Source organism: Zea mays, chromosome 1 (assembly GCF_902167145.1).
Source record: "Zea mays cultivar B73 chromosome 1, Zm-B73-REFERENCE-NAM-5.0, whole genome shotgun sequence".
Classification (NCBI taxonomy): domain Eukaryota; kingdom Viridiplantae; phylum Streptophyta; class Magnoliopsida; order Poales; family Poaceae; genus Zea; species Zea mays.
Genome location: NC_050096.1, coordinates 6737839 through 6809927, shown reverse-complemented (window position 1 = coordinate 6809927; position 72089 = coordinate 6737839). Strand labels below are relative to the sequence as shown.

At 42.8% G+C, this 72089-nt stretch overlaps 4 protein-coding genes across 4 annotated transcripts; 2 read left to right on the top strand and 2 right to left on the bottom strand.

Moving 5' to 3' along the window:
* Positions 1-16284: 16284 nt before the first annotated feature.
* Positions 16285-27076, top strand: LOC100194194 (uncharacterized). Its single transcript, NM_001359424.1, has 13 exons — positions 16285-16619; positions 16757-17984; positions 18493-18711; positions 18816-19039; positions 21802-21873; positions 21975-22046; positions 22304-22402; positions 22954-23025; positions 23089-23203; positions 23873-23941; positions 24533-24836; positions 26060-26171; positions 26268-27076. Exons 1-13 carry the CDS (start codon positions 16488-16490, stop codon positions 26685-26687), a joined length of 3138 nt encoding a protein of 1045 aa, NP_001346353.1. The 5' UTR covers positions 16285-16487; the 3' UTR covers positions 26688-27076.
* Positions 27077-27814: 738 nt separating this feature from the next.
* LOC100280768 (uncharacterized) lies at positions 27815-31037 on the bottom strand. Its single transcript, NM_001153689.1, is given in 4 exon segments — positions 27815-28238; positions 28814-29086; positions 29668-29808; positions 30609-31037. Coding segments are annotated over 4 exon segments (873 nt in total). The 5' UTR covers positions 30924-31037; the 3' UTR covers positions 27815-28094.
* A 2837-nt stretch (positions 31038-33874) lies between these two features.
* Positions 33875-35788, top strand: LOC103631568 (TATA-box-binding protein 1-like). The gene is made up of 6 exons (XM_008652451.2): positions 33875-33927; positions 34819-34906; positions 35020-35142; positions 35238-35282; positions 35367-35459; positions 35558-35788. Exons 1-6 carry the CDS (start codon positions 33875-33877, stop codon positions 35729-35731), a joined length of 576 nt encoding a protein of 191 aa, XP_008650673.1. The 3' UTR covers positions 35732-35788.
* A 22530-nt stretch (positions 35789-58318) lies between these two features.
* Positions 58319-58998, bottom strand: LOC100280590 (flower-specific gamma-thionin). The gene is made up of 2 exons (NM_001153509.2): positions 58866-58998; positions 58319-58741 (listed from the first exon to the last, which is right to left on the bottom strand). The coding sequence occupies exons 1-2, from the start codon at positions 58927-58929 to the stop codon at positions 58566-58568; spliced, it is 240 nt and encodes a 79-aa protein (NP_001146981.1). The 5' UTR covers positions 58930-58998; the 3' UTR covers positions 58319-58565.
* Between the last annotated feature and the right edge of the window lie 13091 nt (positions 58999-72089).

The window sequence follows — 72089 nt, the reverse complement described above, 5'->3', positions numbered from 1 at the left end:
TGATGCCCTCCTCCTCAAGGAAGCCTTCGATTTGTGAGTTCTTGAACTCTGTCCCGTTGTCGCTTCTTATCTTCTTGATCCTCAAGTCGAACTCATTTTGAGCCTGTCTTAAGAATCCTTTCAGAGTTTCTTGGGTGTGAGATTTTTCCTGCAAAAAGAATACCCAAGTGAAGCGAGAATAATCATCCACAATTACAAGACAATACTTACTCCCGCCGATGCTTATGTAAGCTATCGGGCCGAATAGATCCATGTGGAGTAGCTCAAGCGGCCTGTCGGTCGTCATGATGTTCTTGTGTGGATGATGAATACCAACTTGCTTTCCTGCTTGACATGCGCTACAAACCCTGTCTTTCTCAAAATGAACATTTGTTAGTCCCAAAATGTGCTCTCCCTTTAGAAGCTTGTGAAGATTCTTCATCCCAACATGTGCTAGTCGGCGATGCCAGAGCCAGCCCATGTTAGTCTTAGCAATTAAGCAAGTGTCGAGTTTAGCTCTATCAAAATCTACTAAGTATAGCTGACCCTCTAACACTCCCTTAAATGCTACTGAATCATCACTTCTTCTAAAGACAGTAACACCTATATCCGTAAAAAGACAGTTGTAACCCATTTTACATAATTGCGAAACTGAAAGCAAGTTATAATCTAAAGAATCTACAAGAAAACATTGGAAATAGAGTGGTCAGGTGATATAGCAATTTTACCCAATCCTTTGACCAACCCTTGATTTCCATCCCCGAATGTGATAGCTCGTTGGGGATCTTGGTTTCTCTCGTAGGAGGAGAACATCTTCTTCTCCCCTGTCATATGGTTTGTGCACCCGCTATCGATGATCCAACTTGAGCCCCCGGATGCATAAATCTACAAAACAATTTTAGTTCTTGATTTTAGGTACCCAAATGGTTTTGGGTCCTTTGACATTAGATACAAGAACTTTGGGTACCCAAACACAAGTCTTTGACCCCTTGTGTTTGCCCCCAACATACTTGGCAACTACTTTGCCGGATTTGTTAGTTAAAACATAGGATGCATCAAAAGTTTTAAATGAGATGCTAGGTTCATTTAATGCAATAGGAGTTTTCTTCTTAGGCAATTTAGCATGAGTGGATTGCCTAGAACTAGATGTCTCACTCTTATACATAAAAGCATGATTAGGGCCAGAGTGAGACTTCCTAGAGTGAATTCTCCTAATTTTGTGCTCGGGATAACCGGCAGGGTACAAAATGTAACCTTCGTTATCCTGAGGCATGGGAGTCTTGCCCTTAACAAAGTTAGACAATCTTTTAGGAGGGCATTAAGTTTGACATTGTCTCCCTTTTGGAAGCCAATGCCATCCTTGATGCCAGGGCGTCTCCCACTATAAAGCATACTACAAGCAAATTTAAATTTTTCATTATCTAGCTCATACTCGGCAATTTTAGCATCTAATTTTGCTATATGATCATTTTGTTGTTTAATCAAGGCCATGTGATCATGAATAGCATCAATGTTAACATCTATACATCTAGTGCAAATTGTAACATGCTCAACGGTAGATGTAGAGGGTTTGCAAGATTTTAGTTCAACAATATTAGCATGTAAAATGTCATTTTCGCTTCTAAGATTGGAAATGGAAGCATTGCAAACATCTAAGTCTTTAGCCTTAGCAATCAATTTCTTATTTTCAATCCTAAGGCTAGCAAGAGAAGCATTCAATTTTTCAATCTTAGCAAGTAAACTAGCATTATCATCTCTAAGATTGGAAATTAAATCATCACATACATTTGAATCAACCTTAGCAATTAATCTAGCATTCTCATTTCTAAGGTTGGCAATGACATCATGGCAAGTGCTTAGCTCACTAGATAATTTTTCACATTTTTCTACTTCTAGAGCATAAGCATTTTTAACCTTAACATGCTTTTTGTTTTCCTTAATTAGGAAGTCCTCTTGGGTGTCCAAGAGTTCATCTTTTTCATGAATAGCACTAATTAATTCATTCAACTTTTCTTTTTGTTGCATGTTTAGGTTGGCAAAAAGAGTGAGCAAATTATCCTCCTCATCACTAGAATTATCCTCATCACTAGAGGTTGCATATTTAGTGGAGGATTTTGATTTTACCTTCTTCCTTTTGCCGTCCTTTGCCATGAGGCACTTGTGGCTGACGTTGGGGAAGAGGAGCCCTTTGGTGACGGCGATGTTGGCGGCATCCTCGTCGGGGGAGGAGTCGGTGGAGCTCTCGTCGGAGTCCCACTCCCGGCAAACGTGGGCATCGCCGCCCTTCTTCTTGTAGTACCTCTTCTTTTCTCTTCTCTTTCCCTTCTTGTCGTCGCCCCTGTCACTATCACTTGATAATGGACATTTAGCAATGAAATGACCGGGCTTACCACACTTGTAGCACACTTTCTTGGAGCGGGGCTTGTAGTCCTTTCCCCTCCTTTGCTTGAGGATTTGGCGGAAGCTCTTGATGATGAGCGCCATCTCCTCATTGTCGAGCTTGGAGGCGTCGATGGGGACCCTACTAGGTGTAGAGTCTTCTTTCTTCTCCTCCGTTGCCTTGAATGCAATGGGTTGTACATCGGGTGTGGAGGAGGCGCCTTGCTCGATGATTTTCTTGGAGCCTTTGATCATCAACTCAAAGCTCACAAATTTTCCTATTACTTCCTCGGGAGACATTAGTGTGTATCTAGGATCACCACGAATTAATTAAACTTGCGTAGGGTTAAGGAAAACAAGTGATCTAAGAATAACCTTGACCATTTCATGGTCATCCCATTTGGTGCTCCCGAGGTTGCGCACTTGGTTCACCAAGGTCTTGAGCCAGTTGTACATGGCTTGTGGCTCCTCCCCTTGGTGAAGCATGAAGCGACCGAGCTCCCCCTCGATTGTTTCCCGCTTAGTGATCTTGGTCACCTCGTCTCCTTCGTGCGTGGTCTTGAGCACGTCCCAAATTTCCTTTGCGCTCTTCAACCCTTGCACCTTATTATACTCCTCTCGACTTAGGGAGGCGAGGAGTATAATAGTGGCTTGGGAGTTGAAGTGTTGGATTTGTTCGACCTCCTCTGAGTCGTAATCCTTGTCTCCCTTCTTTGGTACCTGCGCTCCATACTCAACAATGTCACATATGCTTTTATGGAGTGAGGTTAGGTGATGCCTCATTTTATCACTCCACATAGAATAATCTTCACCTTCAAGCATAGGTGGTTTGCCTAATGGAACAGAAAGTAATGGAGTGCGCTTTGAAATACGAGGATAGCGAAGGGGCATCTTACTATACTTCTTGCGCTCATGGCATTTAGAAGTTGCGGATGTCGATTCCGAGCCAGAGGTGGAGGGTGACGAAGAGTCGGTATCGTAGTAGACCACCTTCTTTATCTTCTTCTTCTTGTCACCCTTCCGTTGGGACTTGATGGAGGAAGAAGATTCCTCCTTATGCTTGTGGGCGGACTCCCTTGAGTGCGTTCTCCCCGAGCTTGCGGACTTGTCGCCGGTCCCGATCTCCCTCTTGGTGGATGCTCCCGACATCACTTAGAGCGGTTAGGCTCTAATGAAGCACCGGGCTCTGATACCAATTGAAAGTCACCTAGAGGGGGGGTGAATAGGGCGAATCTGAAATTTATAAACTTAAGCACAACTACAAGCCGAGTTAGCGTTAGAAATATGAACGAGTCCGAGAGAGAGGGCGAAAAACAAATCACAAGAAAATAAAGAGTGAGACACAAGGATTTGTTTTACCGAGGTTCGGTTCTTGCAAACCTACTGAAAGTCGCCTAGAGGGGGGTGAATAGGGCGAATCTGAAATTTACAAACTTAATCACAACTACAAGTCGGGTTAGCGTTAGAAATCTATTCGAGTCCGAGAGAGAGGGTGCAAAACAAATCGCAAGCGAATAAAGAGTGTGACACGCGGATTTGTTTTACCGAGGTTCGGTTCTTGCAAACCTACTCCCCGTTGAGGTGGTCACAAAGACCGGGTCTCTTTCAACCCTTTCCCTCTCTCAAACGGTCCCTTGGACCGAGTGAGCTTCTCTTCTCAAATCAATTGGGAATCAAACTCCCCGCAAGGACCACCACACAATTGGTGTCTCTTGCCTTGCTTACAAATGAGATGATCGCAAAAAAGAATGAAAGAAGGAAGCAATCCATGCGCAAGAGCTCAAAAGAACACAACAAATCACTCTCACTAAACACTAAATCTTTGTGTGGAATTGGGAGAGGATTTGATCACTTGGGTGTGTCTTGTATTGAATGCTTAGCTCTTGTAAGTGGTTGGAAGGTGGAAAACTTGGATGACTTGAATGTGGGGTGGTTGGGGGTATTTATAGCCCCAACCACCAAACTAGTCGTTTGGTGGAGGCTGTTGTCGCATGGCGCATCGGACAGTCCGGTGCGCCACCGGACACTGTCCGGTGCGCCAGCCACGTCACCAGGTCGTTGGGTTCCGACCGTTGGAGCTCTGACGTGTGGGCCTGCCTGGCTGTCCGGTGGCGCACCAGACAAGTCATGTAGACTGTCCGGTGTGCCACCCGCGCGTGCTCTGCTCCTCTACGCGTGCTGGCGCGCATTTAATGCGTTGCAGTCGACCGTTGGCGCGAAGTAGCCGTTGCTCTGCTGGCTCACCGGACAGTCCGGTGTGCACCGGACATGTCCGGTGAATTATAGCGGAGCGGAAATCCGAAGCTGGCGAGTTCAGAGTCGCTCTCCCCTGGGGCACCGGACAGTCCGGTGAATTATAGCGGAGCCCTCTGAAAATTCCCGAAGGTAAAGAGTTTGGCGTCGAGTTTCCTGGTGCACCGGACACTGTCCGGTGGCACACCGGACAGTCCAGTGCGCCAGACCAGGGCAGCCTTCGGTTGTCCCTTGCTCTCTTTGTTGAACCCATTTCTTGGTCTTTTTATTGGCTTAGTGTGAACCTTTGGCACCTGTATAACTTATAGACTAGAGCAAACTAGTTAGTCCAATTATTTGTGTTGGGCAATTCAACTACCAAAATCATTTAGGAAATAGGTGTAAGCCTAATTCCCTTTCAATCTCCCCCTTTTTGGTGATTGATGCCAACACAAACCAAAGCAAGTATAGAAGTACATAATTGAACTAGTTTGCATAATGTAAGTGCAAAGGTTACTTGGAATTGAGCCAATATAAATACTTATAAGATACACATGGATTGTTTCTTTATTTTTGACATTTTGGACCATGCTTGCACCACATGTTTTGTTTTTGCAAGTTCTTTTTGTAAATTCTTTTCAAAGTTCTTTTGCAAATAGTCAAAGGTAAATGAATAAGATTTTGCGAAGCATTTTCAAGATTTGAACTTTTCTCCCCCTGTTTCAAATGTTTTTCCTTTGACTTAAACAAAACTCCCCCTCAATAAATTCTCCTCTTAGTGTTCAAGAAGGTTTTAAGATATCAATTTTGAAAATACTACTTTCTCCCTTTTTGAACACAATAAGATACCAATTTGAAATTTACCAATTGAAAATCATTAGTTTTTAAAATTAGGGTGGTGGTGCGGTCCTCTTGCTTTGGGCTAATACTTTCTCCCCCTTTGGCATGAATCGCCAAAAACGGATACTTAGAGTGAAATATAAGCCCTTTTTTAACTACTTTCTCCCCTTTTGCAAATAAAACATGAGTGAAGATTATACCAAAGACAGAGAGATGCTCGGAGCGACGGCGAAGGATGAGTTACGGAGTGGAAGCCTTTGGCTTCGCCGAAGACTCCAATTCCCTTTCAATATACCTATGACTTGGTTTGAAATTCACTTGAAAACATATTAGTCATAGCACATGAAAGAAAAATGATCAAAGGTATATTCATGAGCTATGCATGCAAGACATCAAAAGAAATTCCTAGAATCAAGAATATTTAGCTCATGCCTAAGTCTGTTAAAAGATTGTTCATCAAGTGGCTTGGTAAAGATATCGGCTAATTGATCTTTAGTGTTAATATATGCAATCTCGATATCTCCCTTTTGTTGGTGATCCCTTAGAAAATGATACCGAATGGCTATGTGTTTAGTGCGGCTATGTTCAACGGGATTATCCGCCATGCGGATTGCACTCTCATTATCACATAGAAGAGGAACTTTGGTTAATTTGTAACCGTAGTCCCTAAGGGTTTGCCTCATCCAAAGTAGTTGCGCGCAACGATGGCCTACGGCAATATACTCGGCTTCGGCGGTAGAAAGAGCGACGGAATTTTGCTTCTTTGAAGCCCAAGACACCAAGGATCTTCCCAAGAACTGGCAAGTCCCCGATGTGCTCTTTCTGTTAATTTTACACCCCGCCCAATCGGCATCCGAATAACCAATTAAATCAAAAGTGGATCCCTTAGGATACCAAAGCCCAAACTTAGGAGTATAAACCAAATATCTCAAGATTCGTTTTACGGCCGTAAGGTGAGCTTCCTTAGGGTCGGCTTGGAATCTTGCACACAAGCATACAGAAAGCATTATGTCCGGTCGAGATGCACATAAATAGAGTAAAGAGCCTATCATCGACCGGTATACCTTTTGATCTACGGATTTACCTTCCGTGTCGAGGTCGAGATGCCCATTGGTTCCCATGGGTGTCTTGATGGGCTTGGTATCCTTCATCCCAAACTTATTTAGAATGTCTTGAGTATACTTCGTTTGGCTTAGGAAGGTGCCCTCTTGGAGTTGCTTTACTTGAAATCCCAAGAAATACTTCAACTCCCCCATCATAGACATCTCGAATTTTTGTGTCATGATCCTACTAAACTCTTCACATGTAGATTCGTTAGTAGACCCAAATATAATATTATCAACATAAATTTGGCATACAAACAAATCATTTTCAAGTGTTTTGGTAAAGAGTGTAGGATCGGCCTTTCCGACTTTGAATCCATTAGTGATGAGAAAATCTCTAAGGCATTCATACCATGCTCTTGGGGCTTGCTTGAGCCCATAAAGCGCCTTAGAGAGTTTATACACGTGGTTAGGGTACTCGCTATCTTCAAAGCCGGGAGGTTGCTCAACATAGACCTCTTCCTTGATCGGTCCATTGAGGAAGGCACTCTTCACGTCCATTTGATAAAGCTTGAAGCCATGGTAAGTAGCATAGGCTAATAATATACGAATTGACTCAAGCCTAGCTACGGGTGCATAGGTTTCACCGAAATCCAAACCTTCGACTTGGGAGTATCCTTTGGCCACAAGTCGAGCTTTGTTCTTTGTCACCACACCATGCTCGTCTTGCTTGTTGCGGAAAACCCATTTGGTTCCTACAACATTTTGATTAGGACGTGGAACCAAATGCCATACCTCGTTCCTAGTGAAGTTGTTGAGCTCCTCTTGCATCGCCACCACCCAATCCGAATCTTGAAGTGCTTCCTCTACCCTGTGTGGCTCAATAGAGAAAACAAAAGAGTAATGTTGACAAAAATGAGCAACATGAGATCGAGTGGTTACCCCCTTATGAATGTCGCCGAGGATGGTGTCGACGGGGTGATCTCGTTGGATTGCTTGGTGGACTCTTGGGTGTGGCGGCCTTGGTTCTTCATCCTCCTTGTCTTGATCATTTGCATCTCCTCCTTGATCATTGCCGTCATCTTGAGGTGGCTCATCTTATTGATCTTCTCCTTCATCAACTTGAGCCTCATCCTCATTTTGAGTTGGTGGAGATGCTTGCGTGGAGGAGGATGGTTGATCTTGTGCATTTGGAGGCTCTTCGGATTCCTTAGGACACACATCCCCAATGGACATGTTTCTTAGCGCGATGCACAGAGCCTCTTCATCACCTATCTCATCAAGATCAACTTGCTCTACTTGAGATCCGTTAGTCTCATCAAACACAACGTCACAAGAAACTTCAACTTGTCCAGAGGACTTGTTAAAGACTCTATATGCCCTTGTGTTTGAATCATATCCTAGTAAAAAGCCTTCTACAGTCTTAGGAGCAAATTTAGATTTTCTACCTCTTTTAACAAGAATGAAGCATTACTCTAAAATATGAAATATTGGGCTTTTTACCGGTTAGGAGTTCGTATGATGTCTTCTTGAGGATTCGGTGTAGATACAACCGGTTGATGGCGTAGCAGGCAGTGTTGACCGCCTCGGCCCAAAACCGATCCGATGTCTTGTACTCATCAAGCATGGTTCTTGCCATGTCCAATAGAGTTCGATTCTTCCTCTCCACTACACCATTTTGTTGTGGCGTGTAGGGAGAAGAGAACTCATGCTTGATGCCCTCCTCCTCAAGGAAGCCTTCAATTTGAGAGTTCTTGAACTTCGTCCCGTTGTCGCTTCTAATCTTCTTGATCCTTAAGCCGAACTCATTTTGAGCCCGTCTCAAGAATCCCTTTAAGGTTTCTTGGGTATGAGATTTTTCCTGCAAAAAGAATACCCAAGTGAAGCGAGAATAATCATCCACAATAACTAGACAGTACTTACTCCCGCCGATGCTTATGTAAGCTATCGGGCCGAATAGATCCATGTGTAGGAGCTCCAGTGGCCTGTCAGTCGTCATGATGTTCTTGTGTGGATGATGAGCACCAACTTGCTTCCCTGCTTGACATGAGCTACAAATCCTGTCTTTCTCAAAATGAATATTTGTTAATCCTAAAATGTGCTCTCCCTTTAGAAGCTTATGAAGATTCTTCATCCCAACATGGGCTAGTCGGCGGTGCCATAGCCAACCCATGTTAGTCTTAGCAATTAAGCAAGTGTCGAGCTCAGCTCTATCAAAATCTACCAAGTATAGCTGACCCTCTAACACTCCCTTAAATGTTATTGAATCATCACTTCTTCTAAAGACAGTGACACCTACATCAGTAAAAAGACAGTTGTAGCCCATTTGACATAATTGCGAAACAGAAAGCAAATTGTAATCTAAGGAATCTACAAGAAAAACATTGGAAATTGAATGGTCAGGAGATATAGCAATTTTACCCAATCCTTTGACCAAACCTTGGTTTCCATCCCCGAATGTGATAGCTTGTTGGGGATCTTGGTTTTTCTCATAGAAGGAGAACATTTTCTTCTCCCCTGTCATGTGGTTTGTGCATCCGCTGTCGATGATCCAACTTGAGCCCCGGGATGCATAAACCTACAAAACAAGTTTAGTTCTTGACTTTAGGTACCCAAATGGTTTTGGGTCCTTTGGCATTAGACACAAGAACTTTGGGTACCCAAACACAAGTCCTTGACCCCTTGTGCTTGCCCCAACATATTTGGCAACTACCTTGCCGGATTTGTTAGTTAAAACATAAGATGCATCAAAAGTTTTAAATGAGATGTCATGATCATTTGATGCACTAGGAGTTTTCTTCTTAGGCAACTTAGCACGGGTTGGTTGCCTAGAACTAGATGTCTCACCCTTATACATAAAAGCATGGTTAGGGCCAGAGTGAGACTTCCTAGAATGAATTCTCCTAATTTTGCTCTCAGGATAACCGGTAGGGTACAAAATGTAACCCTCGTTATCCTGAGGCATGGGAGCCTTGCCCTTAACAAAGTTGGTCAATTTCTTATGAGGGGCATTAAGTTTGACATTGCCTCCCTGTTGGAAGCCAATGCCATTCTTAATGCCAGGGCGTCTCCCACTATAGAGCATGCTTCTAGCAAATTTAAACTTTTCATTTTCTAAGTCATGCTCGGCAATTTTGGCATCTAATTTTGCTATATGATCATTTTGTTGTTTAATTAAAGTCATGTATAGCATTAATATCAACATCTCTACATCTAGTGCAAATAGAAGTATGTTCAACGGTAGATGTAGAGGGTTTGCAAGATTTTAATTCTACAACCTTAGCATGCAATATATCATTTTCACTTCTAAGGTTGGAAATTGTAACATTGCAAACTTCTAGTTCTTTAGCCTTAACAAGCAATTTCTCATTCTCAATCCTAAGGCTAGCAAGAGTAACATTTAATTCTTCAATCTTAGCAAGTAAATCAACATTATCATCTTTAAGATTGGGAATTGAAATATTACAAGCATTTGAATCAACCTTAGCAACTAAACTAGCATTTTCATTTCTAAGGTTGTTGATAACATCATGGCATGTGCTTAGCTCACTAGTTAATTTCTCACATTTTTCAACTTCTAGAGCATAAGCATTTTTAACCTTAACATGCTTTTTATTTTCCTTGATAAGGAAGTCCTCTTGGGTGTCCAAGAGTTCATCCTTTTCATGGATGGCACTAATTAATTCATTTAATTTTTCTTTTTGTTGCATGTTTAGGTTGGCAAAAAGAGTACGCAAATTATCTTCCTCATCACTAGCATTATCATCGCTAGAGGACTCATATCTAGTGGAGGATTTAGATTTAACCTTCTTCTTTTTGCCGTCTTTTGCCATGAGACACTTGTGGCCGACGTTGGGGAAGAGAAGTCCCTTGGTGACGGCGATGTTTGCGGCGTCCTCGTCGGAGGAGGAGTCGGTGGAGCTCTCGTCGGAGTCCCATTCCCGGCAAACATGGGCATCGCCGCCCTTCTTCTTGTAGTGTCTTTTCTTCTCCTTTCTTCTCCCCTTCTTGTCGTTATCCCTGTCATTGTCACTTGATAATGGACATTTAGCTATAAAGTGACCGGACTTACCACACTTGTAGCAAACCTTCTTGGAGCGGGGCTTGTAATCTTTTCCCCTCCTTTGCTTGAGGATTTGGCAGAAGCTCTTGATGACGAGCGCCATTTCCTCGTTGTCGAGCTTGGAGGCGTCGATGGGTGTTCTACTCGATGTAGACTCCTCCTTCTTCTCCTCCGTCGCCTTAAATGCGACCGGTTGTGCTTCGGACGGAGGGGCCGTCAAGCTCGTTGATCTTCTTTGAGCCCTTGATCATGAACTCAAAGCTTACAAAATTCCCGATTACTTCCTCGGGAGTCATTAGTGTATATCTAGGATTACCACGAATTAATTGAACTTGAGTAGGGTTAAGGAAAATGAGTGATCTTAGAATAACCTTAACCATTTCGTGGTCATCCCATTTTTTGCTCCCGAGGTTGCGCACTTGATTCACCAAGGTTTTGAGCCGGTTGTACATGTCTTGTGGCTCCTCCCCTTGGCGAAGACGGAAGCGACCGAGCTCCCCCTCGATCGTCTCCCGCTTGGTGATCTTGGTTAGCTCATCTCCCTCGTGCGCGGTTTTGAGCACGTCCCAAACTTCCTTGGCGCTCTTTAATCCTTGCACCTTGTTATACTCCTCTCTACTTAAAGAAGCGAGGAGTATAGTTGTCGCTTGGGAGTTGAAGTGCTCGATTTGGGCCACTTCGTCCTCATCATAATCTTCATCCCCTACGGATGGTACCTGTACACCAAACTCAACGACATCCCATATACTTTTGTGGAGTGAGGTTAGATGAAATCGCATTAAATCACTCCACCTAGCATAATCTTCACCATCAAACGTTGGTGGTTTGCCTAATGGGACGGAAAGTAAAGGCATATATTTAGGAATGCGAGGATAGCATAGGGGGATCTTACTAAAATTCTTGCGCTCATGGCGCTTAGAAGTAATGGACGGCGCGTCGGAGCCGGAGGTGGAAGGTGATGAAGTATCGGTCTCGTAGTAGACCACTTTCCTCATCTTCTTTTTCTTGTCGCCACTCCGATGCGAGTTGTGGGAAGAGGGTTTCTTCTCTTTCCCCTTCCCCTTGTTGCGGGACTCTTCCGATGAAGCTTTCTCGTGGCTTGTAGTGGGCTTGTCGCCGGTCTCCATCTCCTTCTTGGCGTGATCTCCCGACATCACTTCGAGCGGTTAGGCTCTAATGAAGCACCGAGCTCTGATACCAATTGAAAGTCGCCTAGAGGGGGGGGGGGGGTGAATAGGGCGAATCTGAAATTTACAAACTTAATCACAACTACAAGCCGGGTTAGCGTTAGAAATATATTCGAGTCCGAGAGAGAGGGTGCAAAACAAAACGCAAGCGAATAAAGAGTGTGACACGCGGATTTGTTTTACCGAGGTTCGGTTCTTGCAAACCTACTCCCCGTTGAGGTGGTCACAAAGACCGGGTCTCTTTCAACCCTTTCCCTCTCTCAAACGGTCCCTTGGACCGAGTGAGCTTCTCTTCTCAAATCAATTGGGAATCAAACTTCCCGCAAGGACCACCACACAATTGGTGTCTCTTGCCTTGCTTACAAATGAGATGATCGCAAGAAAGAATGAAAGAAGGAAGCAATCAAAGCGCAAGAGCTCAAAAGAACACAACAAATCACTCTCACTAAACACTAAAGCTTTGTGTGGAATTGGGAGAGGATTTGATCACTTGGGTGTGTCTTGTATTGAATGCTTAGCTCTTGTAAGTGGTTGGAAGGTGGAAAACTTGGATGACTTGAATGTGGGGTGGTTGGGGGTATTTATAGCCCCAACCACCAAACTAGCCATTTGGTGGAGGCTGCTGTCGCATGGCGCACCGGACACCGGACACTGTCCGGTGCGCCAGCCACGTCACCAGGTCGTTGGGTTCCGACCGTTGGAGCTCTGACGTGTGGGCCCGCCTGGCTGTCCGGTGGCGCACCAGACAAGTCCTGTAGACTGTCCGGTGTGCCGCCCGCGCGTGCTCTGCTCCTCTGCGCGCGCTGACGCGCATTTAATGCGTTGCAGTCGACCGTTGGTGCGAAGTAGTCGTTGCTCCGCTGGCTCACCGGACAGTCCGGTGTGCACCGGACATGTCCGGTGAATTATAGCGGAACGGAAATCCGAAGCTGGCGAGTTCAGAGTCGCTCTCCCCTGGGGCACCGGACACTGTCCGGTGGTGCACCGTACAGTCCGGTGAATTATAGCGGAGCCCTCTGAAAATTCCCGAAGGTAAAGAGTTTGGCGTCGAGTTCCCTGGTGCACCGGACACTGTCCGGTGGCACATCGGACAGTCCGGTGCGCCAGACCAGGGCAGCCTTCGGTTGTCTCTTGCTCTCTTTGTTGAACCCATTTCTTGGTCTTTTTATTGGCTTAGTGTGAACCTTTGGCACCTGTATAACTTATAGACTAGAGCAAACTAGTTAGTCCAATTATTTGTGTTGGGCAATTCAACCACCAAAATCATTTAGGAAATAGGTGTAAGCCTAATTCCTTTTCACCTACTCCCTGTTGAGGTGGTCACAAAGACCGGGTCTCTTTCAACCCTTTCCCTCTCTGAAACGGTCACTTAGACCAAATGAGCTTCTCTTCTCAATCAAACGGGACACTAAGTCCCCGCAAGGACCACCACACAATTGGTGTCTCTTGCCTCGGTTACAATTGAGTTGATCACAAGAAGGAATGAAGAAAAGAAGCAATCCAAGCGCAAGAGCTCAAATGAACACAAGTCACTCTCTCACTAGTCACTATTTGATTGGGAATGATCTTTGGACTTGGGAGAGGATTTGATCTCTTTGGTGTGTCTTGTATTGAATGCTATAGCTCTTGTAAGGTGTAGGAAGTGTGAAAACTTGGATGTCATGAATGGTGGGTGGTTGGGGGTATTTATAGCCCCAACCACCAAACTAACCGTTTGGTGAAGACTGCTGTCGCATGGCGCACCGGACAGTCCGGTGCGCCTGCCACATCACCCAGCCGTTGGATTCTGACCGTTGGAGCTTCTGTCTTCTGGGCCACCGGACAGTCCGGTGGTGCATCGGACAGGTCCTGTAGACTGTCCGGTGCGCCTTCTGGCGCGTGCCTGACTTCTGCGCGCACTGTAGCGCATTTAATGCTATTGCAGGCGACCATTGGCGCTAAAGTAGTCGTTGCTCCGCTGGCACACCGGACAGTCCGGTGAATTATAGCGGAGTGGCTCCCAGAATTTCCGAAGGTGAGCAGTTCAGAGTTGGAGTCCCTGGTGCACCGGACACTGTCTGGTGGCACACCGGACAGTCCGGTGCGCCAGACCAGGGCACACTTCGGCTGTCTTTTGCTCTCTATATTTGAATCCTTTTTCGGTCTTTTTATTGGTTTGTTGTGAACCTTTGGCACCTGTAGAACTCATAATCTAGAGCAAACTAGTTAGTCCAATTATTTGTGTTGGGCAATTCAACCACCAAAATCAATTAGGAAAAGGTGTAAGCATATTTCCCTTTCACCCCCGGGGACTATACTAACTCCGAGCTTATCTCGGAACGCCCCAATTATTTCCTCTCTTACTATATCGATGGCAGCCGGTGGGAGACCATCGTCTCTTTGATCCAATATGGGTGAGGTTGTTTGGATGTTGGTATGTTGTTTTCCTCCCCATTGGTTTGGGTTTTGCGGTGCGTTAATACATGCCCTATGAGGCTCATAGGACTGGCCATTCCTTTCTGGCCTTCTGGAGGCCAGAAAGTAATCACTATCACAGGTTTGGTAGGTTATATTATGGTGCTGGTGTGTCGCATGGTGAGATGGAGAGTTTAGCTGGGACGGATGCGGAGTTGGATATCCATCCTCCTTAAAAAACTTTGTGCCGGACCGTCCGGTTAAATACGCGGACCGTCCAGTTACGTGCGCGGACTGTCCGGCAATGTGGCGTTATATTCGGACTGTCTGGCGTCATACGTGGACGGTTCGAATGGGTTATCTAGGGTTTGCAGGGTATGTGGCGGCTTGGATGCAGGCCTCGGTAATTCGCTTCTAAAAATGGGATCGGCCGCCGCTGGCCCGGACGGTCCGCGCTCACGTGCGGACGGTCCAGACATGAGCAGATCGGCAAATTTATCGCCGATGTGCGTGAGAGGCTGTTGTTGCCCAGGGTACATGTCTATCGGCATCTCATAAAGGGGTTGTGATTGGTCGTGACAACCTGTTGCCGATGAATCACGTGTGTATTCCCTCGGTTCAACCTCGTGAGAAGGAAGATTTGCAATAGTAGACTTATCAAGCGCACACACTAGCCTTTTATGATCATTTTGTATATCCCCTTCGATATGTTGCATCTGCTCTCGCTGTTCGTCTATGTAAGCTTTAAGAGATTGGAGCTCATCGGTGCTACTTACATTGGGGGTATTCGTAGTAGGTCGGAGCGAAGCCAGATCTGTCGCCTGTTGCCGAACGACTTTGTTGTTCCTGTCCATCTTGAAGTCGGCCGGGAATTTCGCCTTTGCTTTCTGGATCAGCTGCTCCTGGTGCTCCTCGAATAGGAGCTGTTCTTCAACCGGCAAGGTTTCCCATGTCGGCTTGATGATATTGCTGGTGGAAACTTCAAAGCTATCCTTTGAACCGGCCATTGAGGGTCGATCTCGATAGGTCTATATGAAATTGTCCCCAGCGGAGTCGCCAAAAAGTATGTTGACGCCTTTTTCGGGCGCCAAACACTCAACAAGAACCAGCGGCGGTGCTCTCTGCACAGGCGCGGACGGTCCGCGACCAGGGGTCGGACGGTCCACGACCTGGCGCAGGGCTAGGGTTCCCTGCCTGACGGTCGAACAGTTCGCGCTTGCGCAGGGGGGGGGCAAAGGTCGCCGGCGGCGCCTGGATCTCGCTCCCGGGAGGGACCCCGTCGGGGAGGAGAGATCCTATGAGTTGTCTAGGCTCGGGCAGGCCGACCTAGACTCCTCTAATCGACGTAGAGTCGAAGAGAAGCGGAGAATTTGAGGATTGAGAGGCTAAACTAGAACTAGACTAGAACTACTTCTAATTGTACAAGAAATAAATGCGAGATAGAAGTATTATTGATTCGATTGATCATTCCAAATCGGTCGTATACCTATCTATTTATAGAGGAGGGGGCTGGACCCTTTACAAACTAATCTCCCGAGCTAATTCCGCGAATATAGCTAATAACCGTAGCACAAAACTCGGAACCCTAATCTGCTCTGCGCATGCGCGGACCGTCCGGCCCACAGACGCGGACCATCCGCAGCTCATTTTGGAGCTAAACAATAACCATTCAACTACCGTATCTAGCTATTTGTCATAATTGGATGGACTAGGGAGACGTTAGAGGACTTGGTTGTTTTCGACTGACATAGTTGTCCCGCAACTAAACACATCCATCATATATTATGCCACCAATCTCTAGGGTTCAGTTTTTAAACATAGAAATTGGAAATATGTTTTTTAGAAGGTTAATCTATACCAATATATAATCTATCAGTTTAAATTTTGCAAAACTCATTCAACCAAATCACTCCACATCAATAAACCTCACTAAATTCACCAAACTATTTATATCAGATTTAACACCATCAAAACCAACGATTAAGTTTGCTGGATAACTTTCTCCCACTTAATCAAATCTAATTGACGATATTATCTGAGTCGTTTCTCATCCTTTCTCTCTCCCTACGACCTTGCCTCTCCAAAATGGTAGTGTTAACACCGGCAATATTTTTTTTTAAAAAAAAATCGGGAGTCTAGCTAACGAATTCATTTTTGAGCGGTTAAAGGAACTGATAACTCGAAGGGGACGATTGAGAAATTTGTCCGCTCACCATCTCGGTCGGCGACAGCGGGAAACCACTGGGCCTCCTGCACCTGCAGCCAGCAGCCCCGCCGCGACACGCTCCCCCGAGATCTCCAGCGCCCGACTTGGCAGATCCAGCAAGCTGCACCCACCGCAGGCGTGATCTCCTCTCTTGGATCCCGAAGATGGCGGCGGGAACGGAGGCCTTTGAGGCATACTTCCGCCGCGCGGATTTGGACCAGGACGGCCGCATCAGCGGCCAGGAAGCTGTCGCCTTCTTCCAGGGCGCCAACCTGCCGCAGCCAGTCCTCGCCCAGGTGCCCCTCTATACCCTCCCCTTGGATTCGCGCATTCGCCCACTTGAGCGTCCAATTTTAGGCGTGATAGCGGCGAACCATACTAGATCCTTGCCCCGCGGATTCGAACGCGTTAAGAGTTTCTCGGATGGGCGCAGGTATGGATGCACGCCGATCAGAACAAGACTGGTTTCCTCGGCCGCCCGGAATTCTTCAACGCGCTGCGCCTGGTCACCGTAGCGCAGAGCGGGCGTCAGCTCACGCCCGACATAGTGCAGTCGGCACTGTATGGTCCCGCCGCGGCTCGAATTCCAGCTCCCAAGATAGCCGCGGGGGCGGCTCGTTCACAGATGGGTGCTGCGGGGGCGCCTAGGCCTCAGGGGAGCGCTGCGATGACGCCCGGGCAGGTTGGAGCAGCTCAGATGAATCCGGCTGGCACACCAAGGCCCCAGGGAAGCGGTATGATGCCGACATCTACCCAAGTTAGTATGCTGCAGGTGAACCCTGGTGCTGCTCCAAGGCCCCAAGGGATCAGTTCTATGATGCCAGCTGCGAGTCAGGGTGGTGCTCTACAAGCAACTCAATTTGCTGCACCAAGGGCAATGCAGCCACAGCCTCCTAACCTGGGAATTACTCAACAGCAACCTTCTAGTACCGGTTTCATGCGGCCACCACAGGTTGGAACTCCAGCAGCTTCATTTCAAGCTCAAGCGCCTGGAATCAATCAAGGTTTGGTCCATGGAGGCAGCATGGAAGGATCTATCAGTTGGCAAGGCGGTAATGCTGCCTCAGTTGGAGGCATCCCACGAGCTATACCAGGAGCTGCTCCTTCTCAGACAACACGTGGATTTGGTCCAGGTTTACCTAGCACAATGGGCATGGTGCCTGGACAACAGGTACAAGCAATGTCTTCATCGCCATTGCCTCCACAGAGCAACAGTGCTGTTTTGCCTCAGAATTCAAAAGCTTTGGTACTGTCTGGAAATGGCCCTGCCAGCAGCTCTGGATCAAGCACAGACATCTTCTCTGCACTTACACAGCCAAAGCCAAGCTTATCTGCACCTCAGACAAGCTCGATTCCGAGTTCATCCAGTTTTATGGCCACGCCTACTGGCTCCCAGAACCTGACTAATCTCACTCAGTTTGGTTCTTTGCAAGGTAGCAGCCAACCTCAACAGACTCAGCCTATCGTAAAGTCCATTCCTGCTCCAGCTACACCTGTTGTCTCTGCTGGGATTTCTAATTCAGCTTCTCAATGGCCCAAAATTACTCAACCGGACATCCAGAAGTACATGAAAGTCTTTGGGGATGTTGATAGGGACAGAGATGGCAAAATAACTGGTGCAGAAGCTCGCACTCTGTTCCTCAGTTGGAGGCTTCCAAGGGGTAGGATACTGTCACCAACTTCCCACTACCCTAATCATGTATATCATTTACTTAGGTTTTTGTTCCAAACTTAGATTCGGTCTATGCTATCATACTGTTAAAATTACTGGTTAGCATTATACTCCCTCTGTCCTGTAATATAGTGCATTCTAGATATTTAGGACAGAGACAGATTAAGGGAGAACAAAAAAGACGCATGTGCCCTTACTTTATTTCCTAATCAGATGCTATCATGAACATGATCAATGATGATTGGTTGATAAATGGCAAGTAACAATATAATACCTACCAAATTTATGCAAGTATTTAATGCAAAACTGTTTTCTGTCTCTAGAATCCCTTATATCTGAGTACAATTTTTGAATGCTTGAATGTGCTATATTACAGGACGGAGGGAGTAGCTTTTTTTGTCCTTGTGGTTCTTTCTTTATGATCACTAAACATATCTCATAGTCTGAAATACCATAGCTATTGGTTAATGCATGTGTTGTTCTTTTAACCATTTCAGAGGTCCTGAAGCAAGTGTGGGATTTGTCTGACCAAGACAATGATGGCATGCTTTCTTTGAGAGAGTTTTGCATCGCTCTTTATTTAATGGAGAGGCACCGAGCTGGAATTCCTCTTCCCCCAGCCCTTCCTGACTCTCTTAGGCATGATGAGACACTGTTACGAGCTACAGGCTTGCCTTCAACAGCATACAATAGTCCATCATGGCAACACAATCAAGGTATACTTTGCTTGTCATCTGGTTCTTAATTGTCAGGGCATAGCTAAGGTAACATGACATCCTGTGATTTTTCTGTTCCTCACAAGCTAATTTATCTGGGTCAGGAGGATTACCACAAAGAGGCCCTGGAGCACCTGGGGTGCCTGCTGGTGGTGTGCGGCCACCCTTGCCATCACATTTGCATTCACAAACTGATGGAGCTAGCAGACAAGGGCAACCAAGATCTCACATGCCTGGGATGGATAATCATGTGGTAATTCAAGGAAACAAAGATGACAAAAGTGCGCTGAACCAGGCTGCACAGGAGGTGGTGGATGCTCCTAAGAAGGTATGTTGACCCCATCCTTGTTTCCTGAATTGTCTAGTGGTGATCATTTTGTAACTCCTGTTCCATTTTGATCAGGCTGGCTCTGTGGTGGTATTTTCACCCAGTTTATGCACCTTTAAATTAGCTTAGTTTGTACAATGCATTATAAGAGCTTCATGTGTGTCTCTTGGATAGGTGGGATCTGGGTTTGAAGTGTGGATCATTATGTGTGTCATATCTGGACTGGTTTAATGCAACCTGAGCTGTGTCCTCTGTATATTTGATTTCCCCCCTTTCTACATATTATGCGGGTAAGGCTTGTCGCTTAGGGTTGATTTGGTGACAAGGGGATCACGGGGGGATTGGAGGGGATTGAGGGGGAAATGAACTAATTTCCTCCTCAATCCCCTCCAATCCCTCTGTGATCCCTGGTCACCAAATCAGCCTTTAAAGATACTCTTCTCCAGACCTCGCACAATGCGGGAAGCCTACGGCATTGGGTACACCCTTTTTTCTAATTCTCAATGGGTCATGCTGTCATGGTCATTTCTAACCAGAATTGTTGATCTGTTGAATGCTTCAAACAATTAATATAATATAAACTTCAAACCCAAATATTTTCAGAAGATATGCCTAGCTACCAACATATATTATGAATGAGCTTGATGTCGATAGGTACATATTTAGTTCTTATCACTTTCCACTTGTGTACCCTATCACATTACTGCATGATGCAGCGACCCTCTTAATCAGCGTGTGAGCATAGGGAGGGTACTGCCACATGATTTCTTCTCTCCTCTCTACGAGTACCCATATTTTTCTCTCTCCACACCCATCTTCCTCTCTCCGCTGCCTCGACCACTGCCCTGGCCGCCATAACCTTGCCGCTGACCTCACTGCCTGCTGGCTTGCTGTTCACCCTCGCCGATCCTTCCTTGCTCTTCCCTAATCCCAATTGGGCACCTCACCGGCGACTACTCGCCCCTCAACCCGCCTCCACCACCTGGGTCCCTCCCCCTTTTAAGGTCGCCGGGATTTGAGACCCTTCCTCAAAACCCTAACTGCCACGGGGCATGGACCATGGAGAAGGAGAACTCAACAGCCATTGCCTCATCCACCGCCCCAACCCAGTTTCCAAGGCGTATATAAATTTAATTACACTCCTGGATATTATAGCATTTTTATTGTTTTTTTTCTCAAACACGGCGGAGAGCTGCATATCATTATATTAAGAAGGAAAAAAGGTGGAAGAGCCCTTACAACCAACACCACAAAAATCATACTACTAACAATCTGAATAGTATGTTACAAAGAATGAAACGACCCAACCAAAGCAAACATACTACACCGGCACAAGTAGGTAGGAGATGTCTTAGAGAAACTCAAACATACACTTATTACGATGAATCCACAAGGTCCAAGCCCTAAGGGTGACAACTGACAAGGGAATTGAGGCCTTTTTGTAACTGGTGCCCAATCCCAATGTTTACATTGATGCTTTCCTACCAATCATCAAAGAACTGCTCATCAATCTGCAGGGCAAGGAACTTGAGGTCAACTCTTTGTAGAAGTTTGAACCGTAATTCTCTCGCAAAAACACAAGACAGGATTGAGTGTTTGATAGATTCTTCAGCTTTTTTGACTGTTTTGGGTAGCCTTTTCTTTATTTCCAAGCAACTCCCTTTCAAATGGCATTTAGAGCTTGCTGAGTTGGTTCCATCGTTGCAATCATTGCATACTCCCTCCATCAAAAAACGTAAAACATATTTTGTTTTCTTTCGACAAGTCTTTGACCGACAAATGCTAAGTATGTCAAGGCCCATATATTCTAGGCTTATATTGCCCACGAGGAATTATCTATATGTTGCTGTTATCCCTAAGGTTATCTTTAGCAGAGGAGGCATGCACATGCGCAAAAAGCCTGCCTACAGTAGGAATGCGAGTGCACAAACGAGATGTCGCTTCCAACAGAGCTCACATGCGGACATGCAAATAGACTCGTGGAGGAGAGAGAAACCGTGGATTTGGGGTACGGGGAGGCTGAGCGTACATTTCTGTGTCCTCATCAACGCTCTGCTGGAAGGGTGAACAATTGCTTGCGAGCGCCACAAAATGCACACATGTGTCCGTTTGAGAGGTCTGTGCTATGCCCGATTTCCCATGACCGCAAATGATCAAGCGACGTGGGAGTTAGGGTAAGGATCATTGCTTGAAGGAAGGGAAGAAGTCTTATCTCCTTTTCGGTGTTTCTGTTTTCATAAAGTGAATGGTGCCCAGTCTGTTACAACCCAGCCAGATATAGTGGTTCACTTATTACTTACCCGACAAGTGGGTCCATGAAAATAAACAACCACTCTATACTATCTTTCGTCTCTAAAATACCACGCCAACGCTCTGGTCCCTGACAGTTTGCTAGAGATAGCCTAACAGACTAGTCATACACTCGAACATCAAAGGTTAATAAAACAAGAAAAAAATATTAATATACAACTTGCTGATATTAAAAAATCATGTTGTTAGTTTCATCTTTCATGTTGAGAAGTACTTCTTATCATTAAGATTTAGTGTCACAAAAATGTTGTATTAATTGAGTAATTGTTAGTAGAAGTCTTGGCCTAATGAAACAAAAACATGCCATGTATTTTTTTGGAGAGGGGGATGGGGTGGTATTATTTTATGCAAAATATGCTTTTGATTCTTTATTAATAGAGTAAACGGTTCTGTGCTTAAGGCAAAGCATGTTTCTCTTTTACTAATCCAACCTTCTCTTGTTTAAACTGAAGGTTGAGGTGGAGAAGCAGGTCCTGGATTCCAGAGAGAAATTGGAGTATTACCGCACAAAGATGCAAGATCTTGTAAGCACAATTACAAATTGGATGTAGTTAAGTCGCTGGACATTGTAATTGAAAGTTGTTTCCATCATTTTTCTAATTCCTTTATTTTCCTTTTCTTGAAGGTCCTGTATAAAAGTCGGTGCGAGAATAGGCTGAATGAGATTACAGAAAGGGCGTCCTCTGATAAACGCGAGGTACAGAATACTGCTTATAACGTTATGTATACTATCATTTTAGGTGGCTAGTTGTTCCTTTTGATCTGTAGTTTGATGATAAATTCTCAGACACATGCAAATAAAAAGTACAGAATATTGCTTCTTGCATTATGTCGACCAACACTGTAGTTTCTTATATGAGCCTTTTTAGTGCTAAATTCTTGGAGAGGTGCAAATCATGTTTGAGCTTTTGTTTGTTTTCCTCAGAAAATTTACTGTGGTTAATTTTGTGTCAGGTGGAATCATTGGCTAAGAAATATGAAGAGAAGTACAAGCAAGTAGCTGAGTTAGCTTCCAAACTAGCAGTTGAAGAAGCTGCATATCGTGATGTTCAGGTTTGTCTTTTCTACACCTTAGAAAAAATAGAAATTAGTGTTCATATACTCCCTCCAGTCACAAATAAATGATGGTCTGGACATCCACACGGTCTCAAAACACAATTTTGAATAGTTTCTTTTGTTAGAAAATCTTTATAAAACTTTGGGGGAAAATGTGTTTTTGGGAAACTATATATTTGAAACACATACTTGTATCATTTTTAATTTTCATACTTGGCACTTAAAAAGTACTCCCTCCATTTTTTTTGTTTGCCCAAGGTCCTTGGGGGAATATGATTCATGTTTTTATCTTAAAAACATGAAAGAAGAGATTTTATTTACTTTTTTTAGTCTTGGATGAAAGTTTGAAATGGTTGGCTTAACACAATCTCAAACACTGCTTATCTGTGGCTGGAGGGAGTATTTTTTTATTATCTTATCATCAGTCTCACATTCATATTTTTTTGTGATCTTGTCATTAGTCTCAGATTCATTTCATCCTTCTTGATTTATGCTCTCTTGATGGATTTGTGTCTTAAACTGGACTTTGTTCTTTATTGATTTTTTAGGAGAGAAAAGTTGAGCTGCATGATGCACTGATTAAAATGGTACAAGGTGGAAGTGTTGATGGTTTACTTCAGGTACACTGTTACTTTGCTAGGTACTTATTTTTTAATCTCTCAGTAACACCTGTTATTTCCTAGGTTCGAGCTGATCGAATCCAATATCAATTAGAAGAGATGGAAAAAGCTCTTAGTGAACGGTGCAAACACTTTGAACTTAAATTCAAACCATCTGCATCAGTTGAGCTTCCTTCCGGTACCTGGCTTTCCATCTCCATATTATTATTTATTTTATTATAATTGAGAGTCCAACTTCATGCTATGGCATGTTATCCATGGTTCTTAAGGCGGTAAGGCGAGATAAGGCGCTGGACCACCGCCTAGACGCCTAAGGCGAGCAAGGCGACGCCTTATCAACCTGAGAATCAGCAAAACAGCCCCATGGAGGAGGAAGAAAAAGAAAAAAAGAAAAAGAAAAAAGGAGAAGGAAGGGTTCGGAGGCCCAGCCCACCAGCCAGCCCATATAGTCCTTCCTCTGGCAAGCCTAGGTTGCCTCTCTCCCCCACCATTCAGCTGCTGCTGCCCCCGATTGAGCCGCCGCCGCCTCATATTCGTCGTCGCCGCCTCAGATTCGCCGCCGCCGCCGACGATTTGGAAGCTGCCGCCAACGATTCAGATGTCGCTGCCCTGGATTTGGCCTCCGATTTGGCCTCCGCCGCTCCCGAAACGGCGCCGCCCCCTTCCCCTTCCCCTATGCCCTCTTGCTGATTCTTACCTATGCGACGGGAACACCTTGGATCTTTCGGGCGCCTGGACGCCTAGGCGTCGCCTTTAAAACAAGGATGTTACCATTTTAATTTACTTCCTGCAGCCTTCAGACTCGTAACCTGCATATGCTGATAATTTCTGTCTTTATTTGTTATAGGTTGGGAACCTGGGCCACAAGAGGGACTCATTGAGTGGGATGAAGACTGGGATAAATTTGAAGATGAAGGTTAAATACTTCCACTGCATTCTCCTCTGCTATTACTCAAGCATCCCTGAAGTCTGGTTACTTTTTAAAGCTGGCAATTGTCTGTTTATATATCGGAGTACTCTGCATGGTTGCAAGCTGAGTTTTGCAATCCAGTGTTTGCCATGCTACTGTTTTAAAAAATATTTGTGACTTTACTACTGTGTGTTTTAAGAAATTCAATACTAGTAACTAATCTGTGAAAGAGACAAAAGATTTCATACCTTTTACACGTGTTAACGTATACTAGCAAAGCCATATCCTGAAATAAGCAACCTTGACTGTTTCTAAGCTTGATATTTGTGTAGCTGATATTATTTATTAGTGCCATTTATGGAGATAATTTTTCTGCTATGATATCCTTGTTTAGGTTCCTTTCATTGAACATACCAAGCCCCCGCCTCTGTTCTAGTGAACCTTCTGTTGTTAGAACATTGTTTGTGTGATATACTGTACATAGATTTTGATGACATGAGCTATTGTTAATTTTGTGTCTTACACTTGGGGCAATTTTTTCCCTTTCATTTCCAATTTATCACATCGTATTCCTTATTGAATCATATGACATGACAGGGTTTAGTATTGTTAAGGATAATGGTACAATACAGGAAAACCCAGTTTCTGCTGAAAATGGAAAAGTGCCATCTCTTTGGGATGATGGTGATATGTCTCCTGTTGCATCCTCTAATGGTCATATCAAGGAAGAAAGGCGTTACAGTGGAGGTGATCAAGTGGCTGAGAGTGAAATAGCATATGATTTTGGTGATGAATCTGTGAGGAGTCCTGGCAGTGCTGGAAGAAGTGCCTCAGGGAGTCCATTTAAATCTTCCGGCTTTGGCATGCATGACTCATCTCCCAGCAAAAGAGAAAGTTACAGGTACCTGTTTCAAACTTGGGTTTATTATGTGCATCCTAATTGATGACAATTCTACCCATGGGTGCAGCCAGAAACTGATTTTTTTTGGGGGGGGGGGGCAATGGACAAGTGAAGTATAATCAGTAGGCCCGGGAGGGAAAGACCGCCCTCCCGGCACTATATTAAGAAGAGATCGAAACATGGTCCCGGCCGAGAAAAATCCCCGAACCCTGGCCCCTCATCATTAGCAGGCCGTCACTGCTCACTCTGCAACGGCCCAGCCGAAGGGTGACGCCCAAGATGTAACCCGGGAGCGGGCGGGGCACAACGAGGGTTATATGCTTCATAAATCTCAATCAAAAGAAAAGTACATATCTGTTATTTGAAATTGGAAAGGGTAATTTAGATAGTGATTGTTGATTAGATTAAGAGAACACCACTAGATGATTAGGATTAACTGCTCATAAACTGAAGATAAGCGGATTAATCATTAGAAGGCAGGCACATCAGCGATGTCAATTTGGCTGGCAACACAGTGCCTTGCATGATCATGTCCTAATTCCACTCCTGCGGCACCGTGTTTAGTCGAGCTGTCCACAAGAATGACGAGAAGGCCGAGCCGTCAAGCAAAAGAGAAGACAGAGAGACGATGCGCCCATCTGTTTGAGCAAGACGAAGACTGGGCAATGCTTCATATTCACCACACCGTGAGGTGAAGTGGAGCCACCAGATAGGCCTAATATAAATGGGCTTCAAATATGCTTAGCGTTTTGGATGAATTAGGAGGAGATAAACAGCTATTAAATACACAAATCAACTATAGAATAGAGGGACCAGCACAATGTGGGGGGTGCCAGCCCCCCCCCCCCCCCCCCCCCCAGCCCTTCCTTCAGTCACTTCTAAAAAAACTCGACCTTTGGTGGTAAGACAGCCCCTCTTATAGGTCAGGAAAACTCCCGAACCTCTCCCTACCCATACATAGCGGCACCGTAGCCCATGTGAGAACACGACCGCGACAGGGACGGGCCTTAGACCTATGCTTTAACATGGGACAGACGAGGAGATTTTTTAAAAACAGCCTGAAATTCGCTCCTACACGGAGTCGAACTCAGGACTTGAGCAGTGTTATTCAGACTACCTAACCAACTCAACTAGAGACCCCTCCGCCACTTCTAATAGCCCTCTCAAAAAAATGTTGGATATTCGTGTCCCATACGAGAATAACTCTTATTATTTTGATGCAGTGACCATGGTGGTTCTGAATCCGTTTTTGGTGACAAGTTTGCTGATGAAACTTCCTGGAACTTTGATGATCAAGATACTGACTCTGTTTGGGGTTCTACTGTACTGAACACTGTGAGCTATGCAGTTTTTTTTCTTGTTATGATAAGTGAACTGTTTCTGGTTCTGCATATATCTCCCTACTGTTTCTAATGAACTGTTTGCATACAGGAGGCCGACCAACGCGGTGGCACGCATAACTCTTTCTTTGGGTCGGAGGCAGGCTCACCAAGTGGCGCTAGTGTATTTGGAAAGAAGAGGAATTCATTCTTCGACGATTCTGTTCCAAGTTCTCCTGCATACACATCTGGGTTCTCTCCAAAATTTGGCGAAAGCCGTGACGATAGCTCCTCTTATAACTTCGGGAGGTTTGATTCCTTCAGATCCCAAGACACTGGATCCTTCCCTCAGGAAAGCCGTTTCTCCAGGTTCGACTCCATTAGCAGCTCCAAGGGCGAGAATGTATCAGGATTTGACACAGGGAATAGCTCACGAAATTTTGGCCGGTTTGACTCTTTTGATGACGCCGACCCATTCGGTTCAAGTGGACCTTTTAAAGCATCGGGAAGCCGGTCTCCACCCAAGTTCTGATATGCTCTCTGCTCTGATTAGGGTTTTGTGTCTTGCGTCTTGATTTGTCAATACAAGGTTTAGATTCTTTGAGCGAACTCTGGCGTAACATGGATTTTTTTACCTGACATTTCTTCCATTTTCCTTATGTGCAATTTTCGAGTCCATCTCACGCACAAAGTGGACAGGTTTGGGTTTATATCTTTGTTTTTGTAAACATTTTTTCTGTATCTTGTAAATTACGCCAAGTCTGTCTTTGTTTATATAGTTTACATGTATGAAACAACTTCTCGCCATATAACCTATTATTTCCTTCACTATATTAACGTTGATATGGTATAGCAGCAGGAAATGCTGTACTTACGTTGCTATGGTCAAAGATATTAGGGCAGTTGCCCCAGCAAAACTCCACAAGCTAGCCTCCTCTTGAATGTTCTGCATGATTATGTTTTTTTGATGGGATTCTGCATGATTATATTATAGGGTGTTTGATTTAAGTAATGAGCTAGTTCATCATCTTCTTACTCATTTTTTTGTTTGGTTTGTAGAATAAATTTTAGTTTTGGAGAATAAAATAAGTTTATCTATCATCAACCCAGTCCTCAGTTAGTTAGTACTAATATATGAGGAATGAGATCATCCTATTAAATTTGAAGAATAGATCAATGGTGCACCATCTCATTTTAGATGGATTAATTCCTCAAATCAAACACCTTATTAGTGTTTAGGGAAACTCATTTCTGTGTTTTCAAATCTGCCACACTACCAAACTCACAATAGAGTTGAAACATTTTTTCTTTACCCTTCAATTTTGAATAGCAAGGATTTCTCCCTCTAATTACTTGGTCACCAAATCAAGCCGACAGGATTTTAGCACTAATTGATGAATGACAATATAGCCACATATAAGAGATCCTTATAACCGTGAGGCGAAGCACGGTCATGCACAATAAACGCTGTTGGCAATTGCCAACAGCCCGCTTCAGATCAGAGCGCCACCTATGGCGTTGCTGATACTTCCAGTGCTTTATCATGAACACACATATGTGTACTACACATATAGGCATTCATCAGGTCTGTGTTGTTCTGTAGTATCATACTACTTCAGTGTTTTATCATGAACACAAATGTGTACTACAAGTTTGTTATGAATTAAAAAAAAAAACACTACAGCATGTCTTCATGCGCTCCAAACTGTGTCCCAAGCAAGAATGGGCTGCTTAGTGCTTACAGCTATCGTAAGTTACATAGTACCGGCTCATCATCAAAACGCCGGTGGAAACCAACAAATCGATTTTTACAAGAAAACCATTACTTCTGCATAACGCACTAAACTATGGAGTAAGTTTCCTCTTCTCCATTATTCAAAAAAAATGTGGTATGGTCTTTTTCCCAGTATGTAGGTCGGTCTCCCAGAGACCTACGCGGCTACGCTGCAGCCAACCTCAACTCCTCTTGGTCCTCGAGGTTTAGAACCTGGAGCAGCTTTGGCCAAGATTCAGGGATCCCACCAGGCAAGTCAAATTCCAAGAGCTTCCCCTGCTCTCGGTAGAAACCTTCCACAGGTTGACTCTGCAAAAAGGCCAGGAAACCAAATGCTAAGTATCAGAGCTTGAATTCTTTACAGTTTCACTGCGTCAACACGCCAACGAGAACAGTGCTATGCTGAACCAAATCTACACAGTGCAAAATATCTTCGGGGAATCAAATGTAACGGATGCTTAAGACATCAAAGCAACGCTGGAATGTTCCATCTTATCTCATGCAACCCAACGACTCTACATCTAACTATTATATATTCCTACCGTTCTAAATCATAAGAAGCTTTTGTTTTTCTAGATACACAGCTTTTGTAATTTATATACATTATATCTAGATACAGAATAAAAACAATGTATCTAGAAAAGCCAAAACGTCTTGTAATTTAGACGAGTGAGTAGGTTTCAACATCTTTAACAGCACAACATTTCTGTCTACACAAATAATGCAAATGACACAGGCGCTTAAGTTGCATGAAAACCTTGCAGAATCAAAATGACCAGTCATCAACATGGCATACTCAGTATGTCATACAGTTCAAACATTAATGAGAATATGTCATACATTTTATTATCAATGGTAAGTATGAATTGCACATAGAGCCATACCATGTCATTATATATCTGAAGCCGATTTCTGACCACCTCTTCGGTATCATCAGCTCGGGTAATAAGCTTCGACATGCAGTTGTTTGGGGGCAACAGTGGTGCCATGTAGATTGGTGGGAGTCCATTTTCACCCTTAACATCAATGCAGGCCAAATTGAAGTTCTTTCCACATTGGCCGCAAATCCTTCTGCCAAGGCACTTCTCTACTATAACATCTTCTCTTAGTTTCAGATTAACCACCATATCAATGTCTGTAACGCCATCAAGAATTTCCTGAGAGGAGGAAGTAGTTAGTTCAAACCACCATGATCAAGTGCATGCTTGAACAGGTTTCTGTCAACTGCTAACAACATGTTGCACCAATATCAATGAGTTCAAATAGAAACAATGGCGGCAAAAATGTTCAAATCTGTACCCGCAAATTAAGTTAATATTCCTGCAGGAGGCACAATAATCACAAGAATTATACTTAAAGAAAAGGTAACCACATACTAACAAAAAGAGTACATGCTATCACAGTGCCACAGTAGTTGGGAATAGGAAAATGTGAACTATTTGCATTGCATTACTCACATCATTACCAAACAGCAATTAAAACATTAAGCTTTCAGGAGACACCAGATCACTGATTTCAATGGTTACTAAAAGGAACAGACTAGGAAGACCTGATTCAATTGCAGCAGAAACTGAGAAACATGTGAACTATTTGAATAATATTTTTATATTGCACCAAACGCCAGAACTAAGTTGAAGAAAAACATTGAACATTCAAAAGTGATCAGCATATTGAGTTCAATTGCTAGTAAAAGGAACAAAATAGAAGGTAGTGTTCACAATATGTTAAAGATTCTCACCGCTTGTTTTACTGTACGGGGAAAACCATCAAGAATAAATCCTGATTCTCCCTGGTCTTCTCCTTTCTTAAGCCTTTTGGACAAAAGATTGATGATAATTTCATCAGAAACTAATTTCCCCTGATTAACAATTTCAGCAAGCTGCGAGAAAAAAAATATCACATCAGTTTCAAAGTGAAAAATATGAAGGCCTATTGACCTCAATACACATGTATTGAGGTGGATTGACTGAATTAAACTAAGTTACACCCCAATCCACCTCAACACATGTGGATTGGGGTCAATGCTAGAGTACCCAAACAAAGCCGAAAGGACAATCAGATACTAACCCATACAGTCATGGAATCAATGAACTATGAATCTACTCATTTACAGTAAGTTTTTAAATAGAGATGTAGGGCGAGCTTTGCAAGCTAATTGTTAGCATGAAATGAACATGGCAAAATTACAATAAAAGTAGCCACACACTTGCAACCAAACCATAATCAAGGCAAGTTTATTAGTGAATTGTTATTACTCTTCTAGCAAAAACACTATTATGTGAAGAGCCATGTGTAATGTTAGTACAAGTCGTCCAGCAAAACAGTATTGCACAGGAGAAGCAACTAGAGTCCCTTAACGGCTCTAACCAGTAACCAGACGTGGTTTTCTGAATAGACTGTGATGCCCAAACAAAACTTGGGGTCAAATTCAATCACAAGATTGAGCTGAAGCCTGCAACCAAAGCGTATTACGTAAGGTCAAATTCAGGCAGCAATGTTCAGATCTATCAACAATTTCGCGTACTGATCCACACTCGACACGAGGCGACCTCAATTCTCTAGCTAAATAAGCTCAACCATGTCGCTGATCCACACAACTAAATATGAAATCCAGATCAGCGCAGAGCAGAGTGGGGCCGATCTGGACCGTAGAGGTTCGGAGAGGAGGCTCACTCTCACCTGCGTAGCAAGTGGCCCGGTGGAGGCGAGCTCGTCGCGAACAAGATCCCCCGTCGCGATGTGCGGCACGCCGAGGAGGCGCGACAGGCGGCTCGCGTAGGTGCCCTTGCCCACGCCGGGGCAGCCCAGGAACACCCACTGCACGTTCCTCTCCGCCGCCACCGGCCGCCTTGCTCTCTGCTCCGCCGCGAATGGGAACCCGGCGGCCGCAGACGGCGCCTGCTCCGGCGCAAGCGACGTCATGCGCCTCCTGACCGCCGCCGCTGCCGAGCCACCGGGGGCGACTGCCCGGAGGAGGCGCTGCACGGCCGCCATGGGATGCAGCGGAGGCGGAGGCGGAGGCGGGGGCAGGGCGATGGTTTTAGGGTTCGGCCCTGGCCGTTCCCGTCGCGTATTTGTATGTGCGGAGGCGACTGGGAGTGAGATACTGAGATGCGACGGGGAGGGAGAGTGGCTTGTAGAAGAAGGTGGGTCGATTGGGGGCGTGCAACCGGTCTACCGTGGTCCGGTGGATGGGTCGGCCACTCGGCCCCACTGGACGGTAGCGAAGCGACGACTGCGGCGGCGGATGCGAGGCGATGGAGCGGCGTGTGGGACGACGGGTTCATGGCGCGTGGTGGCCGCATGCCAGCCGTTAGCGCTGCACGTCGTGTCCCACGCGCCAGAGGGGGCTCGGTTCGCATCTTGCTCTTGTGCGAGGCGAGTCCGGAGAATATTCGTCTCGCGGCCTCGCGGGTCCACCCCATGGCTTAACTGAGGTCACGGGAGATTGGGCTGCTGTCAATTTATTTTACCACGAACCTTCGCGTGCGCTAACGATTAGTGCTGGAACATAGGTCGTGCATTTTGGACCAGTAACAACGATTATGATCTAAAAACAAGAGAATAATGCACGGTCCAACACGAAATAATATATGTTAGACTAAAATGGCCCGTAGGCAGGCTTAGGCTGGGTCTCAATATAGTCCAATGCAGCTTATATTATTTAGTTTGTTTAATTTAGTACCTATGGAGTTTATGTGGTTGTGATATTTGAACTTTATGTGGTCAAATGATGCTCGTATTGTTTAATATCTTTAATCTAGGGCTTTGTTTGGGAGAGCTTCACTTTAAAGCTTCACCATAAAACAACTCTATCAAATTGTTAAAGTGAGTTTCAGGAGCGTTTGACTTGCACATGGACTCCGGCTTCTATAGTAAAATTGATTTGTGTGAGTTTTCTTAATTATCCTTGATGATTAGTAGGTTGTCGCGAGATAGAACGGATGTTGTATGTTGTGTAACCAGTGGCATGGTGGATAATTTTCGTGCAACTTCATGAGTAGATATAAAAACAATATTTTGAAGCACCCTCTAAGGAGCTTCATGAATTTATTGAAACTGGTCTCCAGTTTCAATTTTTTTAAAGCTAAAGCTCGTGGAGCTGGACCTATTTGGGTGGAAAAAGTTTGAACAAAGTTGAAATTCTTGAATTGAAGCTCTTCCAAACATAACCTTAGTAACCTATAGACTTTATGTGGTTGTAATATTTGGAATTTACGTGGTTTAAATATATGGGTTGGGCTTAGACCGGCACGGCCCAACGAATACACGACATGCTTTTAGGGCGGGGCTGAGCTACTGTTTTTACTCTCTAGGCTGGTACGATATGGCCCAAAAGTTTTTAGGCCTTTGTGGCCTAAAGCACGATGGGCTCAGGCCAGCACTGTCTGATTTCTAGCACTACTAACCATACGATAAATCTAAAAGACAATAAAGTCAATCGTGATATAAGTAATCAAGATAACGAAGGTAGCAAAAAAATCTGAATCTTTTTTTATCTTAAGCTCTAAAATCGTGATAACTTTAAGGCAAATCGAAATATATTGAATATACATCAACGATAACGAGTTTATGAAAATGTTAAGTATCATTGCAAACAACATCATATCTATCATATATTTGGAAAACGGCTAAACCTTGATGTACTTATAATTTATCATATTTCTTCTAAAATGGTATCTTTGGTTTCATTGCCCTTGCACTTATCAATTCTACCAAAAATTAGCCCTCAATATACAATACATTCTCAGTCTATACATTCAGTATTATATATCATTAAACTCGGTTAATAATTAATTTTAAAATAATGATATTTAACAAGTATTAAAACAATGAGGTTACTCACGGTGCAAGTGAAAGATAACCTTATATCATTCCACTCGCGCATAAAGTTGATAATAAGAGAGCTTATCAAATTCCTACAAATAAAAATAATGTGTTGTTACATATATATGTAGCCAAAATTAATTAGTTGTCTCTATGACATAAAAAATTGTTCTAATTTTATTGGAAACCATGTTGGTAATATGCGACGTCACAATACATATTATCATTCCATGTAGGGTTGTCTAATTCCATGGCAGCTTTCATATTATTGGCAATATTATGTATTTTGTGAATATAGTACATGATTGGATGATTACCCTTAAATCACGGTTGTATAGGCCTTGGGTCCATTATATAGTTGCTTCTAGTGTCTATGTTAATGTAACATCCTGATTTTTGGGTATAAAAAATTCTTTGCTCTAAACTCAAAATTCAGGTGTTACTCACTCATTTTTCTTATCTTTCATTTTTTTCTAAATAATGGAGAGTTATTTTGTTTTATATATAAGTGTTAAGTTTGGTAAAATAAAATACTAGAGGAGTTTGATTGTTGCATTTCATGCTGAAGCATATTTTTGTTTGCTAAAATGGTCTTGGTCATTTAGAAGAAGGAAAATACTAAAAAAATCGAGGTATTTGTCGTGCATGATCTAATATAAATATATACTAGGATATACATATGCTTGTTTTGCTTAGTTCCATCTGCGCACTTGTTTAGCTTTGCGCATGTACCCTCGTGGAAAGAATAAAATAGTTTCGTAGATGTATTATGAAAAAAGAATAAAAAAAGATGACAGTTGAACAAAACCCACTTCGGCGGGCTGTCCAGCGACCGAGCGAAAGCCAGCCGGTCTCGAACCCAACCCAGGTCGCGTCCATAAATCCAAGCCCCGCCCGCCCCGCCTTCTTCTTTTCTTCCTCGCACCAAAGTCGCTGGAATCCAAGCCCCCTTGCCCGTCCGTACTCGACCCAAAGCTCTCTCGCCAAAATATAACCCGCGCTCATTCAAAACGAGAACAGTTTGCTTGCCGCCGTTAGGGTGTCCTCGCTGGTGCTGCGCAGCGGGAGCGGGGAGAGCTAGCGTCGGAGGAGAAGGACGATCAACGGCGTCGTCGGCGATGAACGACGCGCATGAGTCCGGGGTCCCGTCCGGCATCGTCCCCATCCTCCAGTGAGTCCCGAGCCCCGATCGCAGATTGGTATTCATTGTTTACAATGCATAAAAAAATATGTTTAGCCCTTGATATAATTTCATTTTTAGATCATTTTCTCTGTGCCACATGTTATTACGCCGAAGTCACACGGGCTCGACGCCGTGACAGGTGAGGCATCGGGTGCTGCGTTGGCGCCTAGCTCGACATCATAAGACACCAAGAATTAATTTAAACGACTCATATTCAACATCACATTAATAAATTAATTACATATAATATCGTAAATTTAGCACGGGTCCGTTTCCAAGGTTTTTGGCGATGCTATATACAATTAATTTATTAATGTAATGCTGCATGTGAATCATTCAAATTAATTCTTGGCATCAAGCTTGGCGCCACGACCTGTGGCGCCGAACGCAGCACTCGGTGTCCCACCTCGGTGCTAAGTCACAACACTGAGCCGTATTACCTCGGCGCTATAGTTTGTGGCGTCGGAAAAAAGGTCCAAAAATCAGATTACGTCGTCAAAGGACCCAAACGAATAATTTTTCTATGAAAAGGTCAAAATGCAAAAAAATATTAAAAACGGTCTGGTCAACTAGTAGGAAATAACAGCCGGTACATGGGGTAGGGGAATTACGCATGGCCTGTTTGATCCTTATCATGACATGGGGGAGATTAAAGTGTGTTGAACTTGCATATATACAAATGAACTAGAATGCCATCATTGCTGATCTGGCTGTAAAAGAGTTGCTGTTGTTTTTCTTTTCTTTTTGATCTAAAGAGTTGATGTTGCTTTTTTCTTGATTGGAATTTCAGAAGGGTTGATAGGCGGTGTTGCCTCTTTAGTTTGCTGCCCAGATTGAAATAATGCAGAGCCATAACCTGCCTCTTGTCTGATGTGTCAGGAACATTGTATCAACAGTCAACTTGGAGTGCAAGGTCGATCTGCAACATGTCGCCAACAGTGCTCGTAACGCAGAGTACAACCCAAGGGTATGTATCATCATCAGTGCCGCTGCTGCTTTGTTTTTTTTTTTTTTTGCATGGAACTATATATTACATTTGATATCTGCAGTCTCAGCGTGACCCTGATACTTACTTGACAGCGTTTTGCTGCGGCTATCATGAGGATAAGGGAGCCCAAGACAACGACACTGATATTTGCTTCAGGGAAGATGGTCTGCACCGGAGCAAAGAGCGAAGCCGATTCAAGGCTCGCTGCGCGTAAGGCATGGAAACTTGTCATATTGTTTCGCCATGCCAATTTTGGATGCTTTTGCTGAATTTTGACGTGTGACTAGTACGTATCTATCCTCCATTGCAGTTTGCGCGTATCGTCCAGAAGCTCGGTTCCCCAGCTCGGTTCAAAGTAATGCTTTTGTCACTCTGATCGATCGGATTCCTGCTGCTGCTGGTCTCTCACATTGACTCAATGGGTTCTTCTGACATGCAGGATTTCAAGGTCCAAAATATAGTTGGGTCATGTGACCTCAAGTTTCCTATTCGTCTGGAGGGCCTCGCTTTGGCCAGTGGTTTGTCTGCCACTGTAAGTTTATAGAAGCTCTTTCTTTAGTTGTAAACGTGTGTGTTGATCCCCATTGACCTGAAGACTCATTAGCCTGTTGCTCTCTTGGTGTTTGACAGTATGAACCAGAGATCTTCCCTGGGCTGGTCTACCGTATGGTGGACCCTAAGGTCGTGATCCTCGTCTTCGTCTCCGGGAAGATTGTCCTCACAGGAGCAAAGGTGCGGGAAGAGATATGCGCGGCCTTCGAGAAGATACACCCGATGCTTGTGCAGTTCAGGAAACGGTCGTAGCCAGGGACGGTTAGCGGTGGGGCGAGTCCCCTATCGCTCCCGAGGACATAGTTTCATTCTAAAATATAAAATGTACTTAGTATATATTATTATGTATTGTATGGTTTTATCGACGTTTTAGTATAATACTACTTTAAACTATTATATATATCTATTATGAGTGATTTAGTAAGATTGTATCACTGTATCTCAGATACGTTGTGCCACAGATGTTCTGAATCTATGGCACCGAGACTTTAGAACCATTTATCAACAGTTTCACCTCTTGCAATTGAACTTTGCTCAATTGATCAGAGGTGTGGTTTTATGAAAAACCATGTCCTAGAGACGCGGTTAGCTCTAATGGTTGGTTTTCAGAGAGGTTACACACACCTCTTGAAGCATGGATTGCCGAAAAGAATTCATGCTTGGTACACGTTCTTCAAGAACCTTATGCTAGAGATTTAGTTTTCAAAATCCTTTTTCTAAAAATCCATTTTCAGGTTGTTCGGAGGCGTTTTACCAATTAGAGGATTGCTAACAACAGACAATACGTACCAAAGATACATTTTTTTGCTAGAAAGGTGCTATACCTCGTGCAGAACCGAGCAAAGATCGTTCTTCAAAAGGAATCATTTTTCCTCAATGTTGTTTGTCTGTGCAGACTGTAGAGATGTAGGTCGTTCAGTCATTGATCAATGATGAAAGTTCCAAGTTCAGGTCTGTCAGAATAATCCTTGAGGACACTTGTTCAGTCTTCAATCAATCAGTCTGTCCAGTTTCAGTCAGTCAGTCAGTCTGTCCAGTTTCAGTCAGTGTGTTTGTCCAGTTTCAGTCTGTTGTAGGCGTTTGGCCGCTCATTTTAGCCTGTGTGTCGTGGTCAAAACATGTTGACTGATAGTGTAAGCAAGATCTGATCGTGTTTAATGAGAAGTTTTCTTTACTCGAACTTGATATGAAAGATATGGGAGAAGGCTCTTATGTTCTAGAAATAGAATTTTGCAAAAATAGACATAAGGGAGTATTAGAACTCTCACAGAAGTCATACATAAAAAAATACTAAAGAAGTACATTATGAATCAGTGTAAGGCCACACCTGTACCAATAGTTAAGGGTGATAAGTTTGGGAATCATCAGTGTCCCCAGAATCAGTGTCAGAAAGATCAGATGAAGTCAGTACCGTATGCTTCTACTATAAGAAGCATTATGTATGCTCAAATATATATTCGCCCTGACTTAGAATTTACTATCGGGATGCTTGGAAGATATCAAATCAACCCAGGCATCGAACAATGTTAAGCAGTTAAGAAGGCTCTAATGTACCTTCAAGGTAATAAAATGGTCTCATGTTAACAAACAAAAGATCTAGTTCCCTACGAATAGTTGGCTATGTAGATGCTGACTTAGGAGGTTGTAGAGACTAGAGATACATTGAAGTGTACTTCAGGTATGTATTTACACTCTCTGGAGAGTTATTTCTTATAAGAGTTGCAAATAGACAGCGAGAGCATCATCGACAATGCACGATAAGTTTGTAGCCTTGCATGAGGCAAATGGACATGCAACATAGATAAAGAAATTTGTACCCGGATTAAGAGTGGTTGATAGCATAGAGCGAGCACTGAGAATTTACTGCGATAATGAGCCAGCGGTATTTTACTCCTATAACAACAAGTCATGTGGCGCTGCCATTTTCATTGACATTTAGTGTTATGTTGTTAAGGAGTAGATTCAAGATCAAACCATAAAAGATGAGCATAACAAAAGATAGCAGATGCTAGCGGATCCACTCACAAAAAGGTCTTCCACCCAACGTGTTAAGACAACACGTAACCGACATGGGTTTAAGGGAGTGCCTATGATCTTAAATCACATGGGCTACAGATTGCAACCAAATAAAGTATATTTTAGTTGTGAAGCATACGACCATGTTGTAGTCAATTAGTGGGTGATACCTGATCGGTCATTGTCATGCATTGGTCTCTATGTGTAAACTTGTCGAGGGATGGAATCCAGAAAAGTTGAGTATAAGGAATGTAGAGAACAAAGGAGAGATTGTTGGGTGTGTCCTCTACAGCCGGTCAATAGAGACCGGATTGGGCTTAGCCCAACTAATTGTCTCTTTAATCGGGCCCTTGATTGGGAGGGCCCACTAAACTCGATTGGAGCCCCGAGACACACGATGATATATATAAAAGATTAAGGGGCTGTAGGAAAGCCAGCGCTAGTACCTCGCCCCGAAACCCTAATCCTCCAGAGGTCCCATCGCCTAAGCGTCTGAGCGTATGGGAGAGCGACAACTCACAACGGCTCGGATCCCGGTGCTTGTTGTTCCTCTGTAGAGCAACAGAGGTAATACCGACGGCAACAACAACTCTCCATCACCAGTACGCAGGACGCGTCAACAACAACGAAGGTGTGTTTCCCTATTCCTCTCAGTAGAACAGATCTACTCATCATCAAGGATTTGCCCAGTTTACGGATTGTATTCTAGAGGTTTAGGAATCAATCCTAGGCACCATAGAATCTAACAACACACACATAGCCAGCTAAGAGTATTTATTCTTCGCCCCAAGGATGATGATGTAGGACAGTAGGGTAATGAACTCCACACCCAAATCTCCAAGTCCAAGCAAAGCAAACAATAAGCCAAAATGCTACACACTTAAATTTCAGACTGAAGCTATCCAGGTGAAGGGACACAATGCTACTAAAATTGTATAGAAAGGCGAATACACAGAGGACTAAACCAAGACTCCAAAATGAAAGTTGCCTAGAGGGGGGTGAATAGGCAAGTGGAAACTTTTTCAACAAAAACTAGAAGCAAACTGGGTAAAACTGAATTGATCTCGAAATTCACCCAGTTAACTTTGGAAATGAGATGTTCTAAATGATCCATAGGGTTCAAAGTAGTAGATCTGAGAAGGGCACTTCTCAAAATCCACACACCAAAAAGATATAAACAAATCTTCCACGCAATGGTGAGAGAACGAAGAACACAAACAAACACAATGAGCAAGAACACAAGAGACACAATATTTATCCCGAGGTTCGGTCACACCACCAAGGTGCCCTACTTCCTCGTTGAGGCGCCCACAAAGAGCCGGGTCTCTTTCAACCCTAATCCTCCCTTTGCCGACCACAAAGGTCAAGCCCACACAATAATCTTTGCTCAAACGAGCGGGTAATACAAACTTTCTTGTGGTCTTCCACAAGATTTGGAGACTCACAAGAGACACCTAGTCGTCTAGGAGCTAGAAGCTCCAAGAGTAATGAATCCACAAAGAACTCGATGTAGTACCAAAGCTCGAATGAAGAAGAGCAAGAGGGATTTAGAGATGAAGCACCAAAATCACAGCTCTTCAATCTCACTCAAAGATTTCTCTCCAAAGATTTGAAATGGGAGAGGCAAGAGGTGTGTGAGAGAGAGTGGGAGGTGTTTCTCAGGTTAGAAATGGAGTCCAAGTCGTGCTCTGCTGTGGAGGAGAGAGGTGGGAGTGAGTATATATAGGTGGGGCTCCAAAACTAGCCGTTTTTGACTTTTCTGCCCAAAAACCGGTTGAACCGGTTTTTCAAAAAGCTGCGCACAGCTTTTTGGCTGACACAGCAGACTGGCAGAAAAAAGTGAACAGTGCAAAAACCAGTTGAACCTGTTTTAAAACCGGTTGAACCTGTTTCCACCAGACAAAAACCGGTTGAGTGTCCGGCTGAACCAGTATTTTCCCAAAAGGTGAACAGTGCAAAAACCGGTTGAACCTGTTTTAAAATCGGTTGAACCTGTTTTTCCAAAAAGCAATTTTGGCCAAGATAGACTTAAAAAGGTTGTACTACATACTTTCACTAAGGATTAACAAGGGTAAAATGGAAGTTTTAGATCAAGGATTTTGAGCTTTAGTACCAACACCAACCTTCTTTTTGGATCCCCCTTGATAGTACGACGATTCCTATACTCAAGTTAAATAAAATATAATTAAGTAAACTCCTTGAGTCATTGGTGTCTCAAGTGTGATTTCTCCATGATGTTGCTTCATAAGGATCACAAACATCTTTGTCTCACCTTTTGAAGCAAACACAAATCGAGCCTGTGACTTGTGCCATTTCACCATATATGAGTTCAAATCATGGCTTCAAGCACCTTACTGATGCATCAACATGTTGTAACTCTTCATAGCTGATTAGTTCATCGACTTAGTGCAAGTACTCTCTTCTTCACCTTAGCCATGGTACCTCGGTCTACAAGCCGTCGCTTGGCCTTCACCTTCGCTTAGTTCCTCGAAGCCCTTTCCTTGCTATCTTCACCCTATCAAGCCATTCTTGAGTCACATCCTATTGAGCATCCATTGAGAGAATCATTTCTTCAATATTGTGAACCTTGCTTGAATGTCATCTAGATATAACTGCTAAGATCAATCAAGCTCTAGTTTGATTCTCATATATTCATATATGGACTAATAGTAATATGGTCAAGCCAATTCACGATTCCTCATATCTTATTCACTTTGGCTTGACCAATCCTCTTAATCACTTCAACCTCTATTATGATCATATTTATGCATAGTTATTTCTCAGGACTTGTCCATATATTCAAACCAATATAGAGACCATATTATTATATCCATTTGCATTGTCTCACTGGTTATTTGACCTTGTGTTGAACCTTGTTCACTGATCATTATACACTATTCACGTATGTTCATCATACTGAATTTCCTGTTCAACACTTAGCAAACTTGTTAGACCTTTAAATGTGTTGTTATCCAAATCACCAAAACTCACAAAAGGGATGAATGCACTTTCAATCTCCCCCTTTTTGGTGATTGATGACAACACATATAAAGCTTACATAAGATTTGATAAATAAGATTTTGAATCCTATGATATAGTTTCCTCCCCCTAAATATGTGCATTTCAGAAAATACCAATTTTGTACTCAAATGCCAAAACCACATATTTGGGTCAAAGAGTGAAGACAACTTATATCATACTATTCATAGGGTGCTTTGTGTCATAAATAAACGTGATGCTCATGACATATTATGCACTCATCAATTTCCTTCATCTTATGTTTTACTTATGATTCAACCCCCTTTTGTCAATTATTTCTCCCCCTTTTCAAAAGTCTTCTTACACTTAGTTACATAAGACTAAAGGTAAGCTTTAATGCACAATTTCTCCCCCTTTGTCATAAATCTCCAAAAAAAAGATATAAAGAATATAAAGGGTAGAAATTATGATTAATCAAGATTTGAACACACTATCATGAAAAGGATCCTTATATGGCACAAAGGTAATGGAGAAGTGTCATAAGTGATGTACCTTTGCGTTTTACCTTTTCAAAGGGGTGTTCCACACTTGTGTTGTATTTAGAGTTCATTTTGCAATCTCTTGTTGGCATAATTGTGACATAGGTCCAAGATATCAAATGAATATTGTCATACTAATTGAAAGATAAATCTTGATACCTCGAGTCTAGATGTCACCTAGCATTTTCTTATCATAACAAGAGGCATCATGAAGATTGCACAAGTATGAATTATACAACTAGTGATCATGTACGAAAAATATCAATTGAAAACCACCAATTGATACAGTTTGATAGATAATCAGATCACTAATTGCATATTATACTAAGTTCTTCTCAAGTTTTAGTGCACACATATATATGAATTCAATTGATACCTGTTGAGAGTACTTATTTACAACTTAAAGTACCATTGGCATACAAGGAGTATCAATTGAACATAATCATGCAACATAAGGAACATGTGCACTATTTAATCAATTAAGTTCTAGACAAGAGAATTTATAAGCTATGCTACTTCAGACATTTGCAATCCAAAAGGATGTGATACATATTTACCAATTTTAGATGACGTTGGAGTAGCATATACAAGAGAAACTCATTCTATTATGAAATGTATAGAAGATACATTTATTGGAGCAAAGAATCTTTGATACCCATCAAATTTGCAGTGGAAGCGATTATCTTTGCCCGAAAATTCCGTTCTAATTTGAGACTACACACATAATAGACTTGAAAATGAAGTTAGTCTCAAAGATTCAAATTATAGACCATTCTCCCCCTAAATGTGTGCATACAAGTGATGAATACTTGTTTAGCTTATGCACTTGGACTTGTGAGGCCAGGGGATTAAGTTCTACAATTTGAACCTTGGTACAAATAAAGTATGAAAATATGAAATTGCACCAATTTAAGGAATTACTCATAATCAAAAGGTATACTAATAGACATGATATGCAATATTTTAAGCCAAGATTCTTGAGAAGTTAGCATATTTGACTCATACCTCACTAAGATGACTTAATACTAACTTATGACATCACCACAAGAGGTATTAATCAAATATCTAGAGATTCTTTAATCATCACCACAAGTGCAACCTTATGATGTGACTTAAGATATTGCATATACATGCACACACTAGCATGTAAGAGCCTAGATACACAAATGTAATACAATAGTTCATGGAGTGACACACCTTTGTTCCATGTCATATGGTCTTCATTATAATCATGAATTTCTATCTTAGCTTTTGATAGACTTGACATTTCAAAGAGAAACTTATCCTCTTTAAACGATCAAGAGAAACTCATTCTCTTCAAAGAACTACACAAATTCACTAAAAGAAAATGTTAGTCTTTAAGGACACAAGATATAGAATGAGCTCCCCCTAAATGTATGCATCAAGTACTTGAATTACTTGTAACATGCAATTGATTCAATTAAGATTCTTAGAGGAGTTCATCATATATCTTGGTCAAGGCATAATATATTTGAAACAATTGAATTTATGCTAGAGAACACATATCGTTCCCCAATAGAACTAATCCATGGGGTGACATGTGGTAAATATTTGATCATTTCCTTGGAACCACTCATCCTCATTTGATGTTCTCCAAGGTGTGAGACTACACAACATGAACTTGAAAGAATTCATTAGTCTCACAAGATATAGGCTAAACTCTCCCTCAATTTGTGCATGCAAGAGTACTCAAAGTACACCCATGCACATCAACAATACGAGGTTAAAGGAGATGTTTGCACTATATCTTGGTTTAACATAACATGCTTTACATAGATGATGAAAATTAAACCAATTGAAAGTTTAAGAACTGAAAGTATATCAATTGAAATTCTAAAGGGTAAAGCATGCTAATATGAACCTCAAACCTCATAATGAAGGATATCATATAAATATGTCACTGCATCTTCATTATTTGGTTGACAAAAAGTGTAACTCCCTTCTTGAATCACTGTGATTTCTTTTCTCTTTATGATTTCATCCAACCAGGCGATCTTGAACTTCATTCATCTTGGCTTGGTTCAATCATACTTGATATGAGACCCATTGAAACTCAATGATTGAAACAACCAATACTCTTATATTCGTAGATTTTGAATCCATCTTGAAAGCACTTGGAAAGACCTTATTGAAACATTTAGAAAAGAGAGCATTAGAAACACAAGGGAGGGTTTCACAAATGATAATCCTTATATGTGGATTGAGAATGAATCATCATTCTTGAAACCCAAAAGGATAGATTAAATTCCTTTAAATTAGTGCAAACATATAGTTGATGTCAAAGTTATATGCACTATTGAACGTTTTATATTACAAGGAAATTAACCTATACTATGGTACATCCCACTAAGGATAGAATACTAAAACAACTAAAGGAGAGGAAGTTTTCATACCTTGGCCTCTTATCAACTTCATCTTACTTTAGTTGAATAGTATCCTTTAAGCTTGTGATTTATCCAATTTAAAACAAGCACCATCTCTTAACATAGATTTTCTATGGATAAACTCGACACAAGAGATGACATTAGTAGCACAAGCACTAGTTTCTTATTTAGCAACCCTTTATATATGGAGGACAAGCGTGTTGCTAAAATAGAGAAACATCATAATATGGACTAAATTTCCTTGAACCCTCATGCACAATATATTTTGAATGACATGGATAATATGCATGGTTATTCAATGAAGTCTAAAGGGTTGACTTAATCCATATTATGGTGAGTGTCTAATATAGAAGAATCAAATCCAAATTAACTAGATAGAGAATACGTCACATAATTTTGGATTGTTGACCATATGATAATATTCATTCATCTTCCAATTTGACCTTTATTTCATAATCAACAACTGATGTGTATCCTCAGGTGCTTCTTCTTCCTTAGTGGCTACACAAGTCACAAAAGATATAAGATTTGAAAATAATATGCACTTGAGATTCAGTTGTTACCACCCTTGCTACTATCTCCAAATATGATTTATGCATCCATTATCGAGCACCCAACTTGATCCATTGAAGGAGTGATCATATACTTGACAACCATCTTACATGGTTTCAAGTCAATATTTAATCACACAGATAAAAGCTAGAGTTAAGAATAGAAGCCTTTTCTCCCTTTTTTTGATACATCATTGTGTTGCCTTCTTGATGATGAACCTAGCTTGACCTTGGGTACACCTAGCTTATCAAGGTTAGTCGCACAAACATTCATATCATAAAGACAAGTTATGCATGGAATTTACAACTTAGTGATCCAATTGAATGTGAAGCATATGGATACCGATTGAAATAGATTTCTAAGATATCAAAATATAGGTTTACAAGATTTAGAGAGTATGGATCACTAATTGTACCTTTTACAGTTTAAAAATCATATCCATGTTAGTGCATATGTATGTGATGAATATCAACAAAAATGATTCTTGTGCACTTTTAGATTTAACGATAAGGAAATTTAAAATGCATCAAGAGTAGCTATTTTGAAAACAAAGATTACAATCCATAAGAATGACATACAAATTTACAATTGGATTGTCTTAGTATAGCTAACTCAAGGGAAACTTATTCTCTACGACACAAGATATATAATGTTCTCCCACTAGATATGTGCATCAAGTATTTGAATGACTTATCAAATGCACTTTCAATTCAATGAAGATTCTCAAGAGGAGTACATTACATATATTGGTCAAGGCATGAAAAATTTGCAATGAATTAACTTATGCCTAAGAATACTTACCACCATATAGAATGTACCATTTGTTATATCAATTGAAAGATCTTACTATATGAGATGGTGTCATCTAAGTATTCTTCTTTTCTTCAATTGTGGAGACTTCCTTCTTTAGCTTGTTATCTCTTTTCCTTTTAAAACTAGTAAAAAAGCACTTTGAAAAGAGGTATTAGTAGTACAATGAAGTATTTAATGAATGATGATATTTATATATGAATGTCAAATAAATCATCATTTATGAAGCATAAAGGCATAAATTAAATTCCTTTTAAGTTAATGCACATGGATGAGTGAACTAACAATATGCACCAATTTACAAATTTAATCCAAAAGGAATTTAACCTTCATATTGACATTTCTTTTCATAAAATAGATTATTACTAATTGAAAGTATGCCACTTGAAAGGAACTACTATTGATCAACTACCAATTGAAGCAATTAGTTCCATACCTTTGCCTTGAGCATTCCTAATCTTTCTTTTAGGTGAAGATTAACCTTTAAAGCTTGTGATTTTACCAATTGAAAGAGCACAATATCTACTTATGAATTTCATGAAATAGCTTAAAAGAGATTGCATTAGTAACACAAGCAATAGTTTCCTATTTAGCAACCTCTAGTATATGAATGACAAAAAGGTTACTAAAATAAGGAAACCTCATGATATGAACTAAATTACCCTTACAAGCATCATGCATAACACTGATTTAAACAAGGTGAAAATATCATGATTATTTAATTAAGTTTACATGGCAAGTTTAATTCATAACATGGTGAGTGATTAATGTAGAAGACTCAAAACCAATTTAAATAAGAGAGAATACATCACATAGTATTGGATTGATCTTCTTTGAATGTTGAATGACACGTTCAATTTGAGAAACACATTCTCATGTTGTGAGACTACATAAACACTTAGATAAAAACATTAGTATCACAACTCTAGTCATATAGAGAATTCCCCTTTTGGCAAGTGCTTTAAGAATTTGAATTTCTTACTTAGCACTCTATTCATTTAAGAACATGGGATAATCCTCTTTATGTCTAGGTCATGGCAATAATACGATGATAAATTTGAAATATGCCACAAGATAAATACAACCAATTTAAATCATGTAAATTGTCACAATATAAAAATATAAACTTGCAATCTACCATATGATTGGAACTTTTCCAAGGCACGGTAAAATCTTTTAAGTTCATTCTCAAGTGCTTTATTTTTCCTATGTAGCTACAAAAGACACAAAGGAATATACTAATTAAAAGCAATGTGCACTTAAGAATTAATTGTTACCGTCCTTTGGATATCACTTGGTTGTAGGCCTTTTGCTTGATTCCCACAAAGGTTAATCCTTATTCCCTACAACACAAGTTCTTGCTAGAGATGAATATAAAGTTAGTGATATAACAACTCAATTCATCTTTGGGTCAATCTTAAAGGATAGACAATGTAAGATTGATAGCTTGAGATAAGAATTGAGTTAAACCGCTCAAGCACCCCAAAGCTTCATACCATCTCTAGGTACCTGCAAAACTTATTAAGTACATTTTGGTACCTATTTTTGGATGGGTCCACCAAGGTTAGCTAATAAATACTTAGGCACCCAAATGGCCTTTGTGCTAGTTTTAGGTGAACTAATTACCTTTCTAGCACAAGTGTCATTTTTGGGTCTCCTAAGTGAATATGAATGAGTTGACATGGTAGGCTTAGGATACTCACTCTTGGGACAATCCTTGCATAGGTGTCCCTTTCTTCGGCAAGTGTAGCAAATCTGATTTTTAATTTTGCAAGACTCCTTTTTGCCTTGCTTCTTGTTTGCTACATGGTTAGTGAGCCTCTTTCTTTCTAAAGTTAAGCCACTATCCTTTGTGTAGGGACATGACATAATCTCATGTCCCTTCTCATGACATTGATAACACTTTCTAGCGCATCTTCTCTTATTTGGAAGAGTGACTTGTTTGTTACCTTGTGTGGAGCATGTGGAGGTGTGGTTGAGGCACTTGTCATGAGCTTTGGCTTTCTTCTCTTGATGTTTGCTCATGCCTTTCTTGGGGAACTTAGCATTCTTTTGAAGGGGGTTTGTGCATGCTACGATTGTCCCCTTCTCAAGCTTTTTCACCATATTATCATGGTTATCTTGAGAAGGTTGAGCATGACACTTTCCCTTCAATTGAATCAAGCTCCTTTTTAGCCTCTCATTTTCTTCCTTGAGCTCATTGTTTTCTTTTGCATAGGAAACATTACTTGTTCCTGAAAATTCTAGCTCAATGGAAGATTGGTTTGCTTGATAACAACAATTGTTAGCACATGGTAATATAGTTTCTATTTGAGTACATGTGCATATGTGAGGTTGGTATGATTTCAAATTAGTTAACACAACCTCATGAGCCATTTCTAACATGATATATGAATCCAGAAATTTATTATGAGAGTACATAAGCATATCATGTTTTTCTTGCAAAGCTACATTTTCAATATTTATCTTTTCTATTGTGTTCTTGAGCATAGCATTTTTATTTTCTAATTGAGCAATATATGATGAATGATGAACAACTTTAATTTGCTCAATTGAAATGTCATCATACCTTTGGACCAAATCATCATGAGAGCACTTTAGCTTCTCATGCTCTTTGGTCAACTTCTCCAAGTCTTTGATTTTTTCGATGAGGATATCTTCTTGCTTATGAAGCATTTCCTTTTGTTCTTCTGCTCTTTTCATGAGTTTGAGCAAGCTCATCCGGTTCTTCTTGCTTAGTTGAGCGAAGAATTTTTGAAGATCATCCTCATCTTCACTATCACTTTCATGCTCCTCCTCACCCTCACTTTCGCTTTCACTGTCACTCTCATTAGCAACAAAGCACATATGAGAAGTGGTTTTGAAAGACGAACCTTGTGAAGAGGTGGATTCGTCGTTTGGTCTCCATCGATCATTTTCTTCTTCAATTTTGTCCTTCGCCTCATCTTCCTTCATTTTGAGGAACATCCTTTCGGCGATTCTCATGGCAAGATCTATTGCCCTAGGATCAACATCTGCACCAAAAGATGAAGTCGAGGCAACCTCAACTTTTTCAAGCTTAGAAGCACTTTTGTTTCTTAGTCCCCCCGACATGATCTTTCCTCACGCGGTTAAGCGTTAGAACAAGGATTAGGCTCTGATACCAATTGAAAGTTGCCTAGAGGGGGGTGAATAGGCAAGTGGAAAATTTTTCAACAAAAACTAGAAGCAAACTGGGTAAAACTGAATTGATCTCGAAATTCACCCAGTTGACTTTGGAAATGAGATGTTCTAAATGATCCACAGGGTTCAAAGTAGTAGATCTGAGAAGGGCACTTCTCAAAATCCACACACCAAAAAGATATAAACAAATCTTCCACGCAATGGTGAGAGAACGAAGAACACAAACAAACACAATGAGCAAGAACACAAGAGACACAAGATTTATCCCGAGGTTCGGTCACACCACCAAGGTGCCCTACTTCCTCGATGAGGCGCCCACAAAGAGCCGGGTCTCTTTCAACCCTAATCCTCCCTTTGCCGACCACAAAGGTCAAGCCCACACAATAATATTTGCTCAAACGAGCGGGTAATACAAACTTTCTTGTGGTCTTCCACAAGATTTGGAGACTCACAAGAGACACCTAGTCGTCTAGGAGCTAGAAGCTCCAAGAGTAATGAATCCACAAAGAACTCGATGTAGTACCAAAGCTCGAATGAAGAAGAGCAAGAGGGATTTAGAGATGAAGCACCAAAATCGCAGCTCTTCAATCTCACTCAAAGATTTCTCTCCAAAGATTTGAAATGGGAGAGGCAAGAGGTGTGTGAGAGAGAGTGGGAGGTGTTTCTCAGGTTAGAAATGGAGTCCAAGTCGTGCTCTGCTGTGGAGGAGAGAGGTGGGAGTGAGTATATATAGGTGGGGCTCCAAAACTAGCCGTTTTTGACTTTTCTGCCCAAAAACCGGTTGAACCGGTCCCAAAACCGGTGAACCGGTTTTTCAAAAAGTTGCGCACAACTTTTTGGCTGACACAGCAGACTGGCAGAAAAAAAGTGAACAGTGCAAAAACCGGTTGAACCTGTTTTAAAACCGGTTGAACCTGTTTCCACCAGACAAAAACCGGTTGAGTGTCCGGCTGAACCAGTATTTTCCAAAAAGGTGAACAGTGCAAAAACCGGTTGAACCTGTTTTAAAACCGGTTGAACCTGTTTTTCCAAAAAACAATTTTGGCCAAGATAGACTTAAAAAGGTTGTACTACATACTTTCACTAAGGATTAACAAGGGTAAAATGGAAGTTTTAGATCAAGGATTTTGAGCTTTAGTACCAACACCAACCTTCTTTTTGGATCCCCCTTGATAGTACGACGATTCCTATACTCAAGTTAAATAAAATATAATTAAGTAAACTCCTTGAGTCATTGGTGTCTCAAGTGTGATTTCTCCATGATGTTGCTTCATAAGGATCACAAACATCTTTGTCTCACCTTTTGAAGCAAACACAAATCGAGCCTGTGACTTGTGCCATTTAACCATATATGAGTTCAAATCATGGCTTCAAGTCACCTTACTGATGCATCAACATGTTGTAACTCTTCATAGCTGATTAGTTCATCGACTTAGTGCAAGTACTCTCTTCTTCACCTTAGCCATGGTACCTCGGTCTACAAGTCGTCGCTTGGCCTTCACCTTCGCTTAGTTCCTCGAAGCCCTTTCCTTGCTATCTTCACCCTATCAAGCCATTCTTGAGTCACATCCTATTGAGCATCCATTGAGAGAATCATTTCTTCAATATTGTGAACCTTGCTTGAATGTCATCTAGATATAACTGCTAAGATCAATCAAGCTCTAGTTTGATTCTCATATATTCATATATGGACTAATAGTAATATGGTCAAGCCAATTCACGATTCCTCATATCTTATTCACTTTGGCTTGACCAATCCTCTTAATCACTTCAACCTCTATTATGATCATATTTATGCATAGTTATTTCTCAGGACTTGTCCATATATTCAAACCAATATAGAGACCATATTATATCCATTTGCATTGTCTCACTGGTTATTTGACCTTGTGTTGAACCTTGTTCACTGATCATTATACACTATTCAAGTATGTTCATCATACTGAATTTCCTGTTCAACACTTAGCAAACTTGTTAGACCTTTAAATGTGTTGTTATCCAAATCACCAAAACTCACAAAAGGGATGAATGCACTTTCACAAAACATGTAGACTCATCTATGCTTTTCTATGGAACATGTCCTACAACAACCCACCGACCAACACCATGTTTCTACTGCCCCGCTAGTTCTTTCTGTACATAACTGTTGCTACATCTAGCTCAGGGGCTAAAATCTCTTCAGTTGTGAGTTTTGAATCACCATTCACCACTGTCTGCCTGATTAGCTGACGATACACTGTTGGGAGACGGTGGGGTTGATAGTTGGCCACTCTCGTGGGGCGCAACTCAGTTCTGTTTCTCTTTGTGACTTCCTTGTCATCTGACTTTGAATTGAGAAACCGATCTCCAGCTCCCCTGGCCCTTTTTAAGGCATGTTGATGGTGTGGCTCATGGAGATAGGGATGCACATCGTAGATGTGAACAGAGTCAGTTCTATTTTTATTTTAGATGACTTAACATTTCAACAACAAAAAGTTGAATGAAATGAGCAATCAAGTTATTTTTATTTCAGATGATATCAAAGAGTAAGAAACATGTGTGACCAACTTACAGTGCTTGAATCTTGAAATAGCGGGGCGGTATGAAAGACGTCCAGGCCTGGCCGCGCTTCGCCGGCCTGGGCCATCTGCTGGAGCTGGAAGAGGACCAGCCCCTTGTCGAGCTGGTTCGGTCATGGATAGAGATGGCAACGGGTACAAACCCGCTGGGTTTTGCCGTCCAAACCCGTACCCGTGAAAAATATCTATGCCCATTAAAAAACCCGTACCCATGACGGGTTTGAGATTTTGCCCAAACCCGTACCCATCGGGATAGCGGGTACCCATGGGTTACCCGCGAGTTTCATCTCAAATATACTTGTTCTTCTCATAATCAATAAGTATCATAATGATTAATGAGATCATGACCCAAAATCTATGTAATGAACAGCGAGTTCATGATTTGGTATAAAAATTATTAGTAGAGAGAATAAAATACAAATAATAAGTTGTATAATTAAGTGACCTTGCACTAAGTTATCCATCCACCACATATATAACACTAGTAAAAACTATAATAGCAAGCAAGCAACACTCTCACCGACTATTGATACATTCACCAATTGATAAAAAATATGAAGTAAATAAGGAATAACAATTTTGTTGGTCGTTTATAAAATAAAATGACAATATGCACTAGGTTTGGTCGGGTTTAAAAAACCCACGGGTTCACGGTTTGGGTACTATAGGAACAAACCCGTACCCATAAACCCGCTGGGTATAGATTTATGCCCATTAACAAACCCATGGGTATGAAAATTGACCCAAACCCGTACCCTAATAGAGTAAAAACCCATCAGGTTTCGGGTTTCGGGTACCCATTGCCATCTCTAGTCATGGAACTTCCGGCCAGGAATCGACTTCCAAGACAACATCGTCAAAAAGTTCAGGTGCTCTGTGCATCATCCGTCCTCCTCCCCGGTCAGGGGCTTCCATCTGCTTGTTGTTTTCCACATATATACCTTTAGACTCACGGAGGCCTCGGTGAGCTTGGCCTTGCACTCCTGCTTGGGAGGCACTCCGTCTGGGTTTCATGTTCAGTTCTTGGCGGATTGGCACTTTCGTTTCACGGTTGCCAATAAGGTTGTTGGCCTAGAGGTGGCCGACCTTTGCCGTGTCATCTCTCCATACTTTGATGTCTACTTACATCTCTTGCGGGACGGCGGCGATCATTAGGAGAGAGAGCTTTCTCGTTGGCAACATGAAGAGGCTGCAAGCTGGACCGTGGTTTCTAGCCACAGGAGGAAGAAGCACCAAGGGAGGGTCACTTTCTGCCGCAATGTCGTTCAAGAATCCTCGAAGAAAAATCCTCGCCAATCGAGCTTAATGATGTGATCAAAATTGGAGAAATCTTCTGTCCTTTGAATCTCGCCTAGAAGAGAAAGCAATTTCAACATCCAAATTTTGAAATCCATAACTGCAAAAAAGACATCTATGTTGACACGTTTTCAAGCGTATGAAGTTTACTGTGGGTGCTTTCACATCGTAGCATAGTAGGCTGCAGACGATAGGGCAACTTGCATGTTCACGATGCTTAGCCTCGTGCCATCTGGTCATCGACTGTAGAAACCAGTTACGTTGCTAGTTCTGTGCTAGATATGGTCACAAGAGGAGATCTTGCTTACAGTGGAAGTGTGGTCACCACATTAAATGGGCTTAGAAAGCTACCATGCCTAGTATGGAGCCGCGTGCCCGACAATCTGATGGGATGGAAACCGAACCAACATTATCACCTAGTATTTGTCATGCGCCTGCAGTTCAACACGCTGGCAACAACAATAGCACTTCAGGCGCCTCCTCAATCATCTCGGAAGCTAGCAGTAATGCAGAAGAGCGTTACAGTCCTGCAAATTGACTAGATATGCAGGTAAACCTCCATGGCTTGAACACAGTCACAGCACAGATGCCAGCTCATTCCACTCGAGAGATGCAACCCAACTCAGTTGCAGAGCAAGCCCAGTTAGTCAACCAAGGTACCCAAGAGGTGCAGCTCAATCAACACCACTGAGAAAACATTGTGTTGACTCCCATCACAAGCTTTCATAATAGCAACATTGTCCCAACCGTTGAGGTTACCTGGCTGAGTGCGGCCATTCCTGAACTGCATAGTAGTTTGCAGTGCCTTCTGAATGAGTTTAAGTTCAAAATCAATTATCTGAACACAGGCCCGGGTCAAGCTCCCAAGTTCACTATCGATATTCTCCCCCGTGTCGAGACAACTTATGAAATGCCTGCCTTGTTTGGAAATGATCACCTCCTCACTTTGCAGAATCATGCTACTGATCCGAGTTTGGCAGCTGAGCCGATGATAACCATGCACAATCGGATAGTCACCAAGTTCTATACCAGAAGGCCAATTCACTTGAGGAAAAGGAATGTTCAATCCCCTCAACCCCCATCTTCAGTGCCCCCCAGACGACTGAAGTTAGTAACACAGGTAAAAGAGTTACCCCGGATGTCTCTGACAAAAAGTTTCGTCGTAGCACCAGGAACAAACTCGCTAATGACGGCTGCAAGACCCAGACTGAAACCCCCAGGTGCAGCTGTTGCAAGGAGGCCCCCATCACAAGGGTAAGGCTCAAACAAAGAGAGGGCAGTCAAGTTTCAATATTCCCCTTCCAAACTTGATTTCTGATGTCACCTGTCCATCTCTTGACGAGATCGACAAATCCACGAACTTCCCCCCTCTACCAGTGCTGGAACTGCAGAGAGTAGCAACAAATACGTGCGGCCTTGCTCCTGTGGAGGTGGCCACAGAGCTCCTGTTGTCTGAAGAGGAGCCCGCTGATGCTCAGAACAAGGAAGTGATCAATGGATAGCACCAACCATAGATCCTAGAATGTCCTCAATTGGAACATTAGAGGACTAAACGCCGATGACAAGCAAACAGCAATCCGAAACAAAATTGAGGAAAGTGTTTGCTCTATATTCTGTATTCAAGAAACTAAAATGAGCAACAATGATATGATAATGTTCAAAAAAATGGCACCTAAGCATTTCAATCAGTTCGCTTTTGTTCCTTCCTGTGGTGCTTCTGGAGGTATTTTGATGGGCTGGAATGCCTCCATCTTCACCGGGCAGGTCCTTAGCTCCTCAAACTTCCAAATCACTTTGTGTTTCACATCGATGCACAATGCTAATCAATGGAATCTCACTACGGTTTATGGATCATGCCAAGGGCAGGAGAAACAAAATTTTATTGACTGGCTATACAACCTTCAGATCGCAGATGGTCAAGATTGGATGATAGTAGGCGACTTCAACATGTACCGTTCAAAAGAAAATAGAAACAGGGAGGGTGGTAATATGACAGATGTGTTCACATTCAATGAAATTATTAGTTCGGTAGGCTGCAGGAAATTCCCCTCAAAGGAAAAAAATTACACTTGGTCCAATATGCAAGAAGATCCTCTCCTTGAACAAATCGACTGGTGCTTTACTTCAACTCACTGGATTAGTGCTTTCCCGAACACTCTGATGCTTCCGCTCTCAAGATCAACTTCTGAACACACACCGTGCAGAATTCAGATTGGCACTTCTATTCCAAAGGCCCAAATTTTCTGTTTTGAAAACCATTGAATCCAACAACCTGGATTATCTAAGTTGGTTCAGCAGGTCTCGAACATTAACCAAAGAGCTAACAATATCGCCTCAAGAATTGCAGCTAAATTCAAGCTTTTGCGATGAGTGCTAAAACACTGGGGAAAACGTCTATCTACGATTAATAACACCATAAGCTCCTGCAACAATGTTCTCCTTGTATTGGATGGATTAGAAGAGATCAGACCCCTATATACACAAGAGTTCAACTTCAGAAATATTTTGAAGAAGCACACCCTGAATCTACTGGAAAGAAAAAAGATTTTTTGGAGACAAAGGTACACTGTCAGATGGACCAAATTTGGAGATGAAAACACGGGTTTCTTTCATGCGACAACAACAGAGCGGTTTAGGTTTAACACCATAACTGGGCTTGAGGATCAGAATGGTACGCTCATAACGGACCATCGATGTAAAGAAGCAATCATCTGGGATGAGTTCAATAACAGACTTGGGTCTACCACAACGCCACCGATGCTCTTCGATCTGCATCATCTCATTGCCCCAAGGGACTTAACCTCCCTTTCGGAGTCCTACACTCATGATGAGATTGACAAAGTGGTCAAGGAAATGCCAGCAAATAAAGCACCTGGTCCAGACAGCTTTAATGGTGCCTTTTACAAGAGTTGTTGGGAAATCATTAAGCATGACATATGCCAATTGTGTGATAAATTTTTCAGTGGCAAAGTTCAATTAACTGCTCTTAACAGCTCTTTCATAACCCTGATCCCCAAAGTCAGCAACCCAACAACTATTAGAGACTACAAACGAATTTCCCTTAGCAGTTCAGCACTTAAAATCATCACAAAGTTTATGGGAAACAGTCTCCAGAAGATTATTATACCCTTGGTCCACACTAACCAATATGGGTTCATTAAATCTAGAGCAATTCAAGATTGTTTGGCGTGGGCCTTTGAATACATTTATCAATGTCACAAATCAAAGCATGAATACATTATATTGAAGTTTGACTTTATGAAAGCCTTCGACACCATAGAACACAATACAATCAAGATGATTATGAGGCAACTTGTGTTCCCTAATTATTGGATTAATTGGGTCACAGAGATATATTCTACAACAACATCTGCAGTGCTGCTCAATGGAGTCCCAGGGAAGAACGTACAACAAAAAAGGGGTGTTATGCAAGGAGACCCTCTCTCACTGCTACTTTTTGTTCTCATAGCAGACCTGTTACAATGCATCATTAACAAGGCTCATCAACTTGGCCTCCTTCAGCTCCCCTTGCCACCCAGAGATGGGGCTGGATTTCCGATTATACAATATGCCGATGATACAATTATTGTCATGAAAGCCTCACAAAGGGAGCTTTTCTGCTTAAAAGCTTTGCTCGAGAGTTATGCCCTATCAAGAGGGTTAAGAATCAACTACGCAAAATGCTTTTTAGTTCCTATCAACACTGATAGTAAAAAAATTGAACTTCTTGCTGGTCTCTTTGGTTGCAAGATTGAATCTCTTCCCTTTACATATTTGGGGCTACCGATGGGGACAACAAAGCCAAGGGTTGAACACTATGGACCCATTATGAGCAAGATTGAAAGGAAGTTGACCTCCATCTCTTCTATGTTGTCACATGCAAGGAGACTTCAACTTGTCAACTCTGTCCTCTCGTCTCTGCCAACATACGCCATGTGCACCTTACAAGTTCCAACAGCGGTCTTGGAATACATTGACACAACCAGACGCCACTGTTTGTGGCGTAATTCCGATAGCAATGCAAAATCTAAGCCTCTAGTGGCTTGGAATAAATGCACACGACTGAAGAAAAAAGGTGGTCTTGGGGGTCATCAACCTAAGAAGCCACAACTCGTATCTCCGAATGAAAATTCTTGACAAGCTCTACAACAGGAAACAAATCCCTTGGATTAACCTGGTTTGGAATACCTACTACTTTGACGACAAGACCCCTCATGCATTCAAGTTCATGGGCTCGTTTTGGTGGAGAGACGTCCTTAAACTTTGTGATCTCTTCAGAGGAATCTCCAACTGTAAGGTTGGAGATGGTAAAAATGTTCTATTTTGGCATGATTTATGGAATGACAACATCCGCAGAAACAAGTATCCAAGGCTTTTCACCTTCGCAAAAAATCAAAGCATTTCGGTTGCTTCCTTTTTGACTCAGGAAAACTTGACAGACATTTTCCACTTACCCCTTACTGAGCAAGCAAACACCGAGCTGCAATAGCTCCTAGATGAAGTGCAGCAAATTTGAGAATCAGTGATTGAACCAGAAGAGAAAGACTATTGGAGTTATATTTGGGGGAATAACACCTACTCGTCAACTAAACTTTACCACTACACTTTCAAAAATGTGAATCCTCCAAAACCATTTCTCAGGATCTGGGAGTCCAGATGTTCAAACAAGCTTAAAGTCTTCACTTGGCTGTTGTTGATGGACATGCTGAACACTAGAAACATCCTAAAGAGAAAGAACTTTAAGGTTCAAGGCGACAACTACAGTTGAGCTCTTTGTCAACTTCAAAGAGAAGAAATTGCCTTCCATTTGTTCTTCAATCGCTCTTTTAGCCAAGACTGTTGGAGACATCTGAATATTCAGTGGAACCACCAGATTGACTTCTTTGCAACCTTTCAACAAGCCAGGGACTTGCACGGTTCACCATTCTTTATGGAGGTCTTTATCATAGCAGCTTGGCAAATCTGGAAGCAAAGAAACAATTTTATCTTTGACAGGGGGCGACCATCTTTCATTGGATGGAAAAAAAGAATTCCGTGTCGAAGCTCTTCTGCAAGCTAACCGCTTTTCTGAAAAGAATTCAACTCTTTTCTCCTCGCTTGTAAATTCCTATAGATAGCAGATAGCTCTTTTCCCTATGCTTTAGTTAGTTTCCTTCTGGTTTATGTCTTGGGAGCAACTGCTAATGCTCTTTGTCTGCCTTCTTCTTTATATTAATAAATATCTACCTCCCCCTGCTGTACATTAAAAAAAACTTACAGTGCTTGACAGAAGTCGATAGGATTTTCTAAGTCGGTAGCTGCATCTTTGTATCAGTCTTCCAATTTTGAGAAATTACCATGATACTAACATGTTCAACTCTCTCTAGCTAAAAGTAGCATACAGATAAAAACAGAATTGATGCAGCCTCAGTAGTCTCCTTGTCTGTCAGTTTTTTTTGTCTGTGCACCCACAGAAACAAGATAATCTTGCAAAGAAAACAGGTTGGCTGCTAGTGGAGCAAATTGTTGAGCACCATATTGAGCCGCCAGACGGTCCAGCCCTGGAGCCGGACGGTTCGTGGTCCGGACGGTCCGCGTGTGCGATCCAGACGGTCCGCGCGCAGAACCAGTTAGGGTTTCGAGTTTCTTGCTACAGTTGTTGACTAGATTCGCGGAATTAGCTTGGGAAATCTGTTTGTAACGGGTCTAGCTCACTCCTCTATAAATACAAAGGATTATGACCGATTAAGTATCATCAATCGAATCAACAATAAATTTATCTCGCATTTATTTCTTGTACATTTAGGAGTAGTTCTAGTCTAGTTCTAGTTTAGCCTTTCAATCCCCAAATTCTCCGCTTCTCTTCGACTCTACGTCGATTAGAGGAGTGTAGGTCGGCCTGTCGAGCCTAGACAACACCTAAGATCTCTCCTCCCCGACAGGGTCCCTCCCGGGAGCGAGATCTAGGCGCCGCCGGCGACTTCCGCCGCCCCTACGCATGCGCGGACCGTCCAGCAGTCAGGAAACCCTGACGGCCAGAAACCCTAAGCCCCGCTCTAGGCCGCGACCCCTGGCCGCGGATCGTCCGCGCCGCGAGCATCGCCGTCGGTTCTCACGCAGTGATTGACGCTCTAAAAGGCATAACAACGGGTACGCGAGTTTACGGGCATCTTTTTCATATCGGTGAGAAAATATCCTCATTGGGCTGAGAATAAAACCTACATTCTTACCATAATACAATCGGTAGAGCTTTTACCCACGGACAAAATATGTCAGTTGCCATCCCTACGCTCACGCGAGACATGCTAGCCAGCATGTGGTGGGGGTATGAGTAAGCATGCATGGCTCCGCGTGTTGTCGGCACGTACGCATCTCCGGTGGCAACACGAGCTAGCCAAAAGGCAACAACCTGTGGCCGTGTGCGCGCTACTGTATCCTACTACTACTCCGTTAATGGACGCGTACGGCATGACTGCCGATCCTGCTGGTCGAGTGTGCAGTGCAGTGGCAATAAACAATCAGCGTCGTCTCTTTGAATGGAAATTATGCGAAGTCTATCGAATTTCTTTCGGAGTAGATCTCGATCGACGCATGCATTTGCTATGGAAAATCCCGAAACATGGAACAGAGGCAGACGTACGTACAACAGCACGCCGCTGCTCAACACACGACGAGGATACAATTTGGCATCACAACACAAACCGCGCACACCCTTGTTATTCATGCATGGAGCCATGGACTGGTCGCGACGCGATCGACGGCGACGCCAGCCGGCCGCTGGGCGAGCGAATCAGTGGCAGTGCGTGGTGCAGAAGCAGCGGCGGCGGAAGCCGCGGCACCTGCCGCCGGGGAACCCCTCGGTCCTGCAGACGTTGGCGCAGTTGGACCGGCGGAGGCAGGGGCCCCGGAACCTGTGGCTCTGCGACTGGCACGTCCGCGCCTCCGCCACCGCCACCGGCCCGACCTCTGCAGCAGCACGCAGCAGCATCTCAGACAGATCATCATCAGTAGGCTGCCGCCGGCCGCCAGCGGCTGATGAGTCCACAGCACAGAAGACATGTAAGACGGCTAGCCGGCCGCACCAACGTACCTGCGGACAGCAGCAGCAGCATGACGAGGAGGACGGCCGTGAAGAGCTTGCGAGAGAGCTCCATTTCTTCCTAGGATCTCAGCGGCGACGGGCGACGCTGTGCGACAGAGTGGGAATACAAGCTGAAACCAACACCGGCTGGTGCCCTTCTTCCCTGTGGCCTGTGCCCTATTTATAGGAAAGAGCTGAGCGGCGCCGCCCGCGCGCCGGCCAGTGCGCAAGATGCGATACGAGACGTGATGGCGTGACGCGAGTGAACGGACAGCCAGAAGAAAAAGCGAAGCAGCAGCCGGAGCGCAGTCCATGTGAGGCCCCGTGGCGCGCGTTTGCAGCGAGCGAGGCGCGTACGTGTAAAAGGCCCGGCGGTGGCCGCCCGCTAGCTTTTGTTAGCTTGTTTCGTATGTACACGTATGCCCTAGCTGTGTGATTCGATTTCGAGTGCGATTTCATAAACAAAATAGAAATTATCTTACCACTTTTTTCTTCTTTATTTTAATCTAATGTAGTGTATTCCAGTACGGCTAGCTAAATAAACACTCAACACGACCCGTGGGAACTGACAAGTAGCTATATAGCATGCTATGTATGAGCACTAAGACGGTCTCCAACAATGTTCTCTATATTTATCTTGTATATCTATTTTTTATAGTCTCTTCTAAAAGATTTCATCTCCTATATCTATTTCATCTCCAATAACGTCCTTGTTGGGGACTTGTTCTCAAGTGCTATGAGTTAAGAACAAGGCAACATAGAAAATGTTAATCGTTAAAGTCCTTCGTCCTCCGAAGCATTATTTCCCTTAGGATATAATAGTTTACGGACGAAGGTTATGAAGGACGTACCTTCGTAAATTCATTAAACAATGACGAAGAATGAAACATAAAGGATATAACAGACAACATGAACAATTATATATTATTATCAGGCATAAGCAGAAATATCATCGAATTACAAGTGTACCTTCAATTGGAAGGAGATGACAGTACGAGCGTGACGCAAAAAGCGAATGCCAAGTCAGCGTGAACAGTACGGGGGTTCTGTTCACCTATTTATAGGCACGGGACACAGCCCATACAAAATTACATTCATGCCCTTTACATTTGATAATAATTCTATAGTAATCTATCGAGGTCTGAATAGCCTTTTCATCTTTAAGTCGGTTTCATTTTCTGCAACCACGCGGCGTTGTATCAAGACCTTCGTATTATCCGGGTCTTCTCCTGCCGTGATACCGACTTGAGTCCGAAAGTACCTGCTCACACATTATACTTCCAGAAATACTGTTAAATTCTGTTTTTGAGGACCTTCGGATGCCGAAGGTCCCCAACAGTAGCCCCTCGCAATATTAATTTGTTTAAAATAATGAATTTAGATTGCGACATGGACGAAGGCTTTACGCCGAAGGTCCGAAAAAACACCTTCCCTTTGCTAGAATAGCAACTTTCACTGACAAGCGGGGTCTTTGAATTTTCAACGCTCTTGGCGTATAAATACGGGCATACCGCAAACTCATTTGACACGCTTTCTGGCCAACTGCTCCCGCTTACTCAATTTTTAGCTCTTGTGCACTGCGATTTGCTAAGCTTTTAGTTTTGAAGCTTCGGCTTGGAAAATAATTTTTTAGCGTCTCCGAAGATGTCTGGAGATAAGAAGACTGTTGCTGAGATGAAGCTGAGCCTTGACGAAGAGAAAAACTTGGGGTTTCTTATAGCGATGTCAAAGACCAATACAGAAAAAATTACCAAGGAGATTCTGGAAGGTTTGTCCGAAGATACTGGTGACAGTGACAGCTATGATGTGGACAGTGGTGGTGAGGACTCCGAAGATCGTCCCTGGCGACCAAGCCATTCAGTTTATGGTAAATCAACTATCAAAGAGAATCATCTTGTCAACATGAGAGGAAGGTATTTCCGGGATTTGTCCATTGTGAGGGCCGACGAAGGGGAAAAAACTTGCCCACACCCTGAAGAGAATGAAGTCGTAGTGTATCGAAGCTTTTTGAAAGCTGGACTGCGATTTCCCTTGAGCAGCTTCGTTGTGGAGGTACTGAAAATATTCGAAGTCTATCTCCATCAACTTACCCCTGAGGCAATTATAAGGCTAAATATCTTCGTGTGGGCCGTGAGAAGCCAAGATCTGAAGCCCGATGCAAAAAGTTTCTGCAATATACATGAATTATCATATGAAACAAAACCTTGGGGTAAGGAACAGTATCACAATAATTTTGGCTGCTACAATTTCGTTTCTCGGTCCGGGTCAAGCTGTCCCGTGCCGACCTTTCGAAAGAGATGGCCCGGCGACTGGATGACAGAATGGTTTTATGTGAAGAATGATCTGACAGCGCGAGAAGATATCAAAGGTATAATCATGCGCCCTATTTGGCAAAGCTTCGGCCTTCGGAGGCCGAAGGTTGAAATGAGTGAGGCTGCCGAAGAATGCCAGAGGGCCTTCGGCGTTATCTGTTCTTTTATTGGAACGAGGGACTTAGTACAAGAGCATATCGCCTTCAGGGTATGGCCGCTTGCGGAGAAATGGGAAATGCCACAAGAAACCATAAAAGAGGCCGACGAAGGTGGACTTATCAGGTTGAAGTACACCTTCAAGTTTGGAGATAAATTCGTTGAGCCAGATGATGACTGGTTAAAAAGCATTGAAAATTTAAGTGATGAGTTGCTTGGGACCTATTCGAAGGACGAAGACACTGCAATGTCAGCAGCCTTCGGAGGCCGAAAAAAGAAGAGGCTGAATCGGGTATTTGATGCAATCGGGTTTGTCTACCCTGACTATTGCTATCCCATTCGAAGGCAGAAGAGAAAAAACACAACCTCTGCAAAAGAAGAACTGCAGCTGCTCCTAGCGAGCCAGAACCGAAAAGGAAGAAGATAAAGGTCCTTACGCATCGGCCGCGCTATATTGAACCAGCTTCGGTGCCTGAGTTTACCGGAGAAACTTCTTCGGCCACCGAAGCTGAAAAACCAACCGAGCCAACTTTGCTGCCAGAAGTCGCAGAAATGGCCGAAGTGCCACCAAAGATAGAACTGGAACAATCAAAGATTTTGTTATCAGAAACGAAAGAGAAGGCCGAAGCGCCGTCCACAGAAAAAATGGAAGAGGTAAAAGATGCAACTGAGGGCTCCAAAACATCTGAAGTTTTGAGTCCTGCAGCAGACATTGAGACAGTAAAAAATCAAAAAGTGCCAGCAATGACTCCGAAAAGAAAGAGAATGGCTAATGTGCTAGATGTACTGGAAACGATCAAATCTTCAAGCACACCTCCGAAGAAGGCTGCTATCACTCCTGAAACAACAATTGAAATTTCTGGTTCTAAAGCTCCAGAGCAAGAGACTGAAGCCGAAGCTGGGCCCTCAGAGCCCGCAAAGATAAAACCCTTGGAAAGTGAGACAGAAAAAATAACAAAGCCAACTTTTGTTGAAGAAACCGGTGTTATTGCCCCCGAAGCATCCCCCAAAGTTCGTGATTATATTGTTCGTCATGCTTCGGGGAAAAAACTATCAGAAAAAGAAGAACAAGAGGCCCAGCACTACGCCCAAAAACTGAAATATCCAAAGGGGGCGTTAATATTCAATGGCAGTGGAGAAGAAGACTTCTTGTATTGTCTTCCCGACAGCAAGGAGATTTCTGTCTGTCGGGAGATGAGCAAGAACTTCGGATTCCCAACTTTAGAAGACGGGCTCTCGGTGCTGTCGAAGAACGATCTGGCCGACAGCCTGGCTTACAATAGCTTAAAGGTGCGACAAATGAAATCCTTGTATTTTTGGCTTGTTTAAACCTATTGACGCACACATATTTCTCTTTGCAGGGCCTGATACTTAGCAATGCCCTCAGGGCACAGAAAGATGCTGAAGACGAAGGGTGTACTATAGCCCTGAGCAACCTTCGTTCCGAAGTAATTGAACTGAGGAACGAAGGTCTCGAAAAAGATAAAATATTATACTCATTGATAAATAAAATAAAGGAAGACGAAGCTGCTTTTAAAGGTCAAGCTGAAGCTCAGAAGCGCGAAATTGAAGATCTTCGGAAACAACTGGCCAGAGCCAAGGAAGAACGCATACTTGAAGAAACAAAGCGTGAACTTAGCGATCAATGGGCAGATCACCTAGAAGTGACTGTTGAAGAGCTTCGTTCGTCCAAAAAGAGATGCTATAACAAATCTATAGATTGTGTTAAGAAGCTAAAGGCTAGCTTTGCCAAGGTCGGCGCATTCTCAAGTGAGGAAAACTTTTCGAGAGGCAATCCCGAAGGTGTCATCGAATGGATTGACCACGAAGCTGAAGCCTTCGAAGAAATTTTAAATAGCCGAGGAGATATATGTGCCTTCTCTGGTGCTAGAGGGATTGCCACCATCTTAGAGAAGAAGGGCTGCGAACATGTGAAAATTTTAGCACAATCCGAAGCTGCTTTGCCCTTTGAAGATGCAAGAGATCCTTCGGCTGAAGCTAGCATAATTGGTGGAAAATTTTTTACCGATATCTGGGATAATGGTGGCCGAGAAATGGCCGGAGAAATTATCCGAAGAAGTGAAAAGGGCATTCACGATGCTAGAGAAGTAGCTGAGGCTGCTGAAAAGAGCGCAAAGGCCGAAGGTCAATTAGGTATTAACTAATAGTTTTTATCATGTTGTAATCTTAGGCTTTAAGATTTGTTTGCGATTTGTAATAGCAATGTAGCCGTATCCTGTCTTACTTCAGATCCGACTAAAGCGTCTTCGGGCCCTCAGCCGAAGGGAGACGACAAAATTAAAAAGATGGCTGAAGATATTATGGACGAAGTCGTCAACCGGCTCCTGAACGAGGCTGCAGAAGTCGTTTTGAGAGAAGATTAAGTATTTTTGTAAAAACTTCTGAAATGTAATATAGTGTAACATTTTGTAACCCCAAATGTAATATACCTATTTTTGTTAGTCAATTCTTTACGATGCATGAAACTTTACACGTACCGCTTTTTGAGTCTTTGACGAAAAAACACCTTCCCTTCTTTTCATGCTTCGTGAAGAAGAATTTTTCTTTGTCACAACAATATCCAATGTTCTGATGAATAATATCCAGGCTTCGTGAAAATGTTTTCCGAAGCTACACTTCCGAAGATCAATGATGTATCTTTTTGTGACTATGATTTCTCTCTTTTTTCAAAGCGTTCTTCTGTAGATTGATAATGTATCCACCTCTTGTGCTATGTACAAAATGATGTATGATGCTTATGCTATGCGAAATGATGCGATGATGTTATGTTATGTGAGATGATGTTTATTCCGAAGGTGCATACGCATCCCTGCAATAAAACACAATCTTTTATAAGCCTCCCTTAGGAGCTTCTTCGCCTTTTACTTCAGCGGAATCAGCGTTTATTTTTCGCTGTAAGCCTCCCTTAGGAGCTTCTTCGCCTTTTACTTTCAGCGGTATTCGCGTTGACTTTTCGCGCTTCGCCTTTTACTTAGGCGGTATCAGCGTTGACTTTTCGCTGTATGCTCTGCATTCCCTTTGGAACGACTTTGGAGCAGAAAACTTACACTGCGCTCCCTTTGGAACGACTTTTGTGACTTCGGCAAACTTACTCTGCGTTCCTTAGAACGACTTTTTGTTGCTTCGAAGAATTTTCGATGGTTCGAAGGTCCTTTTTATTATCACAAGTCTTTGAACTTCAATCAATTTAAGCCTGTGAAGAAAACATATTTTTCTTGTAGGAATCAACGAAACTAATTACATGAAACCTAAACAATGTCCTTTATTACAGAAAATAAAACTGAATGAAAAAGATTGCTATTAAGGTAGGATATTCGTCAATAGATGTGCTTTGACTCTGGCACAGTGCTATTGACTGTACGAGCTTCGGACTGCTCTCTGAAGTCCCTCTGGTGTGGAGCATACTGGCTCCCTTCTGGCTGCTGGCCTTGTTGCAACGGAGGTGGAGGCGGAGGCTGTTGCCAGGAAGCTTGAGGCTGACTTGCCGAAGCAACAGAAACTGCAGGATGGTTGCCCACATATTCTGGGATGTAGGGCGAATGATACGAAGCTGTATGCATGACCTGCTTCGGCTGAGCTTGTTGTGCTGCGGCTTCAGCTATTTCCTTTTGCTTCTGAATAGTAACATGGCACATCCTGGTAGTATGGCCTTTGTTCTCACCGCAGAATAAGCAAAAGATTCTTCTCGGTTGATCTCCAAATCTTCCTCCAAAGCCCCTGGCGCCTCTGCCTCTTGGAGCTGGTGGTCGGAAGGAGCTTTGCTGTTGCCCCGAAGCCTGTGAGGAGCATTGTGGCCTTTGTTGTTGGCTTCCTCTATCATCATTTTGTGTAGAGTTATGAATTGATCTCACGTGCCTCGGGTAGAACCTCCCTCCGAAGCCCCTGGTCATTTCAGAAAACCTGAAAGTCTCCTCCCTTCTTTGGCGAAAATCATTATCAGCCCGAATGTACTCGTCCATCTTCTGGAGCAGCTTCTCCAAAGTTTGAGGAGGCTTCCTGGCGAAATACTGAGCTGACGGTCCTGGCCGAAGCCCCTTGATCATGGCCTCGATGACAATTTCATTGGGCACCGTTGGTGCCTGTGCCCTCAAACGCAAGAACCTTCGGACATACGCCTGAAGGTATTCTTCGTGATCCTGAGTGCACTGGAACAGAGCCTGAGCAGTGACCGGCTTCGTCTGAAATCCTTGAAAGCTAGTTAACAACAAGTCCTTCAACTTCTGCCATGAAGTGATCGTTCCTGGTCGAAGGGAGGAATACCAGGTTTGAGCAACACTTCTGACAGCCATAACGAAAGATTTGGCCATGACTGAAGCATTGCCACCATACGAAGATACTGTTGCTTCGTAGCTCATCAAAAACTGCTTCGAGTCTGAGTGACCATCGAATACGGGAAGCTGAGGCGGCTTGTAGGACGGAGGCCAAGGTGTAGCCTGCAGCTCAGCGGACAGAGGAGAAGCATCATCAAAAACAAAATTCCCATGATGGAAATTGTCATACCAGTCATCTTCGTTGGGAAAACCCTCCTGATGAAGGTCTTGGTGCTGAGGCCTTCGGTGTTGCTCATCCTGAGCAAGATGACGAACTTCTTCAGAGGCTTCGTCTATCTGCCTCTGCAGTTCAGCCAGCCTGGCCATCTTTTCTTTCTTCCTCTGTACTTGTTGATGAAGCATCTCCATATCTCTGATTTCTTGGTCTATCTCGTCCTCTGGTGGTGTCGGACTGACAGCCTTCCTTTTCTGGCTTCGGGCCTCCCGCAGGGAGACTGTCTCCTGATTGTGGTCCAGTGGTTGCAGAGCTGCAGCCCCTGTCGCTAAAGCCTTCTTCGGCGCCATAACGAAGGTTTATGATCGCCGAAGGTGTTCAAAAAACTCAGGGTGGAAGTGAGTTCACCGGAGGTGGGCGCCAATGTTGGGGACTTGTTCTCAAGTGCTATGAGTTAAGAACAAGGCAACATAGAAAATGTTAATCGTTAAAGTCCTTCGTCCTCCGAAGCATTATTTTTCCTTAGGATATAATGGTTTACGGACGAAGGTTATGAAGGACGTACCTTCGTAAATTCATTAAACAATGACGAAGAATGAAACATAAAGGATATAACAGACAACATGAACAATTATATATTATTATCAGGCATAAGCAGAAATATCATCGAATTACAAGTGTACCTTCAATTGGAAGGAGATGACAGTACGAGCGTGACACAAAAAGCGAATGCCAAGTCAGCGTGAACAGTACGGGGGTTCTGTTCACCTATTTATAGGCACGGGACACAGCCCATACAAAATTACATTCATGCCCTTTACATTTGATAATAATTCTATAGTAATCTATCGAGGTCTGAATAGCCTTTTCATCTTTAAGTCGGTTTCATTTTCTGCAACCACGCCGAAGCTTTCCTGCTAATATTTTCGGCGTTGTATCAAGACCTTCGTATTATCCGGGTCTTCTCCTGCCGTGATACTGACTTGAGTCCGAAAGTACCTGCTCACACATTATACTTCCAGAAATACTGTTAAATCCTGTTTTTGAGGACCTTCGGATGCCGAAGGTCCCCAACAGTCCTCTAATTCACGACATCTATGCAAATACCTATATTAGAGATATTTTTTAATTTTTATTTTGTATACTATCATACTCTCAAATATATTGTACATATTTTTGTTTTGCTAAATCGGTTGTTTATAGTATTCAAATCGATAGAGGACCGTTTAGAGAAACTCTATATATAGAGGATCCAATATCGTCCTCTAAATTTAGAGGATCGTTTAGAGGACACTACTGTAGGGAGTAGAGGACGATCTCATCCTCTAAATTTAGAGTACAAGACCATTTAGAGGTTTTTGTTGGAGCTAGTCTAACCTGCGCTAAGGTAGTGTTTGGTTTCGTTAAGATAGAGAGGTTCTATGATCCTGTTTGAGAGAGCTTAGTTTCAAGAATTTTAGATTTATTATTTTAGCTCATTCTATCCAAACAGGTCCAACTCCATAAGCTCTAGCTTAAAAAACTAAAACTAGAGATCTGTTTCATAAATTTTTCGAATCTCATCAAAGAGTGCTCCAAAAACACCGTTTGCATACCTCCTCGTGAAGTTGCATAAAAATTATCCGCCATGCTATTGGTTACATGACCTATAGATTCATATATCTTTCTCCACCCGCTAATCATCAAGGGTAATTAAGGAAATTAATTGTATTACAGAAACTGGAGTCTATGTGGAAGCCAAACACTCTTGAAACCTGCCTTACCAATCTATTAAAGTTGTTTTGTGGTGAAGCTAGGAAACCGAAGTTGTAATTTTTGAAATGAAGCCCTCCCAAACAGAGCCTATATCAAAGAGTGGTTCTGCCCGAGAGATTTTAGGGAGTGGGATGGTTCAGTATTTAAGTATAATTTTCTTAGAGCCACTCTGTCCAACATGGAACCAATCCAAACAACAATAAATTAAGAGCGAAGAGATTTTGTCCCACCATACTTTAGAACCAAGTTACTAAGTAAAAAACCGAACACGCCAGGTAATGCATTGTATGGCCGGCGACTAGGCCTGGGAAAAATAAACTAAAACCGAAGAACCGAACCAAATTAACTATAATCAAAACCAAATTAACCATTAGAAATTTCAGTTCCATGTTTTAGAAAATGAAAGAACAGATGTAATTTCAGTTCTAGACCTCAGAAAACCAAATGAACCGAAAAATCGAAATATAATAGAAGCACAATAGACCAATATAGTTTTAGGCGTATCTCAATATAGCCTTCCCAAATTCTAAGTATATAAGCACACAACTCCTCCAAATCAATTCATCCCCAACCTCAATCCTTTATCCGGTCATCTACGCACTTTTGCTAAACTCTAAAATTGTGTTATCTTGCTATTTTTACTAAACTTCGGTCTATTAGGTTAGTAACCGAAATGATCTCAAAGAACCGAAATCGAATTTTTTAGTTCTATCTATCCTAGATATATATTTTGATTTCAGTTTTATGAGAATCGATTTTTTTTAAAAAAAATGACGAACCGAACCGAACGGAACCGAATGCCAACGTTTCTGGTGAGGGACCGCCGTTTCTTTTCACTGCTGGATCGGGGAGCTGATCAATTCACCATCAGGTATTTAGGCATAACCAGCAACGTCCCCTAAAATTCATCCCCTAAAAGAATATTCTCTGTCCTTTACAGCACACTCTAAAAGATTCTGTCCTCTATATTTCCGTCATCTCCAGCAATGTTCCCTAAATTCAGTCCTTTATATCTACAGTGTGCCAGATTTAAAAATCCTTTCTAGCAAAAATGAATTAGGAACTAATTAAAAAAATTACATTTTGTATCCTACATTACTACTCGTGTTTCTATAAGGAAAAGGTTATCCGACATTTTTTTTAAAAATACATTACATCGTTCATGTCTATAGACTATAGTGCTCAACATTTCCTTGAGCACCAGTCAAGCGTCCGCGATTTCCACGCCGAGGTAGTTGAGGAACACGAACACCAGGAGCTCGGCGTCGCCATTGGCGACAAGCATCATGAGGTCCACCTTGCCAACGTCATCCTCAGTCGCCGACCTCCCGTCGTCACTCGTCTACTCCCTCTCGACCACGCCGCATGCGTTGTACTACCCATGGCTCGGACGCGTAGCTTGGTGATGGTTACAACATCTTCTGTTCCATGGGCAGGGGCAGGGACAGGGAAGGCGGCGAGGCCGTCGAGCTCAGCATCGTCGAACGACTTCGACGACGACAACGAGCAAGCGCGGGAGAGAATGGAAGGAGTTGGCGTGCGTGATTGAACAGTGCATAGCGAGCGTCGTATGTCCGCCAGAAATAGAGGGAGAGAGAGAGCCGCTATAATATAGAGGATGATTTAGCGTTTGTTGCTGGACGTTTACAGGACATATATGTACGCTATATTTAGGGTAGAGGACATTTTACCGGCTCTGTTGGAGACAGCCTTAAGGTTCGACAAAGTTAATGCTCCTCTTGCAAAGCTTGCCTTTTGACGCGTTTGGTCAGAAAAAATAAATTAAAGTACGTGTTTGAATGCTGTCTGGCGATTGCCTTTCCTCTTCCAACAGCAACTTCGTCTCTTCGACAAAAGTAAACTAGTGCTATTACTGCCTTCGTAATAAAGAAAAAGGCGTTTAAGTTTCGATTGTCTCAGACTTTTTTAAAAATTTTCTAAGTTTTTGAAAAAATTAATACTCACTCCGTTTCTTTTTATTTGTCGCTGGATAGACACGCAATAAAAAGCTATAATAACTGGCCCACTAATACATATTTGATATCTCAATAACTTTTTCACCGGGAAATTATACCCGTGTGTTACAACCAGGATAACGACCAGAAACAACAACATGGTGCTGATCTCTCAAACCTTAGGATCTAATCATCTTTCCACGGTGAGGCAGTGAAGAGGTGGAAGAAGTATACAGTCTATACCTTCGTGTCCGAGGTGAACAATGATGGTTGATGCCAGCCTTGAGTGAGTGCTGATCTTTCAAAATTTAGGTAATTTTGGTTGACCGTCTTAAATTTTAATTTTCGTCGCTTAATTTGTAAGAATAAGAATCCAATGAAAATTAGTAGATACCGAACAAAAATAGATTATTTTCATCGTCAACACGTTTTTTAGCTTTGGCCAGATATAGATCACCGTTTTGATGATGGATTAACGTATCACTTCATATGTTGTACCAGGGGTGTTCGTAAATGCAGGAATTAAACTGGCTAGTTTTTTATACTTTTTATGGTTAGTTTGGAAATATCATTTTTCTAAACCATTTTCCCAAGCAAAATTAGTTTATTTTTCCTTGAAAAAATAGAAATTTCTTAGAAAAATAGAGTTATCAAAACTAGACTTAGCTTAGTTTCCTACTCAGTTCGTGGGAATTGAATTCTGGAGTGGATTTAAGATTTTATAATAGCCCTTAAAAAAGTGAGAATCGTAATTTTTGGAGGACGGATATTGCAGATCATAATTAACGCATATTAGAAACAAAGTTTATTCGAGTCGGTGCAGTTTGTGAGATAAAAGGACGCCGACGAGACCGATCCGATCTTCCTCGAGCGAATGTTGTGGGTCACACACCCGATTGGACTAGAAAAGCCAGACAAAAGTAAGCATAAGAGATCTGAGGAATAAAGGGAGCGACGGTGAAAGCATCGTATTTCTCATGTCGATCTCCTCCATTTCAAATTGCTCCTTTAATTGCGAAGCCTTTTCCTCCACTTTTCTTAAAAACAATCGCATGTCTGTCCTCCATCAAGTTCAGGTTCCAAAATTAACCCTACCAGCACCAGCAGCAGAGCAGAGCAGAACGTGGCGTGACCTCTCCATGAGCTTCGTCTTGGACCAGGGAAACCCACTGGGCCAGTTAATCATTTTGCATGGCCATCTTTGGAGCTGGGAAAGCCCATCAACTTATTGGACCCACTTTCCTTCTCTGCTCGCTAATGAAACCCCACAAGACAAATCGTCGACAGGCTTGTTGCGGTCAGCCAGTGCAGCAGCAACGTGAAACGGGCACCCCCAAGCCACTTTTCTTTCGACGACGATGACGACGTTCAAAGGCAAGCACTTGGATGAAAATCGGCAGCACTAGAGCGAGCGTGGCGTGGGCACTGTGCGCCGAGTGCGCAGCGCAGTGACGGCCACCGCCGCCGCGGCGCCCGGATGGATGGATCGCTGTCCAGGGGCAAAGGAGAGGCCGTCGCGCGACCCGGCCCCGCGGACCGACCTGGCTCCCGCCGGAGATATTTCTCGCCGTCAGTCTCGGGCCGCTGGTTTGGCCCAGACAGCAGCCCGTTTCCGTTTCCTGTACTTATCATGCGGCCCGACAGCGACAAGAATAGGCGATCCAGGCCAGCGCATCGCATCGTTGTGGCGACAGATCGTATATGAGGTCTCCAGAAGACCAGAACACACCAATCTCTACTCTTTTCTACTGCTACAAGACTGTCTCCAGAAGATCGTATATATAGTCATACAAAACTTTATTTTGTACTATCGATTATACTATTTGTAGAGTAAAGTTTAAAATAAAAAATAAGATGACTGATTGGATGGATAAGTTGCTAGAGACATCTTAAAACATGTTGTCGTGCGTCACACGCGAAACGTGTAGGTCTATTGCTCTCCCCCCACATCTGCCTAACAAGCGGGAAGGGATATTGATACTGGTACCTAGATGAACCTTACTTCTTGCATGCATGTGTAACATAGATAAGCTTTCATGCATGTGATCAGACAAATAGGATACAACACCTAACTGCATGCACTTTTGGATCATGCATGTGTAGCATAAAATTTCTAACTCTGCTATCTTTTCTCTTGCCACTTCGTCGGTGTGCGAGCATAGCTTGACGTCATACATGGGCTCTCCGTTGCCGTGGAACCCGCAGGAGCTGGCACAGGCCGCGTGTGTCATGCTTGTGTACGTGGATTGCCTGTGTGGCTCAGGGTCCAATGGCGTCACCCGCCTAGAGATGGCAATGGAGACCCGATCTCCGATTCCCCGCGGGGAATTCCTCCATTAGAGGATAGGGATGGGAAAGAAACTTCCCCCGCAGGGATATAAACGGGGAAAATTTATTCTCCGATGGATAAACAGGGATGGGGACGGGGAAGCATTCCCCGTCCCCGTTTCCCACGGGGACCCGTTAAACTTGCACGTGACTATATTTTTGTATACTAGTTAACGACAAAAATAAATAATTACCTTATCAAGAGACCACTAATTGTATAA

Coding starts and splice junctions, on each gene's coding strand:
- LOC100280590 (NM_001153509.2), bottom strand. CDS start 58,929: ATGGAGCTCTCTCGCAAGCTCTTCACGGCCGTCCTCCTCGTCATGCTG. Junction 58,742..58,865: donor GCTGCTGCTGCTGTCCGCAG/GTACGTTGGTGC, acceptor GTGCTGCTGCAG/AGGTCGGGCCGGTGGCGGTG.
- LOC100194194 (NM_001359424.1), top strand. CDS start 16,488: ATGGCGGCGGGAACGGAGGCCTTTGAGGCATACTTCCGCCGCGCGGAT. Junction 23,026..23,088: donor GTGTTGATGGTTTACTTCAG/GTACACTGTTAC, acceptor GTTATTTCCTAG/GTTCGAGCTGATCGAATCCA. Junction 23,204..23,872: donor ATCAGTTGAGCTTCCTTCCG/GTACCTGGCTTT, acceptor TATTTGTTATAG/GTTGGGAACCTGGGCCACAA.
- LOC103631568 (XM_008652451.2), top strand. CDS start 33,875: ATGAACGACGCGCATGAGTCCGGGGTCCCGTCCGGCATCGTCCCCATC. Junction 35,283..35,366: donor GTTCCCCAGCTCGGTTCAAA/GTAATGCTTTTG, acceptor TCTGACATGCAG/GATTTCAAGGTCCAAAATAT. Junction 35,460..35,557: donor CCAGTGGTTTGTCTGCCACT/GTAAGTTTATAG, acceptor GGTGTTTGACAG/TATGAACCAGAGATCTTCCC.